Raw genomic sequence first — 72,089 nt, 5'->3', positions numbered from 1 at the left:
ATCTTCGCATAGGCAGTTGTCAAGGGCAGCAGAGTTTCAGCGTGAACGGGCCCATTTCGAGTCATGAGGAGTCCAACCTTCAGGATTTTTAACTTTTCTTCTGTAGTAGTGTCCTCTGGTGCGAAACAAGGGTAAGAGCTGGGGAAACACCTCTTGGTAATCAGGGCTTACTCTAGTAGAGGCCAGCAGGGCTCGGGCAGGTCCAGATGCAGGTCCAGTTGCAGCTGGTCAAATGGGCAGTTGTTGGGAGTTTGTTGTGCTCCTGTAGCTCAGAAAAGAGGTCAGCCAACCGACCCTTGGAGTCATTCAGGTAGCCTGGGATTAAGGGAGCAGGTCCAGTCTTCCTTCACAGAGAGCAGGGCAGGCCTCAAGCAGCAGGGCAGTCCCCTGGGGAACAAGTCAAGCCTCAAGAAGCGGGCCGGGCCTCTGGGAAACAAGGCCATCTTGTCTCTGTAATGTCAGCAGGTCCAGGAGTGCACTGAAGAGTGGCTCAGGAGGTCCAATATTTATACTTTTGAAGTGGGAGAATTTTCTAGGCTATCCCCACATCTGGTCCTGGAAAGTTCTTCCCTTCCCCTGCTACGGCTCCAAGAGGTAAGGGGTGACAAAATACTAGTGTCAGGTTCCGTTGTGTGTGCTGGAGGCAAGCTCTTTGAAATTTAAGTGGGGCAGCTAACAGTCTTGCCCCTAACCCCTGCCCACAACCATCCTTCACTGTCTGGGCATAATATGCATTCTGAATGGAGGTGCCAATAACAGGCACAGGCAGTTGGAAACTCCTAGAAGGCCTTAATAGCTTTTGGGCAGGGAGATACCAACTTTCTAAAAGTGCTATTTTCAAAATTGTAATTTAATATCTGACTTTACCATTACATTTTAAATTACAATTCATTTGTGTCCAAACATGGCATTTCTAACTGCTCTCAATCATGCAATAAGGTAACCCACTATCATCCTTTGGGAGAGGTAGGGATACAGTAGTGAAAACAGATTTAGGGGCTTTTACCTGCGAGGACATTTAAAACTTAAAAACATATCCTACTTTTTAAATACAATGTGCCCTGCTGTATATGCTGTCTAGGGCCTACTTAGGGGTGACATAAGCTTTGAAAAGAAAGAATAAGGCCCGGCAAAAGATGCCAGGTCAGTTTGGCAGTTTTAAAACTGCACTAAAGGCTGTGCCTGAAAGGTGTTTTAAAGTGCTCCATTGGTGGGTGGCACAATGAGTGCTGCAGGTCCACTATCAGCATTTAATTTACTGGCCATGGGTGCATGTAGTACCCTATACTAGGGACTTATAAGTAAATTAAATGCACCAGTCAGGTGGAGGTCAATTTTACCATGTTTTAGGGAGAAAGTACAATCACTTTAGCACTGGTAAAGCGCATAGAATCCTTATACCAACAAAAACAAATTCAGAAAAGAGTCGGGTGGAAGCAAAAAGTTGAGAGGTGACCCGCCAAGAGGGCCAAGCCCAACAGTGCAGCAGCCTGCCCAACCCTCAATTCCATGCTGTTTTACATGCCAACACCTTCCATTTTGATGGAACACTTGGAAGACAGGCAATAAAAGAAAAGAAGCGTGAAAATTCTGCTTTTTAGTCACATCTGGCAAATCTATATCGGTTGTTAGAGTGGACAACTTTCCATTATCAGCTTGAAGGAGGACTATGAGTCTAGTAGTGCATTTTTGGGGTTTAATCCCAAATCATTGTCCTCTAAATCAGGCCATTTTAAGAGATATAAATCAGATGGTGACTGTGCTCATCAAGTGTGCTGAGCATTCATTATGCATTTGAGTTCTTTACCACCTCCTGGAGTAAGCCTTGACTGCTCGCTATTGCAATGTTTGAAGACAAGTTTCAATAAAGAAAAACTCTGGTATCAAAATAGACTGAAATAGTATTTAGATTGAAAGCACCAATGGTAAATATTAATATCTACCATGCATACTGCCCAATAACCCCCTTCCACTACAAGCCCTTGCCTAATAGGTATGGCCTGTCCTTGGAAAAAGGATAATTGACATTGAATCTCAGCTTTAGCACTTTACCTAAATATGAAGAAAATAAATTTTGTATTCTAAATCTGGGCAGGGTACAAAACAGTGTAATTTTCCTGGGAGAGCATTTTCTTTAACTTGCAATCAAAATCACCCCCCACCCTACTGGAGTAGCTGTAAACACGGAACCAGGAGACACATTCCAAATCCCGGTTTCCTATTTGCCTAAATTGTATGCTCTTGGACAATCGCTTTCTGAGCGTGTTCCTCTGTTGCGTTTTTTCAAGATTCAGAATCATTGTAAAAGTTGCTAGTAAGCCTCTCGTTAAAAAAGGAATTAGATATTAACAGGGAGCGAGAAAGTGCTCAGTCTCATGGGATATTTAACAAAATGCAATACAGTGGTAAATGTTTAGACTTTGCCGCCAGTAGCATTGTGCAGCAATCTCAGGTCTAGAGGTCTGAAGGGCCCACTCAACCATCATTACTGATTTTACATATCAAACAGTGGCTGGGAAACCTATTTTTTTCCATGATCTAGGGCCCATCACACACTGGCCACGCCACTGTTGATCCTGGGAAAATCACACTATTTTCTGCCTCTGTCCACTGACCTGACAATGTCAGCACTTACAAACAAGATTAATGTAAGAAATAAACACAAAAGGCATACTCCAAGGCAGGTACCCAGCATGGTTTTCATTCACACATCAAGGGTTGTTTGTTGGCTGGTAGGTGGATTTGGATCTCAATAGTTGAACATGCCCCTGAAGCGTATTGTATGGAACCATACTGTGCTTCAGCTCCACCCTCTTCGCCATGATAGATACCACTTTTCATAAAGGGCTGAAAGAGTGAGAGTTGCGTGTCATTTGAGAGGGTTGACAGTGTTGAAGAACTAAAATGCAGGACAATAGGTGTCCTGAAGTTGCTCTGTGGGGGGCAGAAGGATAGGAGCTAGAATCACAGACTACACCTGCATAATGTGGGACAGTTGGCTACCCTGCCTGTTGCTGTACTTTTAGAGATGAACTGGAAATGCCGGGGAACAACATGGTAAGTGTAGAGGTAGAGGGGAAGATGAACATGAAGGTGAAAGCAAGAAAATACAAAAAACAAATTCCCTCCTGCTGCAAGCTATGGAAGGATGCAGGTCATCCATTCAAAATCCTGGTTAAAAAACTGCACACCAGGGGAGAATTAAACACAAAAAGATGTAGAAAAAACATTGACTAAGAAGCCAACAAAAGAAACTGACAAGAAAGCCAACAAACTGTAAGCAACAGACTGCCATAAATTGTACTCTAACAACTGGTAGTATACACAACATGTCCTCAACAACAACAGCTATAAGCTGTCTGTATGTGAGACCTGAAAAAAGTTTGTCTAGCATTTTTAATGATGTAAGGGACGAGCAGAGATAGTTAAAACATAGAACTGCCATAGAGGTGTGCATGTCATTGAAAGCTCGAGCCACGCTTGAGCCAGATGCTTGACACTGGACCAGCTCAATGTGATTTTGGAGCCACAACCCCAAAGCGAGCCAAGCATTCACTGAAGGCCACATGGCTTAGTAGCTAAGATTGCTGACCATGTAGCTCGAGAAACCAGGATCAAATCCCAGCCTTTGCTTTGCAGCCCGTGAGTCCTGGCAAATCTCCCACTGTCATAACAAAAATTGTAATGTAGCTCTCACATGTCTGTGTGCAAGGTTTGCACAACATGAAACTGCCAAACCCAAAATATGGGTTCTGCCCGTCACCTGAGCTCTAATCTCATTTTCAGGAGTTAAGGCCAAAGCAGTAACCTTTGATGCCAGAAAGAGATACCCATCTAGTGATGAACTGCACAGCATGAAAGTGAAAAATCTGGGATCAATCCTGGCTTCCCTGCTTGACCAAACTGTGTGATCCTAGGCAATTACTTTATCAATGGGCCTCCTTTTTGTTCATTATAACATAACAGAGCATCTTCAAATACAAGATTTAAGGATTTGAGCTGTACAAAAATGTCTCGTGTGTTTAACTGAATAAAGTATAATGTTGCTCTGTGTATAGTAAGAATCTATGCCATACATAGGCAGGGTCACTGGAATGTGGATGCAGCGTTTCTGCACAGTTATGAATTGGCTACATTTGCCACATAATCCATCATTCGTTGCACAATCTGCAGAATAAAAACATTGATTTTAGCTCAAACTGAGCAAATGGACTCAAAGGGCAGCAATACGTTTTAAGGCACAGTGGAATGCCCTTTACAAACATTGACTGGCCACTGTAGTTTATTGATATCGTTTGGATCTTAAACAAGTACTATTGAGGTGAAACATGTACCTAAGTCGGCGTGCTTCACTCTACCTTAAATACCCTTCAAAGGATTTACATGACAACTGCCCTGCCTGTTAGTTCACTAGTATTTTCATCACAGCGGGGGCAGAAATGTTTCTTAGTTTCTGTTTATAACTAAATACTTCTCTATGCAGAGAGAGGATCTGGTGCACTAAAGTGAAATGCTTCTGCGTTTTAAAGAAAAATGTATTTTTTTTTTATCTGAAGACACATTACCACATTCTAACATGATGTTTGTTGCATGATTTAGTGCTTTACATTCCAAATATTTAAGGGCTCGTCTCGTACACTGGCTGTTGGAGTCAGAGCTAGTAACCCTTGGCTCAGCTCTCCCCTTTAATTTGTTGGCCTGTCCACCTTTAGTTGCCAATGCCATATGTTAAGTATCTGTATAGCTGCCTACGCTAGACCGAACTCGTCTTGAAACTCTGCACCCCTATGTGAAGGTGGGCAGTCACACTTGCCAAATGAAGAAATACTCCAGGACACTTCTCTGGGGAAGAACGTTTATTCCTAGTTAAGGGACCCACGACAGCGAGAGCCCAACAATCCGAGTCGAGAGTCTGTCACCAACTGACGGCCGAGTCGAACACTCGAACACGGAGTGTTTAGCTACGCTACCTGGCTCGAGAACACATAGTTCAAAGAAAACAGGACATGCAGGAGTAACAACAGAAATGGTAACTGCATTAATGACAAATGACACTTCAATAGACAGCAATGCATATTACATCACCTCCTTTCCATAACCAAAAACAAATGAAATAAAAACATTGTCAATTCAACAGGTAATCACGAAATCTAGAAGGCGTTTTAATAGTATGTTTGAACCTTGTGTGTTCTTCTTTGTCCCTAGTTGCACCTGTATCAACACCCAAATCGGAATGGTCAGTTGGAATGGTTTTGGCTTGTGTTGAAGTACATGGCGTGGTGTCCAAAGAAATCTGTGCCGATGTTGATGGCATGGGGTCTAACGTTGTCAAGATAGCATTCGGTTCATCATGCACATAATTATTACTGATGGAAAAATCTGAGGAATTTGAACTAGTTGGAAATACAGAACTACCTAGATCAGGCTCTGAGTAAACTTTACTACATATCTCAGCTTGTTGCTTGGATACCGGAACAACGCTGTTCCTATTCCACATCCCTTCCCTTCTAATAATAGAGAATTTTTATTAACTTTTATGACTTTAACAGATATCATGATTTTATGTGGTTTTTTGATTAATACAAAATCTTGAGCATGTATGTTGATATCTTTGACTTTGTTCCTGAGGTCATAGTTTTCCTTCTGTGCCAATTGTTTTGTTTCTACTGTACATCTTAATTTATTCAAGTCTATCAAACCTTCCCCTTCTTTCTTAGATTTCCTGTTCAGTAGAAGCCACGTGGGAGTCAAGTTAGTGATGGCTTCCCTTCCTCTAAGAAGTAAGAAAGGAGTTAATTCAGGGGTAGAATGAGGTGTGGTATGGTGCGCCCAAATCTTTTCTTGGAGAAAATGAGCAACATTAATATTCATGGCAATAGCTGTCTGAATACCCACTTTCAAAATGCGGTTGGCCCTCTCTACCAAGCCGTTCAAGGAGGGACTATACAGTGCAACTTGTGAGTGCTTAACACCAAACCTCTTGAGAAAGGACTCCATCTTCTGAGACGAAAAATGCACCCCATTGTCAGAAATTGTAGAAGTCGGTGGACCCTCTAAATGGAAAAGTCTCTCGACAAATTTTGTAACAGCCTCAGAGTCAGCAGATTCGACAAAAGAATAATATATCCATTTTGAGTAATAATCAACAAGTACAATCCGAAACTTCATTTCTCTTGGTAAAATGTGGAAAGGCCTGGAAAAATCAATGGCTAAGCTGTCCCATGCTTTCGTGGGGAAAGGGACAGGATAGAAGGGTTTGGTGTAACTCTTCCAGTGTTTGTCGGACAACACACAATGTTCACAATTATCAATAAAGTGTGTAACTTGTTCATGTAAACCAGGCCACCAACATGATGCTTTCAATTACTGTAGCTGAAATTCCAAAGTGTCCTAGATGGGCAATTTTAATAATCTTATGGCGGAGATCATTTGGAGGAATGAATAGGTTACCTCTCATGCAAACTTAATTACTACATGACAATTCTCCCGACACTTGTTTGAATGTTCTCATGACTTTATCAAGATTTTTCTCTGTAAGCCAACCACATTTTATGAAATGAGCCAAGCAAGACAATACTTTGTCTGTGGACATTGCTGTTTCCCACTCATCTATCGTGATACTGCCATCACAAGCTGAGACAGCTTCCACTAAACCAACCACACATTCATCCTCCTGACCATCCGTTTCATCTCCAGAAATTTGCAGTGGCATGTGATAAACAGTCAGCACGAATATTCATACCTCCTTGTATATATTTGACATTTAAGTTGTATTCTTGTAATTTGGATAAAATACGCACTAAATGAGCAGAAGCTTTCCCCAAGCCATTGCCACTAAGAAGATAAACTAAAGGTTTATGATCAGTGAACACGTCACATTTCCTGCCCCATATGCACGTTTTGAACTTTTCCACTGACCACGCACAAGCAAGAGCCTCCCTTTCTATGGTGCTATAATTTTTCTCTGCTTCTGAGAGAGACCGGGAAGCGAACGCAACAGTATTCTCTTTTCAATTAACTATCTACCCAAAAACGGCTCCTAAACCTTTTAGACTTGCGTCTACAGCTATAAATGACTCACCCAAAGGTATGAAAGATTTTAGTGAAGGTGCAGATAACACTAATTCCGTTACCTTTTGGAAAGTAGTAGTCATCATGTTGCCCCAGATAAACTTCTGACCTTTCTTGAGCAATGACCTCAATGGTTGGACAATTAGTGCATACCCGGGCACAAAACGCGCATAGTATTCACACAGGCCCATGAAGGAACGCAAAGCATCCTTATCGGAAGGAGCAGGAGCATTTGTAATGGCATCTAAATTACAGAGTTTTGGCTTTATTACTTCTGCTGAAATGTTATGACCAAGGTACTCTACTTGTACAGCAAGAACTTTGCACTTATCAGCTTTAATAGTCATGCCATATGATTGAAGTATGTCAAAAACTTTGCTCAAGAGAGCAATATGCTCCTCTGTGGTAACAGTGTGAACCAAGATATCATCTGGGAAGGCTACCACATTGTCTAATCCACTAAACAAGGAATCCATCATTTAAAAAAAAAACGCTGGCTCGGACGCCAATCCGAATTGAAGCCTGCGATATTTATACGCCCCCAAAGGGGTTACAAAAGTGGTAAGAGACTGAGAGCCTTCGCTTAAAGGTATCTGATGATATGCAGAGTGTAGGTCAATGGTAGAAAAATATTTGGAGTAAGCTATGCTAGTAACTAACTCCTGTATATGAGGGAGGGGGTGGCAATCAATTAGTATGTTTTTATTAAGTGACCTCAAATCCACGCATAATCTTAAGTCTCCTGATCTTTTCTTCGTAAGGACAACGGGTGAGACCCACTCAGAGGAGTCTGTGGGAGTAATTATACCTTCACAAATCAATTTGTCCAATAGCTCTTTCAAAGTTTGCCTAATACTTAAGGGTACTGGCCTAACTTTGTGAATTATGGGCGATGCTCCCTTCTTAAGTTTGATACTATGTTCAAAACCCTTAACATTTCCAACTTTGTCCTGAAATACTTTGGGAAATTTAAGTTTAAGATCACAAAAGACTGACTCAGACGACAACACAGACAAAACAGGAGCGCCACTCACCGGCAAATCAGCTAACATAATGGGCGTATAATGGCCAGGACGTAGAATAATCCAGACTTTTGCCAAATCCCTCCAACCAGCAAAATCTCTCCCATTAACAGCTACATAGACTTTGGTATGTACCATTCTTCCTAAAATAGATAAATCTGACCAAAAGTACCCTAACAAGTCTATATCCTGATCACTAAAAGCTTTTGGGTTAATGTCAGGACACTGCAACTCAGAAGACTCTGGCCATAAAGCAAAATATGTTCTATCGGCAATTATGGTCACTGGGGCACCAGAATCTGCTATAACCATTAGTTGTTTACCACCTATACTCGCCTCACATAGGGGTCCTTTGATTCTCATTGATACCCAAATCTTTGTGTGTGCCTATGGTCAGTACAACATTAGAAAGTCTACTCATGCATTCAGAAACATCATTCTCAGGCTCTGTGGTGTATACATTACTAGTACGCATTTTGGATACATTGGTACCTGAACCTGGCTTAAATTTTCCCATTCTGCAAATTGTTTGGAAATGACCAACTTTACGACATTTAAAGCATTTTTTGTTCAAAGCAGGACAAGATGGTCAATTTCCAATGTGACTATAAGAGCCACACCTGAAACAGACAGGCATGCTCATACTCTGACTAGGATTCCTCTTACTTTTCTGGAATTTGTCAATGATAGTGCAAACAGAATCTTCTTCTGCCACACAGCTAACAGCCATATGATGATTAACATTGGAAAGAGCTTTGGAAGCTACTATAGATCTTTCAATACTTTTAGCAATGTCAATGGTCTCCACCAATGTCGGGTTGCGACAGGCTAAAAGGCGCTCCTGAATTTTTTTGGAGAAGAAGTAAAAGACGAATTGGTCTCTAATATGTAGAACCACATTGGCCCCAAAGTCACATTTGGCTGCTAACACTCGCAACGTAGCCACATACTCCTCTACCGACTCATCAGCAGCCTGTTTACACATGGCGAAATTGAATCTCTCCAATAAAACACTGGATTCATCCGCATACTGTCTCATCATTCTAGCTTTCCCTTCCTCATACTCATTCCACAATACATCATCAGAAAGGGGTGCGGGCACTGGTGGCAAATTGTCAAAAACACGTTGGCCTGCTACCCCCAAATGATTAAACAACAAAGCCATTTTCCTTGCCGGCGAAAACGCACTGGCATCAATGGCTATGAGATAATTCTCAAATATCCTCAACCACTTGGACCACTTCAACTCAGGCTTCCCGTTTTTCTGTAGGAAGGACGGAGGTTGGACAACACTTTGAGAGGTGGCCATGATAAGATAGTACTATCTGTGTATGGAACTAACCAAATGGCAAGTGGAGTAAAAAAAATCACACGAAACACCAGTTACACAGTCAGTGTGTAGATTGCCCCAAAGTCAAATTTAAAAGCCAACTCCTGATGCTCGGTGCACTCTTCCTTCAGATGTCCATACAAGAGTGAAGACCTGGGGTGTAAACAACAATATAAAAGTTCCTAACCAGTCCTCCAGTTGAATGAGACAATAACCTACTGTATACCAGCAGTTAATGCGCTCATCGTAGTTATCCTTGTGCTCCGACTCCTAACTAACTAAACGAACAATATCAGCATACAGTAACCTCACCGGAATAGAAGGAATACTTTTCTTGAAAAAGAAAAGTCACGTAAACGCAGTGTAAAGAGGCGGCAACCAAGTAGAAAAAGGAAATTAATAAAAACGTCGACGTCAACAGCCTGTGTCATTCCCTTGCGTGGTTGCCGTTATGTGTGCACCTGGCGTTGAAACTGTGCGTCGTTGCTATGACGCTTCTCGTTGTTGCTATGCGTCGTTTTTACGACGCGTGTACTTCCTGGTTAAACGCTGACACGCGCCGTAGTGCCGCGTTTCCCCTGGTGACGTGCAGGCTTGCAGTAGTAAGGAGTCAAAAATTTTCTAGCTTTCGCGTCAAGAATTTTCAATTATATTAAGGACACGGAGGCGAGGATTATGCTTCTCTCTCAATGCTTTATTTTTACAGCAGCCAATCACAAGAGAGTAACTAAAAAGCAAAACATATCCCATCATTCAATGGAAGGCGTCATAACCATAGAGACCAGTACTGTATATAAGCTCACGAGGATAAAGCACTTCCTCTTTCTTTGCGGATGCTGAACAAAATTCAACAAAACAGTCAATAACAGTCAATAACTGGATCCAAATGAAATCCAAGAACCACGTTGAAAAGAGGGACCAGGAATCCAACGGAAAACAGACCGAGAATCCCACGAACGTCCAGATCCTCATTGTTTCTGTTCAAAACCTAGAGGACACAAACAAAAGCTAGTCATAGACCAAAGAAAAGAGATCATAAACTCTTATACAAAGGGAGGGCATACAATTCAATCACAGTGAAAAGTAAAACATAAAAAATACTTAACTCTTAAGTATGTTAATCTCTGTAATCCGGGTGGGATAATCCTCGCCTCCGTGTCCTTAATAGAATTGAAAATTCTTGACGCGAAAGCTAGAAAATTTTTGATTCTATGTCAGGACCGGAGGCTTCGTATTATGCTAGTTCAAAACTGACTAACCACAATTGACGCGATATCCACAATAGGTTTATAATAGAAAGTCTTAAAAGTAGACTCAGCGGACCAGTCTGCCGCTCTCATAATGTCTTCTAGTCTGGCTCCAAGAGAAAAAGCCTTCGAAGCCATAGATCCACGGACCGAATGGGCTCCAAAAACGGAGACGTCAATGCCCGCTTCAGACAAAATCCACCTAATCCATCTCGCTAGAGTAGCAGAGGAAACGGGATTAAAAGGTTTATTAAGAGCAATCAAAAGTTGACCCCCGGGGTCTCTCCGGAATCCCTCTGTAGACGCTTCATAAGCCTTCAGACACTGAACTAAACAAAGTTTAGTATTGTGAGGAAAAGAGGGATAGGAGATCGAAGAAGTACCTGTCTTAGTACGACGGGAAATCGAAAAGGAAACCCCAGAAGGAGTAAAACTCCTTCCCGATAGATCCAGAGCTTTAATGTCAGATACTCTTTTACATGAAACAAGACATAGAAGTAAAGTAAGTTTGGCCGACAATTGTTTACGAGATAAGAATTCATTGTCAGGCCAAGAAGAAATAAAAGACAGGACCGCGTTAACATCCCAAAGGGAGGAGTAACGCGGGAGGGGAGGATTAGTAAGCCGGATACCTCTCATCAGTTTACAAACCACAAAGTGTTCTCCTATAGGTTTACCTGACACCGGAACATGGCCCGCCGATATGGCAGATCGATAATTGTTAATAGATCTGTACGCGAGGCCTGCAGCTGCCAAGGAGGCCAGAAAGTTGACTACTAGATTGACATCTGCTTTAATGGGATCGGAATCCCGTTCCGAACACCAAGTAACCCAACGCTTCCATGCAGAGGCATAGCGTTTGTGTGTACCAGAGGACCATGCCTGGAGGATAAGCTTTGAAGCTTGTTCTGAAATACCTGGCAAAAGCCATTGTCTCCGGAAAGTTTCCATGCCACTAGTTGTAGCTGGCCTGACAACATCAGAGGATGAGGATTCCCCAGAGGGTCCAGCAACAGGTTGAGCTGGTGCGGAATCAACAGCGGAAAGTCGCACAACAGCTCGAGAGCTAGAGGAAACCATGCCTGAGCTCTCCAAAGGGGGGTCACCAGAGCAATCCCTACACGCTGGCGTCGAACCTGGGATAGAACTCGAGGAATCATGTTGAAAGGAGGAAACGCATATCCCAGATGGAGAGACCAGTCCTGAAGGAAGGCATCCGTGGCTGTCGCCTCCGGATCCGGCCTCCAACTGAAGAACAACGGAAGTTGTCGGTTCAGGCGTGAGGCAAAGAGGTCGATGGAAAAGGGACCCCACAACTGGTGGAGGTGACAAAACACCTGAGGAAGGAGCCTCCAGTCGCTGCCATCCCGCAGAAACCTGGAGTTCCAATCCGCCACTGTGTTGTCCACTCCTGGGAGATGTTCCGCAATCACTGAAATGCGGTGCTGAAGACAGAACTGCCAAAACTCTTTGGCAATCTGAGCAAGAATCGGAGATCTCGTACCACCCAGTTTGTTCACATATCTGACCGCAGATATGTTGTCCATCCTCAAAAGGATGCAACAGTCTGATTTCAGGGGAGACAGACTCCGAATTGCAAAAGAACCGGCCAGAAGTTCCAGACAATTGATGTGGAGGCGGAGTTCCTCCTGGGACCAACGACCGCCCGTGGACAGAGCACCGCAGCGTGCTCCCCAGCCCCACCTGCTGGCGTCCGCCTCTAGTATCACATCTGGCGAAGAGCCGAATATCGCCCGACCATTCCAAGCGTCCATGTGGTCTAGCCACCATTGGATCTCCGATCGGGCTTCCTCCGACAGAGGAATCTTGTCTGAGTACGATAGACCCTTCTGAAGGTGGGAAATTTTGAGACGTTGAAGGGCCCGGTAATGAAGAGGGCCCGGGAAGATGGCCTGAATCGAGGATGACAAAAGACCTACCATCCGGGCTAAGCTCCTCAAAGACACATACTGTTTCGACAACAGAAGACGCAACTCCTTCTTGATGTTGCGGATCTTCTGGGCCGGAAGGATCAGAAGGGAACGCATAGAGTCTATTTGGAACCCCAAGAATTCCATCTGCTGGGATGGGACAAGGCAAGATTTGGGCTCATTGATGAGAAATCCCAGACTCTGAAGAAGATTGATTGCCCAGGACAAGTGTTCCCGGAGAATCAACAGGTCTTGAGCCATAATGATTAGATCGTCGAGATAGACGATCAGGCGAACTCCTTTGGCCCGAAGGGATTCGACTACTGGGCGCATCATCTTGGTATAGCACCAAGGTGCGGAGGAAAGCCCAAAGGGGAGAACCTGAAACTCGAAACATTGGTTCATCCAGAAGAACTGGAGAAAGCGTTGATGAGGAGGAAAGATTGGTATGCTTAGATAAGCGTCTTTTAAATCTAAACGAACCATCCAATCTGATTCCTGAAGAACATCTCTCAGGAGGTGGATTCCCTCCATCTTGAAATGCCTGTAAACTATCCAGGCGTTGAAATCTTTGAGGTTTAGAACTAATCTTGAACCGCCGCCCTTCTTTTCCACCAGAAAAATGGGGCTGATGAACCCTCGAGGATGAGGGTCTGCCCGACAAATAGCTCCTTTTTTGAGAAGAGCAAGAATTTCCGAATTCATGATTTCTTGGTCGGGACGGGAAAAACGGTGAAGGGGAGGGATAAAACGTTGCACAGGGGAGCGATAGAACTCCAGTTTGAAACCTCGAGCGGTTTCCAACACCCAAGGGTCCTTGGTTATTCTCTGCCATTCCCCCAGACATGTTTGGACCCTGCCCCCCAGCAGTACCTCCGAAAAAGGAATAAGTCTCACCTGCAGAGGAGGCATCCTGGGAGTTTCCTTGCTGACCCTTGTAGGCGTTTCTACGGAAACGAGATCTCCCTGCGCGGGGGCGTGTGGGGTAAAAGGTGTTGTCTGCCTGCTGATCCCTGTAGAAACCCCTGCCACGGGAGAACGAGTCTCTTCTGGGGCCTTGATAGAAGGAACGGCCTGACGAGCGGCCCCGACCGCGTCCGGCCCTACGAAAAAGAGTCTCCCTGAATACCTTCTTAAGGGAAAGCTGCGCCTTATCCATGGAGCTAAATGTAGCCGCAAATCTGGATAAATCCTTGAGGAAGGGAGCTCCAAAAAGGAGGCCTTGTGCGGCTTGCCCCGCTTCCGAAGAAGCTAGTTCGTTGAGTTGGGGATCGACACGCATAAGAATAGAACGGCGTCGTTCAGATGAAATCGCCACATTGGCATTCCCCAAAAGGCAGATGGAGCGTTGTGCCCAACCCATGAGAATGTCAGGATCAATAGGGGCATTCGATTCTTTAGAGACATAAGCCAACTCCAGGATTTTTGCTAGTGGGCCGGTGAGGTCTAGAAGTTTATCCTGGCATGATCTCCATGCCCGATCCAAGCCCTTCTTAGGGTCTTTAGCCCACTTCTTTAGGAAAGTCACCATAGTGGGTTCTACATCTGGGGTATCGGTGACTTTGCCTTCCAGCTCTGGTCTGGGGCATTCTGCCTTTAATCTCGCTCGAACTTCCTTATCGAAGCCGGCTCTAACATGCTCCTGCATGTACAACGCTACTTCTGGAGGGGGAGTCCAGCTGGAGGAACGAGGATGAACAATGTCCTCAGGCTTAAAATTAAGAAGACGAGGCGCCTTGGGGGCCTGATGTTTGGTCTTAGAACGCTTCTTGCGCTTAGTAGATGCTGAGTGGACGCTAGAATCGGAGTCAGAATCTGACGAGGCATTTGGAGAATTATTAGAAGAGGAGTCTGAATCCTGAACCTCTTGTAAATTGAGTGAGCTATAACCATGCTCAGAATGAATAGTGGCGGCCAGCTTGTCAAACAGCTCAGAATGCGCCCATTTTTGCCTTTTTGACTTGCCCTTGGAGGTGGAAGGGAGATTCTCAGGGGCGTCTTTATGGGCATCTTGATTCGGAGGGATGGGGGGAACCCAACCCTTCTGGCACGCAAAATTTTCAAAATGGTGAGTCAGGGGTCCCAAAGCCTTGGCCAAGGCTTTGTTAACGGATAGCTGAACGCTATTATCAAGGGCACCCACAAGGGACTCTTCTAAAGAAGGGGCGTCTTCGCCATAAGAATCCTCCTCGTCATATGCGAAGGATTGCGCCATGTTCAGGGCAGTATGGGTAACTGCAATCAGAGTAGCCCAGGACTACAATCAGGGGGAGTGCGGAACCCCAGCAGGCTATAAGGCACCAAAATACAATTGAGCGTGGAGGGAGCAGCCTGCTGCACTCTAGGCAAAGCCTATGCAAAATTGTTTCAACCCTGGGCCGACCAGATGGTCCCAGGGCGTCAGGGAGTATCACCAAGCCTGAAATCAGAGCAAGGTGGGAGTCACCGGCCAGGTATTGAGCGCAGCGTTGGTTAAATGGATGCAAAAAACGGGTGAAATCTGCCCGCGAGCACCCCGCCGAAATTTGCTGTCAGGCTCCTAAATGCAGTACGAGCCGATCGGCAATTCAAACGGGATGAATCACGCGCCAAAGCGTGCGTGCGCGCGAGCGTGCGTGTGAGTGAAATAATAAATTAAATACTTGCTGCCGGTACTCCGATCGGATTCCCGATCCTCGCTAGGGGAGAGCCCCTCTAGCGAAACTCCCGCTCCCGCTCCACAGTGCCAAAAACGAAGAGCGCGCGCAAGCTAACAATAACACCAAATAAGATCGAATATGAAAAACACTTAACTGGCTGCGGCAGCAGCAAAGAAAGAGGAAGTGCTTTATCCTCGTGAGCTTATATACAGTACTGGTCTCTATGGTTATGACGCCTTCCATTGAATGATGGGATATGTTTTGTTTTTTAGTTACTCTCTTGTGATTGGCTGCTGTAAAAATAAAGCATTGAGAGAGAAGCATAATACGAAGCCTCCGGTCCTGACATAGAATTACGAAGCGAAGCCTCGTGGAACTAGGACGAAGGATCACAGCTCTGGCTCGTGCAGCAGGTATGACTTACAACACGCAGACATCCAATGGTCTGCATGTAACCACCTCGAGCGCGCTGCGTAAAATGGCCCGATGATAATGATAATCTTACACCACCCATCCTCTTAAGTATGGCATTCCGTTCTGTACTTGCTCGTCCTCTCTTGGAATAAGCTTCCCGCTTCCAACCTCTGGCGTGACGACAATTTGGTCGGTTGGTCTCTGGCACAGCAACGCCCTTTGAAAGTACACCTTTCAAATGCACCCCACTCCTGGTACCAAATGTGAAGGTGGGCGGTCACAGTTGCCAAATGAAGAAATACTCCAGGACACTTCTCTGGTGAATAACGTTTATTCCTAGTTAAGGGACCCACGACAGCGAGAGCCCAACCATCCGAGTCGAGAGTCTGTCACCAACTGACGGTCGACTCGAACACGGAGTGTTTAGCTACTGCCTGACTCGAGAACACATAGTTAAAAGAAAACAGGACACGCAGGAGTAACAACAGAAATGGTAACTGCATTAATGACAAATGACACTTCAATAAACAGCAATGCATAGTACACCCTACTACTTTCCACAAACAGACCACTTTAATGCAGAACTCAAACGTGCGTCGTTTCTTTATACTGGTAGGTTCTGTTTAGTTTTATAGTCCTTTAGAAAGTGCTTCCAGATCCAAAATGGCAGCCACGTTTACTCAGATCATTGTTTGTCCTTTCTCTTTTCTAATTTGCGGTCCACACTAGAATTTGCTTTGAAACGTCATAGTGTACAGTTTCCTAGCAACCACCCACGGGCTACCAGTGCATCAGAGAGTGATCTGAGCGCTGGTCGCCGGGATAGGGACTGGGAGTAGTGTTCGGAGCGAGCCATGCCGACCACTCGAGACCCCCTCCCGTACCCCAAGTACGAGAATGACGCCACTTACTGCGGCTTTGGCCCAGAAGAGCAGGTATTATGCAAAAAAGGCACCTTGGCGCAAAGCCCCTGTCATACCTCTGTGTGCAGTTATCTTCCCCCCAAAAAACAACTTTCTGATCTATTCCGTCTCCTTTCCAATCTCTGTGGCCTTTCGCCACTTTGTCGTGCGCGCTCCCTCTGTCATTATTTTGCACACTGCAGTCATTAAAGCAGAATGCCGCCTTTCTTTTCTCCTTTTTTTTTTTTACTCCTGCATGTAAAGTGGTCGTTTTCGGTGGATCAGTGAACACTACTGTGAGTGTCCTGTGAGACTCTCTTGAATCCCCCCACTTCCCTACTCTGATTCCGTCCCGTTCTTCTTTGCTGCCTCTCTCTTATGTCCTATGCTTCCCGTAAGCCGCATTCACTGTGTGCAGTGGGTATGTAAACTAACGGAAAAACGAATAGCTCCACAAAGAAACGCAGAGAAAATCGTTCATCTTAAATGGTAGAATATCGCCTCTTTCCGTTTCTCGTAATAGGCGGTCTTCCCCCGACATCTTTCATGTGACTGTAGTGGGCACTGTGTGATTAGCCGACCGTCAGCTTGCCACCCCCATTTTCAGCGTACGTATGCTCCAGCCTCCCCTTCTCTCCCCGTCCCCTTTTTTTCACTGCCGGCTCCCGCTCTTTACAAAGCATTAATTGTATTTTTTTGAATTGCTTATTGCTGTATTTGGGAGTTAAACTAGTGCTAATGAGTTGAAACCTTTGCCAAGACTGTGTTAACACATAAAACTGCCAAAACAATTAAATAATACTATCACAAAACCTGTCTCATTATCCTAGATGATTTGCATTTTCTTGATGCATAATTTAGTTAACCCTGTCTCATAATTCCAGTGGCCTTGCCTAGAGTAGTCTACATTTCTTGCCTGTCCCCTTTCTCCGATTGCCTTTCATTCGCTGCTACTTGCAAACACACCGTTGGCCTACTCTGTACTAAGTATATATTGAGAGTCTTTCAGAATAGAGTACCATTGAGAAGGTTGAGCTGTTTTGATTTCGACATAAACCAATGCACATGCTAATTCTGTTCATTTTGTAGAGGTCATTTTCCAAACCAACACACCTAGCTCAGAATGACGATCCATGGAACCGGCTCAACGCCACCGCCACACTCTCCAGTGCCAGAAGAGATGTTTGTTATTTCGATCCCAAGGTAAGTTGTCTGAAACATTTGCTAATTATTTATAACATGCAAATAAATATTTTCTTTTTTTATTCCCATTCACTCTACAACTATTTTACATGGTACCTGTAGCTGACCCCTCCTGAAAGGTATGTCTTATGATGTCGAGCGGCCTATGGTGTAATATAAACTAAGGATTGTGTTGTAGGATGCATGCAATCTTTGCTTCATGGGGCCATCTGCACTGCTGGGGGCCCAAAAGCCCTGATATTTCTGCCACATTTCTTCTTGCTGATAGTTACAGTTGCCGGTTTTGTTTGGCAAGTTGTTTTCTCTCTTCCTGGGTGAGATATGCTGTTCAAACGCTATGCATTTTGCTTTGTTTCACTTCTCACGTCGGCCCAAGTTTATTCCTTGCTTCTTTTCATTGTTTTATCTACCTCCTTTGCTTGGTTAAGGCCTCAACGTTTATAACATCTGCACAGCTTTCGTGACCCTGGAAATGGCTAACCAAAGTATTTGAAAACACAATAGAGGGCTGAAATGCCTTTCTTATTGCAATTTGTTAATATTGCTTATAGGCATTACACGGTGGGTGTAAATCTCCCACCACCTTGAACTTGCTACAAAACCATAGACACATGTCCTGGGCTAAATTAAATGGGAACTTAGGTGACTTGCAGTTGTAGCGGAACAGCATTCCAAGCAAAATACATTTTTTTTTACCAGTGACAAACTATTTTCTTGCTCAAATGTTAGTATTTTGGACCAGTCCAACTCAACTCTGCAACAATTTATAGAACAAACATTTCTTAAATACTGGGGTCTTGCAAGCACAATCATAATATTAACTAGACTGATAGACCGTATATTCCACACATTATCTTAACATTTACGTTCTATGGCCATCATGACTGTTAATGGATGAGGGAGCAATTTGCAAGCCATTTTAGAAGGAGCCATACCAGAAATGTGGTTCATTTTTTATAGAATCCTCAAAGGTGAGGCAATTTAAGTAGCACTGCATGGTAAATTAGCAAGGATGTCCTACTGCGCACACAGACTTGGGAAATTTCCAGTCATCTTGATCGAAACATTGTTTATGGTTGTTTATATTCGCCACCACGATTTTTTCAGGGTAGGAGGATATGTGTGCTTTACAGAGAAACTTTTAACTGGAGAGGTGTCTAAGAAATAGTTCATCAAAAGCGAAACAGTAGACTAAGAATATTGGGTGGTATGGTGAGAAACTATAGCACCGGCATTATTAAGTTACAAGAAAAGCATCTTCCTTCGGTACTGAAACATGAGTGCATCCCAGAAAACCATTGCAAATAGTGGGAATATCTATGAATTTCCAACAAATTAATTAAAATAAGCATCACACAAAGTTGTAAGTCGAAGAGAGGGCATAGATGTTGAAATTAACACTGCCTAAAATGAGCTGAGTTTACAGTTGTTGCAGAAGCAACCGCTTAGCGGCACTGCACACAGAACACCCCCCCCCCCCCCCCACCCCCCCCCCAAACGCACATCACCACTTGCCAGAAACAAGAGCACGTAACCTGTGTCTTTCTGCAATAAATTGCATGAGCAGCTAATTTATTTTGTTGTTTACACCTTTCTTTTCTTACTTTCTTCTATAACAGGCACCACGCGACAGCTTGGACTTCAATTTAAAGTCTTTGTACAACCACCAGCAAGATTTGCTTCGTCCTAAGAATGAGACTGTCTTCCAAAGAGAGACCTTCACAGAGGATCACGGGTGAGACATGTCACTTGGCTCCGGCTGATGCTGCGCTATCCTCTCTTCATTGACAAAGTTCTACCTCTGCATCTCCACCAGGCTTTGCAGCATCTTTTGCTGTTGCAAAAGACCCACAAGCTGTCTTTAATGTTTCACCTTGTGACCTAAGTACATGTTCATCATCTTCTGCCAAAGCACATAAATGCTGGAAAGAAACACCTCTTGTGTTTTTAGTACAGGATGTCTACTTACACACCACCACCATAAACACACTTTGTCAATTCATTATTGTTTCGATGTACGTTGCCCCTGCTACTCCATCTCTTGCACATAGTTCTGCATGTTAGCCTCATTCCAAACTGGTACATCCTATTGTTATTCTAGAGTCCTGGCACCTTGTCTAGTGCACCCACTCATCTCTATGCCACGTTATCTCTGTGTGCTAGAATATTAAAGCTCTCACATGCAGCATCTGTCCTCTTCTTGTGTGAAGACTTGCCTTTCACTCTCCTGCCATTCACGCATCGACCGCAAAATGTCCAGGCCAATAAAGCTGATTCCTGAACTTCATCACGTCTTTAACTTCAGCGATGGGGTCCACATGCTTGAGGTTTGCCCAGACACTTCAGAAAAGCTGCAGCACTCTAAAACATTTTACAATTAGAACCCAGACATCTACTAATACACGTCAAACTCTGCCCATCCTGTATCTTTATTTATGTTTAACAGTTTTGTATTGAGATTTTGAATATATTCCAGTAAAATGATAGGCAGGGAAGTGAGATCTGCAGTTCCAAAAATAATTATAAAATAAGATAAAAAAAAACCTAACCTAACAAAGCATCTACACACTCCATTTCAAACCGCTCTGCACTTTTATCTTTGTCCTCATTCCTTAATGTGTCCCCTTGTTCGTACCATCTGATGACTGTGCAGTTTATGTATCACTGTCTCGGAAGACCATGTAACACTTGTGTAGAGTTCTTAGCTAGCATGTTCTACGTCCCGTCAACTAGGCAAGGTTTTTTTTTTCGAATGCAGGTGCTTTGAAACAGCTAATCCAACTTTGCGATTTATTACGTATCTTGTTCTCAATTTTATTTAGGGTGTTAGTGTTGATAATGGCCTCTATGATGATGTGCATTTGCCTTGATGTAGTGTACTCAGGTTATGGGAACCTGAGTCAATCCTTTGTTCTCGAAAGTTGTGCTTGGTTGTTCCAGGCCAGCGAGTTAGCACTACTTTTTTGGTGTGCCTTCTTTGCTGTAATAGTAATTCACTGATTGATTTGATATCAATCTGCACTGCCCTTCTTCACTTTCACTGCATTCGTTGATGTAGTAGTCTTGGGAGTCATGATTTGGCACAAGGCACTTCGATGTAATCTATGGAGTTGAACATGAATCCACCCCAGCTTCTATCAGATTTTCCAGTTGATCATTTATATGGTAGATGACCTGTTTGTATGTAGCCGTTTTTTATATTTTTTAGACACATATGTATGTCAGGGCGGAGCTAGGTGGAGCTTCTAATTGTCCAGCTTTCAAAAGGGAAAGATTTATGGTGCAATCTTTCTCAGGTAATGCAACGAGAATTTGGAATTCAGTACCTCAAAACCTTCGCACCACCACCTCTTTTTGGATCTTCAAAACGGATCTCAGAACTCTCCTCTTCCAAAGACATTCTTCTCAATAACACTCCTTGTTAAGATCCCTACTAGGCATACACCTTCACATTTAATGGTGTGACTCTGACTGTTATATGACACCTTCGAGAGCTATAATGACCTTTTTCGCTTCAACTCTGTAAATATGGAATGTGTATTTTTGTAACCTTAATCGCTTGAAGTTTTTTCTAAATATATAATTTGTAATGAATATGGAATTTGTAAATACATAACTCTCACCATGAATAATCATAGTAGCTGTAATATTGTCATCTACTGCCATGTTACTCAAAATTTCTCATGTAATTTTCTTTCGCTGTATTGTAAAGTGCTCTGGCACCTCTGGGTAGTGTCCATGCTAAATAAAAATGCATAAATACATATACGGAGTTTAGCTATTGCTAGGCCCGTTGCAAACCATCTATTCAGCTGGTGTGTAATTTTTGTGTAGTCTGCGCTGTCCTGCAAAAGAGAATCCTGGCAGATTAATTGACCTATGTGTCCCCAGATATTTATCATAGAGTTCCAAACATCTTCCAGTATTGATCGAGAGTCGGGCACTCTCAAAGGATATGTGCAATATCACTCCCGGGAGATTGCAACTGAAACAGGCTGCTCCTGGTAATAGCCTAGTATTGTGTAGTCTCTTTGGAGACCAGTGCCAGTGGTGAATTATACTGTAGGAGCTGAATTTGAAATGGACTTCCCTCAGAGCTCTATCATGCTCTCCTAATAGCATCTTCGAGTCATTGTCTGCTTAGTCTAGTTGTAGCTGGTTTGCCACCAGGCCTTCAAGTCTCTTGATGTAGGGTAAGAGAACATACTATATGTAAGAATTTTATATAAGCCGGACACCATTTCTTTGAATGTTCTCCATTTGCAAAGGTACATAATTAATAAGAAAGTATGTGATTTGCCATGAAGGGAGTCTGCTAAGGTAGTGACATATCCTTTGAAAGTCCAAGGAAAAGTTTCTTGGTAGCTGAAACTCCCCTTGGGCCTCAGCAAAACATTTTACTCTACCATATTTAAGAAGGTGGCCAATTGTTTTGATACCTCTGTATATGAAGTGCTTTCATGTTGGTTCATCCGCTTCCATGCATATTTTCCAGCTGCCCCATAGTGGTTCCCTTGCCTGGAGGGCATTATCTACCCCTAGTGTCTTGTGGCAGCACATAAATTGGCACTTCTAGGATGGTGTTAAATGTCTGCGAAATGTATTTGTTTCCGGTGTAAAATAGATAAAGACTACCAAATTCTTCCCAGGGTGACTTTGCTATGATAAACCATTGAGTAGATCAAGGAGTGCAACATGTATCTAGATGAAAAGCTAGCCAGTAATATTTAACATGCGGTAATTGTGGCCCACCGCATTGTTGCTGCATGCAGTTTACCTATTTTTAGCCACGATCTTCTTCTTGCCCAGATGAATGTCTTCATTCAGTTTGTGAGCTCACAGGTCATGTGTGCAGGTATATGTAGTGGGAGCATTGCAAAAATATAGTAAATGCGAGGCATCACATTAGTTTTATACACATATAACCAGCCCCACATGAAAAGGTTAATTGAGGACCATCTTTGTAAATCTGTCTTTACTTTTGAGATTAGTGGGCCTAGATTATTCTCAACTGTCTGAATTAATCACCGTTTACGATGATTCCTAAATATTTCAGATTGTTTGGTTTCCAAATTAAGGGATGCTCCGACATTACAGCTACTGTTGTGCATTGCATTAAAGGTAAAGCCTTGCATTTACCCCTGTTACATTTGTACACAGGTCTGTTGATTTCCTGTAAAGGGGATTTATTATCGATTATCTACCTCTTTAAACAATTTGCATAGCAATTGTGCCAGGACATGTTTATTGAGTCGATAATATTCTGCCAGGACATCCAGTCCTGGTGCCATTGGTGACTTGTGCTTTCCATTCCTTGCTCTTGGTTTAGGATGTCTGTTTGGTCTGTGCTAAGTCGTGGTAAGTGACACACGGATATAAAGTCTTCCTCTGATGGTCTAGAATGTGAAAATTCTGCCACATATATAGTGTGTTATAGTCCTTTTTAAACGTGTTTAGGATATCTGGTGGGTGAATGACTTTGGTTTCCTATTTATCTTATAATAATGCAGGTATGGTGCGTTGGGCCTTCTGTTGTCTTACTTGCATGGCTATGAGTCTCCCTGCCTTTTCTCCTCTCTTGTAGTGGTGTTGTCATAGCTGAAACAGAGCTTTTTCAGCCTGGGATTTAACAGCTGGTTTAGTGCATGTTTGTGAGGACACTTGTGATTGTAAGCAGAGTGTGTTTTCCTGGGCATCCCTTTTGTGGTGGGCTAAGTCTCGCATTATTTTACCTCTCACAAAAGCCTTTCCTGCTGCCCATTCTGTCTGAGAGGACATTACTGTATGCTTGTTTCTTCTAGGTATAGGCGTAGCATACATGTTAGCTTCCATGGGTCTGCAAGCTTTAAGTAATAAGACATGGCAAGCCACCACTGCCCCAGTGGGGGTTTTGTGAGCCTCAGATCTAGTTTGATATGAATTGTTTTGTTGTCTGATGCTTGATTCAGTGTTATAGTGGTGTCAGTAAACTTGCCCAGTACACAGGTTGAGGTCAAGAAATAGTAAACGCGGGAACATGTGCCATGAACGCAAGAAATGAAAATGTGTTCCTGTTCTGTGGGGTGCCATAGCCTCAAGGGCCATAGAGGGAGAAATCTTTTTGGAAGTCTCAGAGCAGCCCTATGTCTATCACCTTCAGTGTTCTAGGGGGATTTATGTGGATATGGATCAAGTGTCATATTCAAATCCTCTCCAAGCAGGATTTTTATGTGAAGGCACTGTAATAAAATTTGGGTTATGTCTTTGAGGATGTCTCTTTTGTGTACCTAGGGCCCATACATGAAGCCTACTAACAGTGTTAGGTTTTTTATTGTTAGCCTGAGTATGATACAGTGGCCTGCTGGGTCTTGCCATGTTCTGTGTACTTTGATAGGCAGCCCTTTCTTACAAAGATTGCAACTCCCCATTTGGGATATTATTGGTATGGGGCTGTGCATCTGTTCTCTAACGGTCCTTTTGGTGTTGTGGTATTCTCTGACCACCCAACCCTACACAGTTTCTGACTCTTTTCCTCTAAAAAAATGCATCCCCCTGGACGAGGAGTATGTTGAGCTGTAATGTATGAAGATCTGTTAGGATTTTTTTCCTTTTAATGAAATAGGTCTTCCCATTCTCATTCAGTGAAGCTATGTTGAAGTCGTTCATGGTTTGCATCATTTTATACTGAATAGGGAGAGGCTAGCATTCATTTTTGAGTGCTGGTGTAACTGTCTAACTGTTCTGTTATTGGTCTGTGTGGTAGACTAATCTTCGGGTGGTCCTAATGGAGGACTGTATTTACCTTAAATGTCATGCACTCACCTGGCTCCAACCGTGGGGATGACACTGAAGCCCATGCTAGGCCCCCACTCCCAAGTCAAGAAGATGCTGGGCCCAGCGGTAATACTCCTTGTACTGCCGACTTCTAGAAAGGGGAAGGGACGTAATAATAAACAAGAACTTGTGGTACTGGTTCTGCTCCGCAACAATGCCACTCTGCTTAACAGGGTCATAATTTTTTGACCTTCTGATTTAATCGAAGATAGGATTTGCGGATCTGCACTTTTGGTTATTGTGAAAACACAACACACTGGCAACAACAAGCAGAGGTAATTACCATCAATGCATAAATACTCTAAACAGTTTACAATACAATCCTTTTGATTTCCTTTCACTTACAGGTTTCTTTAATAATCATAACATGGGAGCAGATGAATCAGATACACAAGTGGAATCTTCAGGAACTCTTGAAGAACTTGAGGTACTAGGTAGAGTTATGTCACTGCACAATACAACTCAGAACATAGATTGCAGTTAATGGCATTCCAAAACCTGCACACAGTAAATATGCAATATTTTGGACACTGAGACATTCACAAGGAAATAGAAAACCAGGTTACTCTGAGCACATAGGATGAAAGTTAAACACTCTTAAGGTATGTTTGAGACCAAGTTTCTCCCGGATATGGATTAAAATCAGAATTACATGAACTCTAAACAAGACCAGACGGGTTATAAGGTTGGAATAGTGACTCTCCCAAGGTTGTGCTATATGCATAGGTCAGCACTCGATTATACAAATTCACATGAAACAGAATTGTTCTTGATACAAGGTTGGAGTTATCGACACTCCCAGAATTACACTCTGTTCTTTGACTTACATGTGAGAACATGACCATACATGAAACTAGTATACTTCACGACACAGGGATGGAATTACTGATAGTTCCAAGATTGTGCTTGGAACATGGATTGGAGTTAAGAGGAACTCCCCAGGCAATCTGGAACCAATTTTACTTTTGATATACAGGTTGGAGTCGAGGGTACTTCCAAGATATACTAGAAAACATGATAACACTTGGTTGAAGGCTGGAGTCGTAAACACTCCCCAGGTATGCTAGAAAACCAAATTACATTCAGTACATAAATTTGAGGTGTAGGTGTTCAGGAGACCGTCTCTAGTCCATGAATAACACAGTTCAGAAACCAAGACTTGGAGAAAGGGTTGGAAGGCAGAAGCAAGGAGATAACAGATAGGCCTGTAGTTACTACTAAAGATTAGTGCTCACTAACCTGGGGGGCAGGTACTCAACCTGGAAAGCATGTTACAGGAGTTCGGAGGTAGCAGGCAGGTCAATGCTAGAAGTTAGAGAAGAGGTGGAATCGTAGCTCTTGGAGGGAGACACTGGAGGGGTCACGGGAGTCAGAATGTCAGAGTCATAGAAAAACACCTGGAAGAATGGAAAGTCGGGTGGTTTCCGGAAGACTTGGCAGATGCTGTAGAAACAAGCTTGCACAGGAAAGAAACAAGGAATGTCCTGGTGACTTGGTAGATGAGTACAGGGGCGAAGCTTGCGCTGAACAAGAACACCTAGACCTAGGTGACTCAGGAAGTGAGTGCAGGGAATCTGCTTATGCTGGACTTGACAGAAGCTCCTGCGGGACTGGGTACAGTTACAAGGCCAAACCCTGATGCAAGTTCAGAGAGGCTATTTATACAGTATGCCAAGAGTGTTCCAGAAGGTCACATGCCTCACATAGGAACCTGGGAAAAGTCACATGTTAATACAAATGGGCATGGCTTAACAAGCAGCAGGTGCAAATGGTAACTGACAACAACAGGTACAACAGAACCCAAGTCAAGTGTAGGATAGTACAAACTAATGGATCACAGTGAAAACTTGGCTAGCCTAAGAGAGCATGTGATATCTGCAGGTGCAAACTGGATGAAAATTACATAGTAACACACACAGGAGGGTCCATGGTCCAGGCCTAACGGGAGGGGGGAGTGATGGAGCATCTGAGATGGAAAGACGCCACATTGTAGATAATGATATGAAGCCGGCAAGTAATACCCACTGTACACAGGGCACACGATTGAGTAGTGACACAAAGAGATGTGGCTGGTGTTGTGTCTTGCATGATTTAGAACAGAACCTTTCTGGCTCCCCAAAGACTCCATATCCATATAAGGTAAACACTAGAATAGCTTGCTTTAGAATGTTGGAGTTCACAGGTACATGCAGGGGAATAAAGATGCATGATTTACAGCTCTGTTTGTGGCCTACTCATTCAGCAGCTACCAAGCTGGGGAAGATGCCACTACTGGTAATAAGAGAGGGGCTAAGTAACCCGAAGAACAAAGTGCTGTCCTAGAGAGTTTGCCGTGGTCTAAGCAAACTGCTCAGGCATGCTGGGTGTCTTCGTCAAAGTGCCAAGTTGACGGTTGGTTATGTGGAGTCAAAGTGCAACTCCAGGTGGTGTGAATGGAAAGAGAGCTTCACGTAAAAGTCTATGCATCGTTGATCATGAAACTACAACCAAGATCCTACAAAAAGGTACTGCGCTGCCATGTAAAATAAATGTATACAATATACGGGGTGTTAATGCAGAAGGCAGATTCAACCAGGTTTACAAAGCACAGTTAAAGACAGCGCTGCAAGGCAGATATCAACCAGGGGTGAGACAATACAAACTGAAGTCTAAAAAGAAAAAAATAGGTGACCTTCCGAGCTTGCTAAAGCGAGCTATCGTGTCATAACAGTCAATGAAGTGGTTCAAGGAGAAGTGCACCAGGTTGTGCTTCCAGAGCTGTCCTTACCCGAAGCGGTTGCTCATTATTTTGGGCCTTACAACAACTTCATACATCTTCCAAGAGAAAAAGATTGACGGCAAGAGTTGGATCTGTGAAGTTTGAGGATGGCAACTAGGAAAGATCCTGAGAGTTACACATTTAAAGAAGTTGGGTTTCAGACATGGATTTGCCTTTCCACACAAAAGAAAGTGTCCCGCTATTGGTCAGATATGCAAAGGCGGTGGTAAAGAGAACCATTTTGTGATGATGTGCAGAGCGAAGGAAAAAGTAAGCGTGTCACAGTCCGAAGACAAAATGGCTGCCAGAATGTTCCAGAAGCAATGTTCAACGCTCGCCCACAAGGACAAGCGGTGACAGCAGTTGAGGCAAATAGATACTAAACAAAGTCCATCATCATCTAAATCATCGTCAAACAGTTTTTCAGGCTCAATAGTAAGTGAAAGTGAAGAAAGTAATTGTGTCATGTCAATGCTTACCTCAGAAAAACATGCACATGTCAGACTGGTCACCTGTGAGGAAAAAAGTCAGCCAAAGAAACGTTGACATGTCGAAGCTATGAAATCATATAAACACTGTCTAAAGATTACAATGAAAATGAACGGATGTTCTATTCCTTTCATTACTGATAATGCTGCATGGATAAATATAATTCCTGAAGAAAAGTACAATGAGCTGTCTTTTTTTACCACAGCTTACGCCGTCAAAGACCAAAGTGTATACTTGGGCTGCATCGACACCCATGAAGAGTAAAGGTTCATTTGTAGCGGCAGTAAAGCATAAGAAAACAAAGGTACAAGCACCGATTCATGTGCTTCAAGGTACAGCGGCAAGTGCCTGCCTGCTCAGTTTCAACACGGCTGCTGACATGGAACTGATTTCAGTGAAATATTAATGAGGATGTCCGTCCTCTTGCTGAGAGAAATTGGCGAGTTGCTTTTTATTTGCAAGGAGCTGTTGAAAAAGAACTTGAATCATTACTTAAGCATGACATTATTGAATGTTCCCCTGATCTAACGCCATGGGTTTCTTCCATAGTAGTGGTGCCTAAAAAGCACCATGAAGGAGCTGTGTGCATATCCATTGACATGCACCAGGCAAACAAAGCAATTGAACCAGAACGACATCCAGGTCTCCACATTGCTGGCATTATCACACAACTATTTGGAGCCAAAATCTTCTCCCAACTTGATTTGAATAAAGGTTAAGCTGGAACTAGAAGATAACTGCAGATATATTATCACCTGTGCTACACAGGTTGGTTTGTTTAGATACAAGAGACTTAGTTTTGGTGTGCCATCTGCTGCAGAACTTTTCCAAGACGTCAGACAATCCCTTACAGAGTGGCATCCCAGTGGCATCATACAACCTGCTATGAATGTATTCAATTTTAGTAATGACATATTGGTTTTTGGAGCTACACAGAAGGACCATGATAGAGCCCTCACACAAGTATGTCAATTACTCAATGATGCAGGTTTTACTTTAATTGTGAGTTCAATAAGACAAAGTTGAAATTCTTTGGCCATATCTTTTCTGATGGGGGCATGATGCCTGATCCTGCAAAAGTACAAGCTCTGACAAATGCTAAACACCCACAAGGTATTTAAATGGTACATTCTTTTCTTCGAATGGCCAGTTTCTGTTCACGAAGCATAAAGGAATTTGCCACTATCTTTGCTCCATGACAAGAGCTAGCGAAAAAAAAAAATGTTTCTTTTAAATGGTCACAAGAATCTGAAGAGTTTCAAATGAATCAAACATGCCATGGAAAGTTCTACAGAAATGGCATATTTCAATTGAACGCTCTATACCGAGATTATAGTTGAAACTAGTCCCATTGGGTTAGGTGCTATATTTGCACAGCATAGGGGGTGCTCAAATTCAAGACAACCTATTGTGGTCTGTGTTAGTAGAAGTTTATCTCAAATGTTACATGCTTACTCACAGCCTGAAAAGGAGCGTTTGGCTGTAGTATGGGCTTTTAAACATTTCCATATATTCCTGTGCGGAAAGCCTTTTATGCTGGTGACTGATCATCAAGCTATGCTGACCTCTTCGGCAATCCAAAAGCCAAGGTACCTCCTCGGATTGATTGATGGGACTACAATTGCAAGAGTATGATTATACAGTTGTGCATCGACCAGTAAAAGATCAAAATCGTGCTGACTACTTTTCGAGAGTGCCTATTCAAGGTCATGGTACTCCATTCAAAACGGCTGAGGCCTACATAAATTACATTGTCATGTCAAGTATACCAGCTGCTGTATGGTTAGCCAAGATTGTCACTGCTACGAGTCATGATGGTGACCTGCTAAAGTTAAAAGATAATTACATATCAGTCGTGGACCAAACACGTTCAAACTCTCAGTAATGATGGTGAATATCAAAAGTACAAGAATGTCAAAGGTAAATTATTCTTAACTCAGGAAGGACTTATACTGTGAAGACCGAGGATCCTGCATGGGTGGATCACTGTAAGCTTTAATGGGAGCCTGGGGATCAAGGGTACCGTGTGCACCTGTCATTGGGAGGAAAGTCCAGGGGGGTGTGTATCCTTGTCTGTTGTCGCTGGCCACAGAAGTAAAAAATTGATGGGATGCCACTTTGTAAGGGAAGTTATTGTCCTCCAAGTACCAACATGTTCCGCTATTCATAGTTGCATGGATGTCACTTCTTGGGTGCTTTCAGATTAGTACAATGTCATGCATGTCTGTTGGTGGGTGTCTTAAGGATGCAGCACTTGTAAATATGTTTAAGTTGAGGTGCGACAACCCTTCACCAGGCCTAATTACATTATGTGCTTTGTACTCAAAACATAAGAGTGAGTAAGTATATGTTAGGAAAATCTGCATGAAAACTGGGGAACTTGGAGGAGGGGCTAGAAAGGCCGACTGAGTGGATGCTCCCACTCCGAGCTCTGACAAATTAGAAGCCTCCCCTCAGGTACCTGAATATGTGATTCCCCCAATGGAGTCCAGCGCGGGGATTATGGATTCATCAACCTGGGTGGCTGACTGCCGCTTTGCTTCTATAGGAGTGGCAGGAACCTGGGCCCCCATTGCAGCTGCTGCTCTGCGATGCCAGCGTTGGTGGGAGGTAAGCGGTGACCACTCTGCTACACAGTTGCGGCCCACGACACGGGCAGCGACCTGGAGAGTAGTGGAGTAGTGCAAGTTGTGGAGGAGGTCAGAGGTGGGTCAGGTGGAGGCAGTGGTGGGAGGTGAGAGGTGAGGCCTCAGCAGCCCATTGTAAACCTGCAAGGCCTGTGGGCTGATATTGAGCCGGAATCACCATGGGGTGGCTGTGTACTCCCTCCCCACCCATGTATTATACATGTGTTTAGGTGGTATGGAATGGGGGCTTGCCTCCCCACCCCCTCTACAAATCATGGGCCTAAAATGATGGCAGTATCCCTAACGTGGCACCGGGCTGGTGTGGTGAGCGGCCCATGCACACAGAGGTGCCCATTGGGGGCATGTGCCTGCGAAGATTGAGGGGAGCCCACAGCTTCACAGAGATAGGCTGCCAGTTGACACCTTTGGGGGCCTGGGGGGCAGCAGGGGGCTCTTCTAGCTGTATGGGTTGTGGAGGATATTTCTGTTTGTGCTCCCACTCAGCCTTACTTCATAGGAGACATACGGTGGTTAGCACCGATGGGGCCGAGTGCCACGTGTGCTCAGAGACAGTGATACAATACCCACAAAGTACATCTGCTGCTGCTTTACTGTAGTATTTGGTGTAAGGTCTGGTGGGGATAGATGGTTGCTTTTTGGTAGTGAATTACCACTGGGTTCACCCCACTGAGGATCTGACCTGTGTGAATCACGGTATTGTGCACCGGGGTACGGTGCCCAAACCCAAGGGGGGCCCGGGAATGGCCTCAAAGACACATTACACAATTGAGGAGGGCAGTGCCAGAGTGGCTCAAGGTGAAAATACCAGGGAGAAACACATCACATGTCAGAGGAGGCTACACCTCCATCTACTCTGGACATTACAAATCTGATACTTGAAGGCAATAGGGTGATCACTGCAAAAAATTGATGGCATGGCAATCACAGTAGCACTACTGTGCCAGGAAATGGAGAGCATGAGAGAAAGGGTGAAGGACTTAGGCACTAGAGCTGATGGTAGGGATGGGAGAAACTGTTGGGAGCCCATACCAGTCAATTAGCAGATTAGGAGAGGGACCTACAATAGCAGGAGGCCAAGCTGGCTGACTTTTAGAACAGATTGAGATGCAATAATGTGCGTATACTGGGGCTGGCGGAGGGGACAGAATCTGCACCAGTGGATCCATTTTTAGAGTCATGGCTCCCCACAGTATTGCTGGGAATGGAGGTGGAGGGTGGCTTACCAGTGGACAGACCACCCAGAACCCCTGGGGGTAGGCCCAAACCTGGTGCACCTCCACGCATGTTGATTGCCTTTATTTTGAGATACAAGGATAAGATGGGCATACCAACAGCAGCTCGTCAACAAGGTGATGTGGAATACAACAGCAACAGAATTTTCATCTACCTGGATTATGGAGTGGCCATACAAAAGAGGCATGATCGTTCATGGAAGTGAAGTAGTTGAGGGATTATGGGATGGCTTATGCTGTGCTGCCTCAAGCGCATCTCCGAGTAGACCTACAGGGGAAGAGGTATTTCTTAGAACACACTGAAGATGCAATGCAGTTCCTTGAGAGTCAATGACACTTCTACATGGGAGGGGGGCACATATATGTTTTTACAGATCTCTAGTTCATGAGGAGGTGGGAGCGCTGACACTATTCTGAGCAACCGAGGAGCACAATACAGTTGATTGAGCATACTTGTACTTGGATGGGGTGGGGGTGCAGTCGGAGTAATGTTACACCTAGGAATGTGTGTGACTAATGGTGACAATGTTCCTAGGGTGCCCCACGCCAGGGGGCCCAGGGAGCATTGCGCTGTAATGGGGAAGAATGTTTGCATTATTGAGGTGGGGAGAATGACACCACGTATGTTACTTGTGTAGGCCAGGTTGGGGTGGGCCACACAGGAGGTGGGAGGGGCGTTCACATCGTTTTTTAATTGAAGAGAAGAAGCAGAAGCTACCAACTACACCATAACTTGTTAGCACAACAGTGCCTGGGTGCGGAAGATTACACACTGCACAGACATGAGGGTAATAATTCTATCCTGGAATGTGGATGGGATCCAGAATCTTGTTAAGAGACAAAGAATCCGGTTGTATCCCCGTAGACAGCAGGCAATGATAATGAAGCTGCAGGAAACACACCTCTTACCTCATGAAAATGAGATGATATGAGCCAAATGGAGAGGCAGGCAATGGTGTGCCAGCTTTACCTCATCCGTGCCCAGGGTCTTTTGGTTAGCAGCCAGCGTGCTACTACGGGTTGACATGGAGTTGGAAGCTGCCGATCGGCAATATATCAGGGTAGTAGGGGAGATTAGGGGAAAACTACAATGTTACTTAATACATACATACCTAACATAGATAAGCCAGATTTCTTTGAAGGGGTAGTATGCCTTGTGGCACCTTATGCACATTACAATATTATATGGATGGGAGACTATAACTGTGTGCTGGATAGAGAGTTGGATAGCTCCTGGCCAGACTGTTGGGTAGGGCCTCTAGAGAGTTCCTGGGGGGCATAGATAATTTACATTTACTGGAGCTGTGACAGGCAACACATGGTCAGACTAGAAGCTATTTATTTTATTCGCAACTCCCCCTCCACCCCTTCCCCAATGGTACATTCTCTATGATTGATTACCTATTGGTGCACTAAGAGCAGGCTGCAAGCTTTAGGGTCGTTCGATATCTGGACTGCATACTCTCAAATCACACCCCATTAGTGGCAGAGCTGAAAGGGAGCGCTGATGTAGCACTGATACCACAGTGGCACTATCAGTCCCCAGCATTACAGGACCAGGCATACAGGGAGAAACTTAAAGAAGCAGTCCTAGAGTTTTTGCAATTAATACGGGTATGGTCAAATCTGCAGGGTTATCATAGGGGGGCTTCTAAAGTGACCATAAGAGGGAAATGCATGGCTACAACCAATGGGTCGCTGATACACACGGTGACAACACTTGAGTGAAAGATAGGAGCCATAGTTAGGCAGGCCCCACACACGGAAGAGGTATGGGAGGACAGACACAGGTTACAGGGAGAACTGGAAGATGCTTGAGATATTCTGAGTAAACATGATTATAAAACACACACAGAACTCCAGCATGAACAGGGTGACACACCTGGTAGAATATTTGCATAGCTGGTAAATAGAGAGAAAGGGAGGTGTTGAAAATGGCCCTTCCTGGAGGGTTATTCCCAAACATTTGCCTTTCACCTTTTGTTCTGACCCTCTTTTGTTGGCTTCAGGACTTTAGGCACCTTACCACTGCAAATCATTGCTAAAGTGCATGTGCTCTCTCCCCTAAAACTTGGTATGATTGGCTTACACCTATTTAGCATATTTAATTTACATGAAAGTCCCTTGTAAAGTGGTATACCATATACACGGTGCCTGTAAATTAAATGCTACTAGTGGGCCTGCATTGACTTGGCAATTTAAACTAGTTGCCAAGGCCTAAACTCCTGTTTTACTATGCCTAGGTTACCCCCAAGTTAGGCCCTAGATAGCCCTATGGGCAGGGTGTTGTGTATGTAAAAGGTAGAACATGTACTCTTTTGTTTTTGCATGTCCTGCTACAGACAAACAGCCTATTTTGTTTCCACCACTGTGAGGGATGCTCTTCTCATAGTCTCATAGGTTAGCAATGGGAATTCCCTTATATATTTTTAAGTGGTAATTTCTGATCTGAAAGGAGTAGCGTGGGCATGTTTGATATGTTTGGAATGGTAATGAGAAATCCTGCTTACTGCCGTAAGTGGATTTTACATTACTATTTTAGAAATGCCACTTTGAGAAAGTGGGTATTCCTCTGGGTTTATAAGTGTAGTATTTTGCAGCCTGACTCCAATCCATGTCAAGGGCAGTGTGACAGCTACCCTTAGTGCATACCTTCCAGACAGCCATAACAAAGGAGCAGCCGGGTGTGACAGAAGATGCATCTGAATACTGATAGACATTCTGGGCTGGGAGAGGTTGTTCACACCTTACATGTCCATAGGCGGTGTCTTGCCCTCACATTATAGGCTGATTACCCCCCTACTGATGTCTGGAGGGGGTTTCACTTGAAAGGGTTCCTTTGGAGTCACGCCCTGAACAAACACAGTTTTATTATAAGTACAGGGGTTCTGATCCCATGATTTGTTGACCACTTTTGGAACTGGGATTAACCTCTGTCAGAAGGACTGCTGAGCTGCACAAAGGACTCATCTGGACTGCTCTTCTGTTGTTGCCCTGCTGTGTGGCATAAAGGATTCACTGGAAAGCTTTTCAGTGTGTTGTCCTGATGCCAGCTACTCCCTGACACTATTCTGCCCAGATACTGTGGGGGACTTGCAACCAGACACTGCTGGCTACATTGCAGGAGGACTGCTGGACTGCCAGGGAAGACCGCCATCAGTATTATTATTTGCATGTGTGCTGGCCCACCTGCCTGTCACACCTATGCCCCATCCAAGTGCCTCTCAGGAGCTCAGCGCGTGGGGAAGCTCTGTCCTCAGCCTCTTGCCTGCCTCTCCAATCCCAGCACGTAGGGAGTGCTGTTTCCTGCCAGCAACCAACACATAGTGAGCATGTTGTTCACAGCTCCTGACCTCTCAGACTCAAGTGCATGGTGCGCTCTCTAGTGGCTCACAGTGCATTTGGCGTGCTTCATTCTCTTTTTTTCTCGTTTCCAGCGCAGATCAGAGCGCCATTTTTCTGCCTCCCCCTACACAGATTGAGCACTCGTGTTGTTTCTTTGAAACACCCCGTAAGCGGCGTGGGCAGCTGCACCATCAAAACGGGACTACCTGATGAAAGCTGCTTTTTGTTCTGTGACCTGGGAAGGCCGGCACGCCGGAGGCTCCTCTGGCTGGCCCCGCCCCCTGAACTCAGCAAAGCTGGACACGGATTCCTTGACTCGGCCACAATGCCCAGGGAAACTCCACAGCCTACAGAACTCTTTCCCCACCCCGACAGGCATTGAGGGTGAGTGTGGCCGGAGAGGTAGAGTAGCCCAGTCTGCGGGTGAGAGGGGAGAGCGGGAGATCATACCACTGAGGTTACGGTGGCATCTCCCCGCTCTCCTCTGCCAATGAGTACAATTCAGGATAGCTGCCCGCCTGCAACTTTGCATGGGTGGACCCTGTGAGGTCTCCCTGCCACCTCCAACAGTGTATGTGTGCTCCTACCAGGTGGGTCATACCAGAGGGCCCTTGTGCCTGCTGAGGGTACTGTTGTGGGCCGAGTACTCCACAGGGTCCCCGCTTCGAAGCTCATCACAGGGACAGTTACCACCTAACTAATATTAGGCATGCAGGGATTCTAGCAGATGAATGCAGTTTTTGTCTCGAGACCTCAAATTACCATAATACTCCTGATAGGAGCGCAAGGGTGATGGGTTCTGTACCTTTTATAGGCACATCCTATGATTTGTGTGTTTCTCCCAATATTACTTGCTACACAGCCACTAACGATGTGATGGATGGCGATCTTAGTCTTGTCATGTGTAGGATAACGAGGATGACCTCAGAGTTGGCATAGTATGCACAGTAATTATGATTTATGCTATTTATGATGCCATGTGATGATTCATGTGTTCTACTGACACATTTTAGGAGCCTAGTATGTCTAGATTGCAGGGTACATACAGATTGTGTTGGTACTTGCCTTGTCATCATACTGAATTCCAGGCCAGGGATTGTTTCACGTGCGTAACGTTTATGATTTCTGCTGTTTTAGTCCATTTTATATAATATAGAAACATTCTTTTATATAACCATGTGTGGAGTCTCTTTTGTGGTGTATTTTTTGTGTCACTGGCGAGGGTGTGGTGCACAGACTTATTACATATTACCTCTGGGGATAAGCCTGACTGCTCTGCACTAAGCTACCAGGGGGTGAGCACAGGTTATCTTTGGTGTGTAATTTACTTGCCCTGATTAGAGTGGTGGGTTCTGCCTGGTTTAGGGGCATATCTTTGCCAACCAGAAACCCCATTTCTAACAGGAGGGAATTCAGTAGTGACAATTAAAGATGCACACCCTCATGACTCAGGAAGATATTCTCTGTTGATTTTCGGAGTTTTACTCTGTATCGAATACGGAAACGGGTGGGAATGATATGGTGGGCATAAGCACAATCTCAGATGAGGCATAACTATCTTCAGCGGATGATGCTACGAGGGCAGCTCTGAATGCACCAATCACAGAAACCGATATTAGAGTGGCCATTACGCAGATGAATACAGGGAAGACACCTGAGAATGACAGATTATCCTTTGAATTCTTTTGGGAGTATGTAGATTTACTGTGCGCACCACTACTAGTGATGCACAGGGAAGCATATGAATTGGGCGTGCTGCCCGCATCATAGAGGGAGGCCTGCATAGTGGTTCATTGACCAAATACTGCAACGATATGACCTCGGTAATAGCTACTTGAAATTGGTGTAATTATTGTATACGGACAGTAGGGCAAGGGTAAGAATAGGAAGTAGAGTGTCAGACAGCTGGCAGGTGGAGAGAGGAACCTGACAGAGGTGCCCTCTCTCACTGCTGATCTTTACCCTGGTTATTGAACTGCTGGCGCAAGTGATACGAGCCAGGCATGATGGAAATGGTATACAAGCAGGGAACAAGTAGGAGGTCATCTCCTTATATGCTGATGACATTCTATTGACTATACGGGATCCGGAGATACCTGGCCAGCAATAAGTGATGTGATTGCCGAGGTGGATGTACACTCTGGGTTTAAGTTAAATGTAGAAAAATCTGTACTTTACCCCATGCGGATGGGCTCGATTACGGATGGGAGTCTTCCCTAACAAAGATTCAGACAATGCCGGGGGTGTACCTGAGTTCAGATATGGTTAAAACGTATACTTCCAATGCCGGCGCCCTACTTGATGGTCTTGAGCAGAGTGTATGCAAGAGCTTACGGTTCCTGATGTCCCTAATGGGTCACACAGTGATAAGCAAAATGATTTATATTACCTAGGGTTCTGTATGTGCGGCAACAAATGCCAATGTGTATGCGAGACACATGTTCCATAGACTTGATGAACTACTTAGATTGTTTTACTGGGGGAATGGGAGAGCACACATTAGCCTGGAGGTTCTAAGATTAGTGGAGGATTACAGGACCTAATTTCCACATCTATTATTGCGCATCTCACTGACAACATGTGGCGCAGTGGTTCACAGAGGGGGACTCAAAACTGGTGACTGGAGGGTTGAGGCAACTCGTCAGACCACGTGAGCTCTTCGCCCTACCGCTAATACATAAAAAAAAAAAGAAAAAAAAAAGGGGGCGACTCAATGCAGTTTAGGACTATTTTAAACATAGGACACTAGGGAACCTGTATGAAGATGGTCGATTTCTGAGTTATGTGGCCTTCTGCATGTGATGGGAGATGACTGGGAACTGCTTCCTGCCCTATGCCAGCCTTGCTGTGGCTATCGCAGGGCATGGTGGGGAGAGGTTTCCTTAGGAGCCTGGCACTCACGTACTGAATCAGACTCTACCAGACCAGGGAGGTGAGGGTAGATTGGTTACTCAACTGTATGCATTATTAGTACCTAAGACTGCCCCTCGCATGAGTGTCCTTGAAGTTACACTGGGAGTCCTTATTAGTATGGAGGTACAGGACCGCGAATGGATTGTTGTGCTGGGCAACTGCAGAAGGTTCACCTGTAATGCGGGGTTGGAACTCAGACATTTTAAGTGTGTGCACAGAGATTACGTTATGCCAAGTTGGTTGCACAAGATTGATTCCACTAACTCTGACACCTGCCCTAAATGAACAACAGCTGGAAATTACATACATATGTCAAGGACATGCTTGGGGTGAGGGAATTTTGGGAATCAGTAGTTAAAACTCTGGGGGGGGGGGGGGTGACCGACCTACCATTACAGCCAAGGAATCAGTTTTGTTTACTGAGCTTGGTGACCAGGAATAAAGAAACTAAACATGCAGAAAGATCATACAACTAGGGTTGGCTGTGGCAAAGAAATACATTGCCAAACGTTGGCTATCGACCTGCTTACCTACCCATAAACAATGCATGGGAGGTGAGTGTGTGCTGAATGCATGGTACTACACATGTTGGTATGCATGGGAATAGGATAAGGGGAAGGATGGAAGGGGATCTAGTGGAGGTTAGATTACAGTAGGTACTGGAGGACCAAGTGGGAGAGCAAGATGAAGAACCTGAAGAAGGGTAGTTCCGTACTGTTGAACTGGGAGGATTCATTGGAGTTGTTCCACCTACCAAAGCCATGTATGTAACTGTATTGTCTCGATGCTATGTATCGGCAGTGATTGATACGTGAACTTCTCATGATGGGGCGGGGGTTGGTGGGGGAATGGAGGATGAATTGTATCTCTTTTGTTGTATACATGTTAACTCCATAGAAGAAATATAAAAAAGAAAATTGAGGAATTCTGGTGAGAAAAAAAGAGGGTAGCATGTCTTTGCAGGAATTCAAAGTCCTTTGATAGAGGTTTTTTTTGTGGCGATCAGGATTTGTCACTGTTGTGTTGCTGTTTTGTCGCTCATTTGTATTGCGCACCTATGGACCACTGCTTAGTCACTTCCTCCTATCTGCTTCTTTCACTAGGCAGTGAGAACTCCTGTTCTTGTTCCGCCTGGGTCTCTAGCAGGCCATTCAGTCTCTAGTCTGATTTGTGTCCACTCCGTTTCATCAATAGAGTCTAGGAGACCTGCCAGTTGCCCCGTATGTCGTGTTTCACTGTTTTGTTAGCTCATGTGATCAGCATAGTAGCAAAATCCAAAAGGCTGTATCAGATACCCAGCTTTTTAAATGTCGGCCTGAGTGGTAGAAATCTCTTCCTGCGTTGGATGGTATCCTGTGAGAAAACTTGCATGAATGTGACCCATATAACCCTGTGTTTCTTTGCATCGTGAATGATTTGTTGGACTTGGCGATGACAGAGAAAGCAGACAATGATCTGGCTGGGCCTCCTTTGACCATTTGCTTTCTTGATCTTAGTCTAGGTGCTCTTAGTATTTCTCGCAGAGGTGTAATTGTGAACTTGGGGAGTTCCGGCTTGCATTGTATTAGCAAAGCAGATGCATCCGTGCCTTATATTTTGTCTGGTATTCCAGAAAAGCAGAGGTTATCTCTGCGGCTTCTACCCTCTAATTCGCTGGCTTTCTTGTACGAGAATGATCTGAGCGGTCTTGTTACCAGTCAATTTGAGGCCTTTACTTTCTGTCCGACTGGCTGCTGTCTGTCCTCTGTTTGCTGTATACTTGCATTGAAAGGGACACTCTTGGAGCAGATGGAAAGGATATCTACTGAAGTTTTCGTTATGATGTCTTAGACCACAGTTAGGGAAGGTCTCAAAGTGATGTTATTCAAGGTGGCTTTCGCTGGTGGTGTGGTTTGTACAGACGCCATCTTGGGTTTTTTCCCAGTTTGGACATAGTGATGCGCAGTGGTCGATGATGTAATTGGAGGTAGATGTCCCTTTCCAGTCGGAGCTTTAGGTTTTTTGGTGTGCCCCGCGGCAGGCCACATAGAGAAAAACATCTTCTTGCATGGGGCCTCATTGTGGCAAGAGCACTTCCTTCATCTTATTAGAGATCGGAGTCAGCTATTTGTTCTCATAAACAGTTCTTATACGTGTGTATGCCACACCGCTATAAGCCGTAGTCTTAGGGTTCATGCCTGTATATGGAACAGATATAGTCCTGGTGCTTATCCCAGTCCCTTAAAAAGGAACAGTGTACCTTAAAATTATCGACTACAGTTTGGGAGATCGTACACTGGACCACATAACCTCCCGGTCCCTCCCCCCGTTTTGATTGAGCTTATCCCAGTCCGCCTGCTCTGTGCCGCTGCAGAGGATTAGAAAAGGGCTGTGTAACTATCATGTGGCTACTGCTTGCTAGAGAACCCCTTGAGGGACTTCGGCGCAGCCCCTCTTGAAAGCTGATTCTACGATTATATCATGTCTTTGCCCCCTGTTGAGTGCTGTAGCGTAATCCAGTGGGGGTAACAAGGCCTCACTTTCTATAGGTGCCACTCAGGCCTTCAGTTTTATCATCCCATTCCTTTCTCCTAGGATGTGGGGGTGCTCGCAGTACTTCAGTTGTGGACAGTCAATGGCGCCACTATTTCGTGCCATAAAAAGATATCTAATACCATGCTTGCTGGGCTGAATAGCTAGACACGAACCTGGCACTGACACTTCTTCCTCTTCCTCTTTAGGAGAATCTTAAAGAATCGAGTGAAGGAGGAAGCGCCCCCAGGGGAGCGCACACTGTCAGCGCTGGTGCAGTGGGTGAGCCCTCGAAAGGAGACCATCGACTCAGTGGACGGAGCCATCGGTGAGACTCTGCAGGCAAGCTGTGTGACCAGATACCCAACTAACCATACTACATGAAAAATAAACATAAAAGATTCTGTGAGACCAGAGTGTAACTTGTGGCAGAGATTATCTTACACAGGTCTTTGCCTTTGGTAGAATTTCAGAGAAGATTGTTTGGGGAGAAACAGGAAAAGAAGGCTCTGCATGTACGGAAATGCCTTTCACTGACTGGCGTGCGCAAAATCAATAACAATTCCAAAAGGCATGGGTAGACATAAAATAGGAATCACAAGCTGAGTAAAAATGGATATTGAGGAGATATGTGAGGTTAGACTCAGCAGGAGGAAGGGTGGGCCTCATTCTTATTTGCTGTCGTTATTTATTTATGAACGCCTGAACAGTCACACTCATTTTGTTATTAATACAATTTTCACAAGGATATTCATGTGACACAAAGTCGTTCTGTACAATAGTTGTAAGCCTGCCAGATACCTTGGTGGTCTCTCTTGATGCCTTGTAGCCCCGGCCACACACCTTGTACGCAAGTGCAGGATATCCATCCTCTTCGTCTGTGTTCATGTTACCAAACCTCTATACACCCGTACTACACGTAAAACTATGGCAGCCAGAATTGTCAGAGTGGTGCAGATGTAGCCACTTGTACTCCACAAGATTTTTCATTTATTGCACCAATTACTACAGTTTTGGGGTAGATTCTTCTCTAAATTCACAAGTGCATATCTGGAGGATGTACAGCTGCAAGAGACCGTATTCTGCTTCAGCTCCAGTTCATTTGTCTGAGCAATGAAAACCTTCCTGACCTAGTACAGTCTCATATACAGGGAGTGCAGAATTATTAGGCAAGTTGTATTTTTGAGGATTAATTTTATTATTGAACAACAACCATGTTCTCAATGAACCCAAAAAACTCATAAATATCAAAGCTGAATATTTTTGGAAGTAGTTTTTAGTTTGTTTTTAGTTTTAGCTATGTTAGGGGGATATCTGTGTGTGCAGGTGACTATTACTGTGCATAATTATTAGGCAACTTAACAAAAAACAAATATATACCCATTTCAATTATTTATTATTACCAGTGAAACCAATATAACATCTCAACATTCACAAATATACATTTCTGACATTCAAAAACAAAACAAAAAGAAATCAGTGAACATTATAGCCACCTTTCTTTGCAAGGACACTCAAAAGCCTGCCATCCATGGATTCTGTCAGTGTTTTGATCTGTTCACCATCAACATTGCGTGCAGCAGCAACCACAGCCTCCCAGACACTGTTCAGAGAGGTGTACTGTTTTCCCTCCTTGTAAATCTCACATTTGATGATGGACCACAGGTTCTCAATGGGGTTCAGATCAGGTGAACAAGGAGGCCATGTCATTAGATTTCCTTCTTTTATACCCTTTCTTGCCAGCCACGCTGTGGAGTACTTGGACGCGTGTGATGGAGCATTGTCCAGCATGAAAATCATGTTTTTCTTGAAGGATGCAGACTTCTTCCTGTACCACTGCTTGAAGAAGGTGTCTTCCAGGAACTGGCAGTAGGACTGGGAGTTGAGCTTGACTCCATCCTCAACCCGAAAAGGCCCCACAAGCTCATCTTTGATGATACCAGCCCAAACCAGTACTCTACCTCCACCTTGCTGGCGTCTGAGTCGGAGTGGAGCTCTCTGCCCTTTACCAATCCAGCCACGGGCCCATCCATCTGGCCCATCAAGACTCACTCTCATTTCAACAGTCCATAAAACCTTAGAAAAATCAGTCTTGAGATAGTTCTTGGCCCAGTCTTGACGTTTCAGCTTGTGTGTCTTGTTCAGTGGTGGTCGTCTTTCAGCCTTTCTTACCTTGGCCATGTCTCTGAGTATTGCACACCTTGTGCTTTTGGGCACTCCAGTGATGTTGCAGCTCTGAAATATGGCCAAACTAGTGGCAAGTGGCATCGTGGCAGCTGCACGCTTGACTTTTCTTAGTTCATGGGCAGTTATTTTGCGCCTTGGTTTTTCCACACGCTTCTTGCCACCCTGTTGACTATTTTGAATGAAACGCTTGATTGTTCGATGATCACGCTTCAGAAGCTTTGCAATTTTAAGAGTGCTGCATCCCTCTGCAAGATATCTCTCTATTTTTGACTTTTCGGAGCCTGTCAAGTCCTTCTTTTGACCCATTTTGCCAAAGGAAAGGAAGTTGCCTAATAATTATGCACACCTGATATAGGGTGTTGATGTCATTAGACCACACCCCTTCTCATTACAGAGATGCACATCACCTAATATGCTTAATTGGTAGTAGGCTTTCGAGCCTATACAGCTTGGAGTAAGACAACATGCATGAAGAGGATGATGTGGTCAAAATACTCATTTGCCTAATAATTCTGCACTCCCTGTATGCATTAGATTACAGAACATGAAGGTCAAGCAACTTAAACACCCAGTCCTGCTGCATTGAGCAGACATTACTAACGGCATAAAACGGTATGGTCCCCAAGGACCTGCTTTATTCCTATACTCTTGTTTATAAGTCACCTCTGACGGGCGAGTAACTATCTGGAGTTTGTTGTCTCTTTGTCATGAAGCATATGGGATGATGACAGTTCTCATAATAGCTCTCATTATGAGAGCTGGAGCCTGGAAGACTTTAATTATCCTGCAAATTTCCCTTACCTGTGGTTTGATCACCAGAAACTGGACCTGCATTAAAAATTCAAGATTAATAATAACCGTTACTAGTGAATAGAATGGTGCACAGGATACACACTCTTACAATAAATCGTACAGTTTTTTTTTTGTTTTTTTTAAAACATTTACAGTTAACCTTTAGCTTTTACCACTATCAGTATGTACATGCATACTTCTCAGTGCACCTCAAGTTAAGCTATCTCTACAGCCATCCCGAAGCCTATTGAGTATACATTTGAGGCAAAGCTGAAACACAAAACGTGAAAGAGATAACCTTAGGAAGTTAAGAGCTCTTGACGAAAGGAAGGAAAATATACGTAAAAACAGTGGAAGAATGAAAGACAAAGGAAATTGAGAGAAAGAAGGAAAGAAAGGAAATGAGAATGCGAGAAAATAAAGAAAGAACAAAGGAGAGGCAGAAATATAAAAGGGCGGCCTAGAGGAAGGAACAGAGGAAGGAAGGGAAGAAGTAGAAAGGAATGGAAGAAAGATGCAGAGGAATACACGAGAGAAAGAATGGCAAAGGTGAAGGAGACAAAAGGATAGAAAGGGCAAAGGAATCAAGGAGAGAAGGAGCAAAAATGGATGAAGAATAGACTGAAAGGAAGAAATAATAGATGGGAAAAGAACTAAGGAACGAGGGAAAGCGATCGAAAGAAAATGAAAGATGAAGCAGAGAAGGATGAAAGGAAAGAAAGACTGAAAAAGCAAAGGAAAGAATGTGAGATGGAGACTAGGAAAGAGAAGGGAAGTACAAGAGAAAGGAAGCGCAGAATGAACATGAGAGAAGAAAAAGTTTAAAGAATAAAGGAATAAGGGACAGAAGGTCTCAAGAAAATGAGAGCAACAAAAGAGAGCAAGTAAGTAGAGTGAGAAAAATGGGGAGAGAAGAAAGGAAAGAATGAAAGAGGAAAAGAGGGAAATAAATAATCAGAAAGAAGGAGGAGGAAACGAGAGGAAGAAAAGAAGGACAGCAAAGAAAGGATGAGATAAAGATATAAAGTCAGAAAGGAGGAAAGAATAAAAGGAACAAAGGGACAAACAAGAAAAAAAGAAATTCAGTGTAGCACGACTTTTAAAAATGCATCTCTGATACAGGATAAACATCCTCAGAATATTTTACATTACATTTAATGAGTTTAATGAAATAAAGTTTCATAGAGGCAATATTTACCAGCATAACTGTATATAACCCATGTGCCAGGACCTGAGACAATTATTTATGATCATACATCTTCCCAGAAAGCAGCACAGGATTGTTTATTTAAGAGGAGGGCGGGCTGGGTACTTCTCCAGTCACCTTCCTCTTCCTCATATTACAGGAGTTCAGATATGCAGCTGGGAGGCACCTTCCCGCTGCCAAACTCAACAGAGAGGCAGCGAGCTACTCCAGCACAGGCTACGTGCTACTGGTAGCTTGCAATCGATCTGTAGGAGACTCCTGGTCTAATCACAAAGATTCGTTCTGAATAGCTCACTTTTTCAGAAATTCTGCTTGGCTGACCTCAGCCAGTTAGAATGAGTCTCCTTGGCTATATTCAGGGCCAATGGAATGATGTGGCAGAGGCCAACATTTTATGCAGGGTTGGCTAAATTATGCAGCAGGATAAGGCAAATTATGCAGCGTATTGTGGGTCATTTTGTGATAGTATTGCTTCATTTTTTTAAAGAAATTGCACATGGTAACCGTCAGGAGAAATATTCACCTTATTACCACCATTATAACACCAATATACAGCAATAAGCAGCTTAAAGATAACCAGTCAACCTTGTGAAGGGCTTTCCACTGTGTGGGGGACATGTGTAACCATGTTTTTAGTAACTTTTGATACATTTGAGCTAGACACAACATTTTTTCTTTGGTAACATTTTCAGATTGTAGAGGAGATGATGGATTATGTGGTAAATTCGACAAATCCATAATCATGAGGAAAATGCAACAGAATCACATGATTCCAGTGTCCTAGTTATATCCATCTGATTGGCTGCTTTGAAAGCATTTACAATAGACATGGATCTCCCCTGACAGTTTTGTGAATGAGACAAACATGGACAACATTTTCACTGAACCTTAGGGCCATATTCACGAACAAGTGGAGCACCACGGCACAGCAAGCAACATTTTTGCTCTTTATTGCGTCACCTAGAGAGAGCAGGACTACGTCATATGTTCAAAGTAATGGGTCAGTTCTGCCCTCTCCATGTGCTGGTGTCATAGTGCAATGGTGGCTGCACTGTAGTGAGGGTGCAGGAAGGTACCTGAAGCTATAATGTAAGACCCTTTCCTCTTTGCATGTGTGCCGCGCAGTGCAACACACATGCACAGAGGAAATAAAGAGGAGAAATAAAGATATTTCTCCCTGTCACACCAGCCCCAGGGAGGTGCAGGATATTAGAGCAAATCCATGTTTACAAGTTTCTGTATACATATGGGTTTGCATCAAAATCTATAGCTGGATGCACAGGAACGACTGTGCACCACTCATCAAATACCTCCCTGACACAAAGTAATGCAAGGCAGCACAATGTGCTGCATTACTTTTTGTTTTACAAAGCAACACAGATAGCCATTTCTGTTGCTTTGTACATACCATACCGACTGAAAAACCTTTGTAAATCTGGGCCTTAGTGTTGATGCTGTTTCACTGCATGGGGATTTCTGCTGAATGCAGCAGAGGTGTTGTAGATTAAAAGCTGTTGATGTGCGGTTTACATGCCTTTTAAACTTTGTGTTTGTGTTCTACCCTTAGTAAGCCACCACAGTGCGGCCACCAACAGAGGATACTCCAGGAAGCAAGATGGAGGCTTTTATTCCATCTGATAGAATAAAGACATCTCTGTGAAGACACCACAATAGCACTGACCACCATCTTCTTTCTCTGTCTCTGTATCCTGTCTGTACATTAAAATCTGTTGTTGAGCTACCATATGGAGAAGAAAATACATTCTTTAACCTGTCAAACTACAATAAAAATCTGCACCAGTGGAGTATTACTTTGATTGTTCACAACGTTTGTTTTTTCTCTAAGGTTCACAGTGGCGCAATAACTGTTACCACTTTCTTCTTGGGGTCGATTCTTTCCTGCTCAATATTGAATTGTTTGATTCTAAAGTGCTTACTACAGCCCTAAGGTTTCCTCAAAGAGTTGATGAAAAGAGAAGGAAAAAGGGTGGAGTGGAGTGAGTGAATGAGGGAAGTAACCTTGTGGATATAAATTATTTTCCCCCAAAACGCCTACAGCACGCTAGCTGGCCAAACAGTGATGCAGAGATGTTGCGGATGAAGCATCAGTTCTGATACGTAGTCCATCAGGCACTTGAGAACATCTCAGACCAAGACCAAGTGAACACATCATGAGAAATAAAGGGGTCTTCCGTGCTGGTTGGATTCTTAAAGAAACATAGCATTGGCAGTGCTACTTGAAGTTGAAGACAGAGGACCTATTGGGGAGTATGGTGATTTTGATGTTAGGGGACAGGAAGTTTTGATGACTACGTAAATACAATCAACTTTGTCCTCCCTGATAAAGCCCATTCATAATGCAGAAAATACCTTGTCATTCAACATGGCTCCACATCAGGAATTTGGTCTGGTTTGAAGTATTTATCATGAGTTAGACTTACTACTTTCAATTAAAATCCTGCAAATACACCCGCCAACTGTAGTACTACTCCGCACACACTTGTTGTCAGTCCTGTTGACCGCCTTGGGCACATGGCACCTATGAGCACTGTTCCTGGTCAACATTTAAGTGCAGATTCACTAAGGCTTTGCTCCATCACAAAGTGACACAACATGACACATTAGTATTAACAAGGTGTTCTTTTCTCAGTGCCAAAGGCGCTTTGCATAGCTCTGTGTCAAGGGGCTGTTATTGGGGTAATAATACCTAGGCTGACCAACACAAACAATCATAGGTTTTGACATAAAGCCTGATCATTTAAGATAGCCAGACTGGTCTCTGCACCATACACTTGTGCTCCTTTCAAACAGGAAGACGCTTTAATTTCTGTTTAAATATCTGAAAAAAATATTGCATGTGTGTTAAAGTACATAGCCAACATGTAATATGTGGGATCGGTCAATGTTTGTCTAGATGCAGAAATTTCTACTCGAAGGGGATGCTTCCATTACAATTCTTATGCTAGACCAAACACACGGACGTCTGCACTGTGGAGTACCAAATAGAGCATTAAGTAAAGCAGCCGGGTTGGAGCACGGGGGATAACATCAGCAGCACGCCTATCGTAGTAGACATGGCTCTGCTCCGTTTTTCCCCCATTGAGCAACACACCACAGCAAAACTGGTTATTGAAAAATTTGTAAATCTGTTCCTTAGTTATTGAAGTGTGCATTATAGATAAATGGCCAGTTTAACTTGATTAACCGTCTGCCTGCAATTTGTTTTGTTGAAACAAGATTGGATTGCATTCCTTTCTTTACATGACCACTAGATAACTGCGAAAACACTCACAAGAACATCTGTTAGCGATAGTCAGGGGTAACATTATCTAGCCTTGGCTTGCAAGGTGGGACCCTTGCTACACCTGGTTGTAGGGATCAAGAAGGCAGCAACAGGAAGTATTTCTCTGGGTCACCTTTTTTCTTCCTGCAGTTTGCACTCCTTTCCTTTCCCTGTTCAAGGTATAAGGGTAGCACAATGGGTTAACCCTGTGATGTCGTCAGGGTGAAAAAGTGTGGATGTTTCTTCTACTACGCTTGGCATTTTTGTGATTTGATGTCCAAATGTTAACAACAGTGGTAAAATTGAACTCAGTGTGCCTTGTTTCTTCTTTCAGCTCTACAGTCTAATATCTTCAGGGTTCCATCTCTGCCAAATCATTACAATGTTTCTACCAGTGATAGGCTGTAATTGCCTTTGAAATTGCCACACTTCCTGATAAAGGTTTACTGATTTGTGTTAATGATTGTATGGCAATTGTGAAAGTATAATGGGCCCAAGCTAGCGCAAGGCCACATTTTTTTTTTTTAAATAGAAAATGTAGGGCCTGATATAGAACTTGGTGGACGGGTTACTCCATAACAGCTGCACTGTCCACTGAAATCTAAATCCCATTGAATGTAATGGGATTTAGATTTCGACGGACAGGACATCCGCCACCACTCTGGCAGAGTGACTAACCCGTCAGCCAAATTCTAAATCAGGCCTTTAGTGTTCCAATTCCCTATAGTCGGCTAATACAATATGGGATACGTTGACTGTGTTTTAGGAAAGCGTGGTGAGCACACTTTATCAACAATGAACAATAAAACGAATAAAAATAGAGGGCACTAAAATAAAAATGGCTGACTTGGTGTAAGCGGTTAGAAATAGAAAACAGCCAAGCAAGAGAAACACAACTCAAACATAAGTCAAAAATGTCCGAATTAGAAAAGGAGAAAGAGGAAAGTAGAAGGTTAAGCCTTATATTAAGCTGATATGTAGGAGCACTTCCCACCAAGTAGCAGAAAAGTGCAGCTGCATAATCGTAATGCAATGCATTTAGCTAAAAATAAAAATAAACGTAATATTATGTTGGAGTGGCGTAGGCTGATAAAATGGCTGCCTAAACGCAACTCCAAGCCCCTCCCGCTGCGGCGCCCTTAATCCTTCTATATGCTGTACCAAGATTCGGCTAATGTGTCCCAACTGAGTAGTGGGATCACTCCTTGATGGCTGCTCACCTATGCGGACCCCGAGAGCTGAACCCCTTCTGCAGAATGTTGGAGGGGTAAGCCTGGCCCAGCTGGCTAAGGACGAAAGGGAAGAAAGGAAGAGGCCTGACAGGCAGTGAGAGGTGCTGGTGGCAAAGATGCTCCCGAACTGCTGGGATCCGTGACCGTGTGACTGCACAATTTCTCAAGGGCCGGAAGGCATAGAAGATTGAGGCCGCAACTGAGGCTCACCTTGTGGCTGCAGCTCTACAGCAGAGCGGAAGCAGGGGCCGTGCCATGGTGCAGCATGTGGGGCCGGGGTGATGAGCGGTCCCTGATTTAGGTCCATATCCGCACAGGGGCACAGAAGAAGGCCCTGCAGTGGCCCTGATCCAGTGAGGGTGTCATGGACAGGCAGCAAAGAGGCCTAGACGGCTAACAGCCCTGGGGGAGCATGGTGGTTGGTGGCAGTGAAGCAGACAGGCATTGTGGACAATGTTGATGCATCTGGTACTACATGGGTGCCAGTTGCAGAGCTCATGGTGAGGATATGGTGGTCGCTAAAGTTGCTGGGACAGGAGGCAGCACCCTGAACGCAAGGCGCGGGACCCCTATTGGCCCCTGTGACTCCCCCACTGAACAAGTGAGGAACTCAGGAGGTGCGAAACGGTGTCAATTTTGGCCCGGGCCTGGACTGGGCTCCCGACAGAGTGGCAGTGAGCCCCAGACAAACTACTGCCACATTGTGCTGCCTGAACGGACAATGTGCTGCCTAGGGCTGTCCTGATGAGCGGGGATGCTGACACTTTTTCAGTGGGGCACAGGGGGCAACGAGAAGGGGGGGGGGGGGGGGGCTGGGTACTGAGGAGCAGGGGCCCTGGTCTGACTGGCTGTGACCTAGGAGGGCCCTGAAACAGTGCTTGGGCCCAGGGGAATGGAGACCCCGATTGTTAGCAGTGGAGGCTGCTTGGACATCATGTAGTGGGTAATTTAATGGACGGGCCCCAAGGGAGTGTCCTCTTGTGATTCACTGAGTACCTGCTTTGATCTCTCAGCTTGGTAGGGTCACGGCTCCTCGGCTTGCATTACGCCCAGTAACTGTTCTAGTTGAGGGATGGGATTGTTGGGGGGGGGGGGGGGGGGGGGGGGAGGGGGATTGACCAGTACTCTTCTGGCGGTTAGTAGAGCTGGACGGAGTTCTGCATATTCTGCCTCGGGTTGGGAGGCTGGGGGTGGGTGGTGAGGTGGGAAATGGTTCGGGAAATGTTGACTGTTTTTGATGTTATTTTAGGGAAATTGTTCTCTATGCTTGTGAAACGTGATATGCTATCAGTGATGCAACAGCCTAGGGTGAAGGCCTCGAAGCTTAGTGTCCGGGGTCAAGCAGGGAACGGGAAGCAAATATAAGAACGTCAGAGGACTGAACAGGCCCGAGAAGTGCGACTGAATACACACCTAAAACGCTATTGAATATCAATTACATTCCTCCAGGAAACACATTTATGGGGCGACGTATAGCCACACTGCGACAGAAGTGGGGAGATCATGCCTGTGCCACCTCTTATTCTGCTTTTGCACCCTTACATGGATGGCCCCTGGAGTCCCTTTACAAAAACGGGGTGCATACAGATTTGGAAGGCGGTTGTGTCATCCTGCATGGCACTCTTGATGCCCACAAACTCTGCCTGGTTATTGTTTACACACCCTATCTAGATGAGGGGGACTTTTTGGGGGAGGTGCATGCAGTGGCACCAGGATTTCTACCCACAGAGATGGTTGTGGCTAGGGATTGCAACTGCATGCTTGATGGGAACATGGAGAGGTCTCCCCAGCATAAGGATACTAAGCCCAATATCACTGAATCCCTAAAGCAGATGATACAGGGAGTGGGTTTGATGGACATGTGGAGAGCCCAGCATGAACAGACACATACATACTCCTGTTATACACTGGCAGTGGACACGCACAGTAGGCTAGATTACTTCCTGACAGGTATATGCGACACAGAGTATGACGGACACAACCTATTTGGCTAGTTACATTTCGGACCACTTGCCCCTGCTTCTGACCTACTCTTTGGCCAGATATGCACCCATGTCCCGTTGTGGCAAATGAAGGCGGAGGCCCTCACTGACCCAATCTACAAGGGAACAATCGCAGACACCCTGAATGATTACTTTGGTAATTGTAATTGGGAGAGTACCGAGCACATAGCAGGCCCTAATGAAGGTGGCGCTCAGGGGAGTGGGTATGGCAACTACTACAGGCATCCCCCAAACGCTGAGACCTGACATTGCAGGTGGAAAAGCTGGCAAATCTACATAGAGCACTTCCACAGGATATGGCGGTGCACGGGGGCGGGGGATGAGCAAAAAAAACAGGCCTACTCATGGGAAAGGCTGGAAAACAATGTGCGACTCTCTTACAGACACCGACTGGATATGGAGGGGGACCCGCTTATTGACCAGGATAATTGAGCGGAAGCAACACGCTGTACCCATTTTGGCGATTAGGAATCATATGGGAAGGGAGGTACACACACACCAGGCCATTAATGAGATGCTGTTGGAGCACCTCCAGAAGGTCTATGCGTCATCCGCTGATGCCCCGGACCAATTGGTGACCACCTACCTTCTTGATTCGCTACCAATGACACGGTTAGAAGGAACTGAATGGACTTATCTAAAGGGCCCCTTTCCTAAATAAGAGATATTATTGGCTATAGACTCCCTCAAGACAGCCAAGGCCCCAGGAGGGCACGGATTGCCCGTCAAGCTCTATAGCTTGTTTTGAGAGACTATAGCTGATAAACTGCTACTAGTGTACCAGGAAACCCTGGATCTGCGAGAGAGGCCCTGGTTGTGTTGATACCCAACCAGAGAAGGTCCCCGTCAGACACAGCTACTTACCACCCCTTGTCTCTATTAAATATAGATACAAAAATTCTAGGGCAAGTCTTGGTAAAGCGTTTGTACCGTTCCCTCCCAAAACTGGTCCATCCAGACCAGTTGGGGTTTATTCCCCACAGAAACACCCTTTGCTACTTGCAGCAGCTGTAAAACGTGCTTCATGTGCCCTGCGTGGGCCGATACAAGTATGTCCTTGCCTTCCTATACATAGAGAATGCGTTTGATTCTTTCAGCTGGGAATATATATGGCATGCATTAGACAGGGGAATAGGTCCCAGATTTGTTCCCTGGATATAGTTGCTATATTCGAAGCCGCTGGCGTGAACATGTCACCTAATGTCGGAGGCAATCCCGCTACAGTGGGGTACCCGACAGGAATGCCCCCATCCCCTTTCTGTTCATCATGGCTATGGAGTGGGTGGCATGCAGGCTGCGTCAGGTGTTACACGGCTGGGGAATACAGGACAGATCAACCATGTAGTGTTGTTATATGCGGATTACTTCAGGGCCTACTTGCGTCAGCCGGCCATATCGGTTCCAACCCTCTTGAATGTGCTGAGGGAATTTGGGAATCTCTTGGGACTGCTTGTGAACCAATCAAAGTCTGCACTATTTCCTGTGGGGACAACTACAGGGGATGAAGGTCGCTCAGCTCCCTGATTTGGGTCTGCTCTGGAAAACAGACACTGTCTGATACCTCAGCATGTACATATCACACAGGGGGGTAGCACTAGCAATGCCATGCCTTAAACATGTGACACGATTGCACATCTCCACCCATCCATTAAATTTTGGAATACTCTGAAGCTCTCCCTGATGGGAGAAAAACCTGATTAAAATGGTAGAGCTGCCTTGCAGGGCACTATGTATGAGATTCCCCGGAGTGTCTTTCGAGAGCTGGAATGGCTTCTGGTGGAATTGTTCTGGGCAGGGAAACTGTACAGAGAAGGACTTGCCACACTGAAACTGGAATGGGGAGGAGGGATGGAGTTGTCGGACCTCAAAATGTACTATCTTGCATCGCAACTGCAGCTCGCTGTCCATTGGTTCAATGATGATTCCAACTTGGAGAAGTCCCTGCTGGTTGGCACATATGGGGGTGCTGACTTGAGGGCCCCTTTGTTGCATGGCAACAGAACACCTAGGACACTGCCACATGTAATCAGATTGTTATCCAGGCTCTGGGAGCGAGCAATGTGAGGGGTGCTTCATAGAGCACCATGTGTGCTGAAACTGGAGATATGGAAAATTCACACAAATAGCATAGATCATGGCCATAGACCGCTGGGGGGGGGGGGGGGGGGGGAGGGGGGGGCTGCATCACCCTAGACAATTTATACCCTGCAGGCTGCTTAATTACCCTGCAGGAAGCAACAGAGATGATTAGGCTGGGGAGGGAACTGCTCCTTTAGTGCAGCAAAATAGCGTCCACAGCGCAGGAGATATGGCCAGTGTCCCTGATGCCTCCACATCTATGCAGATGCTAGCTGCACTGTTATCGTTGGCAGGAGGTCAAAGACCAATCACACACATAGACCGGTCTCTATGGGCAGATAAACCAACTCCCATTAAGGCTGAGGAGATATGGCAACAGGCTAGTACCCAATCACAACTGCGGAGTGGTCCAGTGTAAATAGGGGTGTGAAGGAGGTATCCGTCAACGCAAAGTTTAAACTTATCCAGTACAATATAGTCGCTTACCTCTCCCTTAAGTACCTACATGCAATCTACCCCTCTACGAATCTGGGGTGTGTACGCTGCAGAAGCACACAGGCGGACTTGTTCATGTGGTATGGAGCTGCTCTCAGGTTGTGCACTATTGGGACGAGGTCCTGGGCCACCTGCATAGCGCCACAGGTTGGCCGATCCCTAGGGAGCTGAAACTGTTTTTTGGGATTGGAGCCCAAAAAGAAAAACAGGAAACTTAACAGGAAATTTGCACTAATTGGACTGACTTTGGCCAAGAGACGCAAAGCCAATAGGTGGAAGAGCCCAAGAACATCCCTAATGGTAGACTGGTTAAGGGATGTAACAGAGTGGGCCGGGCAGAAAAGGTACACATGAAAATGGTGTGACGTGATGACATGCTGGCAGAGGACCTGCTTGTGTGGGGTGCCATGTTCCACGACCTGCGTGGAAGCAGTGTTGCCACCTCCCCAACAGCAACAGATGCACGCAGTAGAGGGGGGCTCCCAAAAGCTACATAGCACAGGTGCAATGGAGATGAAGGGGAGAGGTAGCGGGCAAATACATGCAGTCCATTCATTGGTTTAAGTTTTGTGTTCCAGTTGAAGAAGGCGCCCCAATTGCTCATACAATGTAAATGGCTTTAATGTAGGATGATGAACCATTGGATGACAAAATGATGAAACATAATACTAAGCCTTGATTGGAAATGTGCATCACTGAAATGACAATTACAAAAAAAAATGTTTTTGCATTGTAGACTTATATAGCATTTACTATCCTATTATGCAACCTTTAATTACTAATCTTAATCATTAAGACTTACTACAAATATGTAAAATTAGTTTTGAAACTAGAAATAAAAAAAAGTATCTTTTATGCCAAAAAGTCTTTCCAAAAATGTTTTTTTTAATTTATTTTTTTACAAATGTGTTTACATTAATTCACGCTATTGATACATCAGAAGAATATTTCTACAAGATACATAAAAGTGAGGAGCACAGTGTATCCACATTATATGCAGATGATGTGACAATAGTTTTAGTGAAAATATGAAAAAATATAAACAGTATCACATTATATGGAAATTCATTCACATATAACATATACATTACAATAACTCATCTTTGCTGTGATCCTTTTAGGATAAAGTATAAGATACTTTGTGCTGTGCTTTTGTACTATCACTAAAGTGTTTTTTTTTTTTTAAACACAGTATGATTATTTCAGTGATACCAAATGTAGTGTACGCTGAATTTGTGCCACTAATCAGTTATGCTCACTACTGTTTAACAAGTGTGTGTTTATCAGTATGGAAGTATTCACTGTGCTAATTGTCATATTTATACTTTGTATGTATCTGACAAATTACAGGAAAGCCCTAGGGTGAGCCTACTGTGGTCTACAAATCAATACGTTCTAACCATAATAATCGGTTTATTAGCTCGAATGTAGCTAAATTTCATGTAGTATTTGGTGGAAAATCATGGAAGAGTGCATAAAGGGAGGGAAATGAAAAACCTCAGTATTACCGAAAGAAACAGAGAGGATCTCTTTCTTCCTGTTCTCTATTTATTTTTGTGTTTTAACAACTTGAGAGTGGTCAGCAGCAGATGAAGTATTATGGTTAAGGCATTCTGTTATGCCAAGATTATTACATGTTCTTGGCCTCCATCCTTCGACAATGGATCACGATTAGTTTGAGTTCAAGTATTCAGAAGATTAATTTCTTTAATTTCTTTAATACACCAACCCTTTGCTGTAAGCCAACTAGTTAACACCCTAGCATGACAGTTCAAGAAACCCTTTGCGAATACTGTATTGGCCACTTAGAATAAAAAACAGTGCAAGGTAATTATAAATTAAAAGTATGTGAAGCTATTACAAAACAAAAACATCCAGAGTTACTTTTTTTAAATTAAAAACCTATCACCCATTGTGTTCAGTGAACTTATTTAAAAAAAGCATTTTGTAAATGTCGTCTATATGTTGTGGTAAAACTTTTTAAATCACATTTCAAATAGATTGGTCTACTTTTCTCACTTTTAGTAAATCTCACACAAACATATCCTAATGTTTGTAAATAAATGTACCGGTCTTCAAGAAATTAAACAATTTAATGGATTTGATCATATTTTATTTGCTGAACTTCAAAGACTTGAGCTTTTCTGTTATTTCTTCATTTTGATTCTTTTTGTTTTCTTGCTCAGTCCTAATTTTCTATGGTAGAAACCTTTGCACTTGCAGTGTACTGCCAACCTTTCGCTAACTTTAGTTTGCTTTGCATGACATTTTTCTTGACTGCACTTTTTAATATTTCATACATATTCTCTTAGTCTAGTAACATTTTTACTTGGTTGCAATACACCTGCCCGTGTTTGACATTGCCCTACACATATTTTTATTTCTTTGAGCACCCTTGATCCCATCTCCCCATTCTTTTTCTTGGCATTACATAATGGTGTTCTGAATGGGTTGTCTTAATGAATACTGCCTACATAAAATGTCAACCTACCAAAATATTGAGGTCAAAATATTGACTACTAAAATATTGTGTACCCTATTTTTATAATGAAAATAACACAAATATTGATTCCGAAATATCTTCCAGCAAAAATATCCAATGTCAAAAAAATCTAACACAAAAATATGTATTACAATATTATTGAGTGTTCAAGTTAGCATTAGAATTACCAGAAATACTGAAAACCAAAATATAGTGTAAAAATTTAAATAGATTCAAATAATTGCAAATGTTCAGAATTTGCATTTTTTTTTTTTTTTTTTTTTTAATTGCTTGTTATCAATTTATCAACCAACACAGACAAAGAAATAAACAAGCTAAGCACAGATCATTGTTAATAAGTGTGTATACATACATGGGGTGCAACAGTAGAGATACAAAATGCTTAACCTCAAAGAAACACCTTAGCCCAAACATTATTTCAGACACGCATGGGCTGTGCGGCTTTTAGCCTTAAGAATAGCTGGCTCAAGTTCGTAAATCCGTAAAAATAATGACCACCATTCAGAAACCATGGGGGAGTAGGGTGCACCCAGACTTTAACGATGCACAACTGAGCCAAAGTGATAGCAATTGATACCATCAAGGTTATTCTGGAACAAATATCGCACATGTGTGCCAACATGATATCCTTAACCATTCACTCAATATGGTAATCCAAATGAAAGGATAATAACTGTGGCACGCCTGACCAAAAAGCGTTGAGTGCGGGGCATTCCGCAAACATATGGATAATATTTGCCGCATTTTGTCCACATTTAGAACAATAGGTCTTATGGTTCGAACTTCTAGTAGATCATTTGCATATTATGTCTGGGGTATACTATAACAAACACTGTCCGAAATTGCTGCAGTTTTAGGCACAAACAGAGCAGTTAATAATATCAAAAGCATCCGAGATATCATCAACCAAAATATCCTCACCAAGCTTGGCACCCGATTTGGCAGCAAGCCTAGACCTAACATCCGCTCTACCTATGGGCATAATCCTATATAAGATTTTAATTGATGGCTTGTCATACAAGGTTAAAAAGTCAGGATGTTGTCAACCTTGTCCCCAGCTTTATATGTTGGGTGTGTGTAAAAAAATAAAAGTCTTGAATTTGCAAATATTTGAAAAAGGACTGTAGGGGAGGGCTCGCAGAGCAGAAAAAGCACAAAACCCGTCAGAATCAAAGATCTCTCTCACATCGTAATGCCCAGGTTACACCATCCTTTGAGCACTGAGTCATGGAAGATAGATGGAAAGCTAGGGTTGCCCCACAGTGATATAAATGAATGAATAGATGGAAGAGAATATTGGGTGCAAATTTCCCACCCCAAATCCAGAAAAAACCCCAGATGATCTTAACTGAATCAGCATAAAATAATTTGGATCAGAGCGTCTGCTAAGAGAGAGAACTTGAAGTTCGTCCCCAAGGCCATTTAATACACTTGGGCAAAACAGTTACAGTCATGATGATTAAGAAAGTTCTTAATGTGAGAGCCAAAACCGGCCCAGGAGTAAAGCTTGAAATCTGGAGAAGACAGACCGTCTTGGCTAAAGGGAAGTTTTAAAAGACAAATAGTCCTTCTAGCCCTCCTATATCCGCGGATGAAGCTTGCTGTTGCCCCCCAAGACTCTTATATAAAAAATAAACAAAAAAAGATCCAGAACCCGTAAGTCAATTGCCGGAAAAAGATGGAGAAATTTGGGTAATATGTTAATTTTTACAATATTACATCATCCAAGGATGAAGACTGGAAGGTGGTTCCAAGACCGCATCTTCAAGGTAACACGCTTTAAGACAGGTTCATAATTTAATGAAACAATGTCGTCAGTAGTAGCACAGATCTTCACTCTAAGGTAAGTAGCAGCAGTGACTGTCCCTGGGACTAGAAAATCTGGTTGCAAATTCAGTATAGTTTGTCTTTTGGACTGGTTAAGCTTGTAGCCAGAAACAGCCCCAAAAATCTCAGCATCAAATAAAATGTGTTCCATAGCAGATAGGAGATCAGTAGAGTAGATTACTACATCATCAGAGCAAGCGCCTATTTTAAGTTCGATGCCATTAAAAACAAAGGATGGAATCAAGGGGTTTGCTCAAAGATGCTGTAAATAGGGTTCAATATAGAGCACAAATAATAAAGGGGATAACGAGCAGCCTTGTCGGGTGCAATAGTAAATACTGAATGAGGGAGAGGTATGCCCATCCAAAACCAGCCTAGCCGACGGATTTCAATAGAGAGAACCAACAAGAGCGGCAAAGCAGCTTCGTTACCATATGCAGACAGAGCAGACCAGAGAACCATCCATGAAACTATCAAAAGCCTTCTTGGCATCCAAGAAAACGATACCCAGCCTGCTGTCGATATTACTAGCCACATCAAAAATGGGAACTGCAGAATTGGTATGACTTGTAGTATCCCAGCCCGGAACAATACCATGCCGCTGTGGCAACACTAAATGCTGAATTAAAGGGGCCAAGCGGACAGCTAAGATTTTAGCAAATATTTTCGTGTCAGAATTGATCAACAAGATTGGTCGGTATGAACCTCTCTCCTCTGGAGGCTTCTCTTTTTTAAGAAGCACTACGATGTTCGTAAAATTCCATGAGGCAGGATTCCAAGCCCTTTTCGATACTTGACACCAAATTCAGAAATAGGAGAAGCTAAACTTGATTAAATGCCTTGTAGAATTCCAGATGAATAGTATCTTCCCCAACTGCCTTCCCTGATGGTAATGATTTAATTACCCCTTCAATCTCCTGGATTGTAATATCCCTCTTTAGTTCCAAAATCTGTAGTGTACTAAGACCGGGGAGATGCCAATTCTGAATATAAGCATTAATACTGCTTTGTGTGATGAGTGACCATGGATGTCCTTATAGAAATGTGTACACTGTTCCATTATGGCAGGAGTGCCATGGTGAAGAATGCCGTCATTTCATTACCTTTAATACTTTTAATTACATTCCTATTTCTCATTTTCCGATATTTGTTGAGTAAATACTCACCCAATGTTTTTACCGTACTCATACTGAAGCGCATTGTGACTAAGATACTTGGTTGCTACTTTTTCACGCAGTCTTCGATCGAGCATACAGCAGAGCTTCACTAGTATAGACTAAATAGAAGACTCATCCTGAACACTATCCTTAATACTGGTATTCACCCTCAAGAAGCTGGGCACGGCATTTAAAAGCCTCCTCTTTCTGCAGTCTATCAGCCTGCAGATAAACTGCAAAGTAATGCCTTGTATGTAAGCCTGCATTGTGTCCCAGACTATGTGAGGTGCGGTAGAGTCGATATTAACTTGAACAAATTCCCTGAGGCAATCATTCATCTGGGCACTATACTCTGGATTGGAAAAAAGGGATCTGGGAAAATTAAAGCCCGTCCTTCTTTACTGGAGGTGGGAAACTGTAAGTTCAGCAAAAGCGGATTGTGATCGGAGGTAATATTAGGACAGACTTCCATACTTGTAAACTCAATCAACCGCTGGACTGTGAATACTGTCTATGTGATCCAGGGAAAAGGTATAGCCAGGATTCTTGAGATACACAGTACTCCACACATCGACTAAACCATGAACCCACGCCATATCCTGAATGGCAGCTCTAGTTTTGAGAAGTTACATACATTTTAAGTAATTAAAATGAATTTATTTTATAATTATTCTTTAAAAAGTATGGTATGTATTTTAAATTACAAATAGTCAACTGATTACTTAATTTACAAAGTATTAATTAAAAATTAAACATTTTGTAAACACCTACTTATCTAAAAATACAAAAACCATTCAATGTACTTTTTAACTGGAAAATATATAAAATAATTTATAATAAAAATACACAAATGTAATACAATGTTTTAAACAATCTTATTTAAAAAAATAAAAAAATTAACATATATATTGGGGGCAGAATTACTACTCTAACTCCAGTCAAACAAACTAAAATTAGGGAGTACATTTATTTAGGAGGGACAGATTCACCATTCTAACTCTAATCCAACTAACATTTGAGGAAATGAATATATTTAGTGAGGTCAAATTTACTATTCCAACTCCAACCCAACTAACATAGGGGAAATGCATATACATGGGGTGTAAAATTTACTATTCCAAATCCAAACCAATTAACAGTGTGAACAATGTTGAACTCTAAAAAGGGTGAAGGGTTAGATTTACAATTCCATTCCAAACTTAACAATACTGGAGACGTGTTGGGGAGGGTGGGGCGAGCAGGTAGGCGACTCAATATTCCCGCTGCATATTACCAAAACTGAGTGAAGTGTTGTACTCTGAGAGGATGTGGAGTGTGTTGGGGGTTAGATGTTCTATTCTCATTCCAAACTAAGCAACACTGAGGAAATGCTGTAGTTTGCGGGTGGTGAGATTTACTGTTTCTGCTCCAAATTGAACAACAGCAGGGAAAGTGTTGGTCTCTGAAGGAGTCTGGTTTACTATTCCCACCTTAACTTTTACCCTGGAAATTTCATTGTCTGAATTTAGCAAGCCTGCTGTGTACAACTAGTCATGTTCTTTGTACTTCTTTACCTTTTATGATGTATCTAGCATTTGTCTAATGAAGTGCAAAAGTGAACAGTTTCTGATATATTTCCATAATAAAACCTGCTTGTTGGAACCTGCTATCCTTGGTGTGGTTTTCCCCCATCTTTTTGCCTTCCATCCTCTGTTTTTGCTGATTTTATTTTTGTGCCACTAGGGCTTTGCACAATTTACTACTGCTAGCCAATTCTAGTGTTCTCTCCTTTAAACATGGTTAAATTGGCTTGCACCCAATTGGTATATGTAATTTACTTTTAAGCCCCTCATAAAGTGGTACTGCATGTAACTAGGGCCTGCAAACTAAATGCTACTAGTGGGGCAGCAGCACCAACTGTGGTACCCACTTAAGTAGTCATTTTAAGCATGTCTCAGGCCTGCCATTAAAGCCTGTGCGTGCAGGTTAAACTGTCATTTTGACCTAACAAAAAAATCTTTTGCCAGTCATAAACCTTCCATTTCAAAACATATAACCCCAAGGGTAGGCCCTAAACAGCCCACGGAGCATGGTGCAGTGTTTTAAAAAAGTTAGGCATGTTAGACATGTACTTTTAACTTTTACATGCCCTGGTAGTGATAAACTCTTAAATTATTTTTTTCACCACTGCAAGGGTTGCCTCTCACATAGGATAACATTGGGTTATCTTATTACATTTAAGTGATAACTTTCAGTTGGGAGAAAGAAGGAAAGTCAAGTTTTCTTTGTAAAGAATTGTAATTTTAAACCCTCCTTAATGGTAAAGTTAGATTTTAAGATACAATTCTGAAAATGCCACTTCTAGAAATTAAAGACAAACATATTAGAACTTCTCATCCAACTTCCCTAGTGGAGACATTAGATCAAGATTTATTAATTGAACATAGGTTGCTAGAAATTAAAGCTGGAAGACTTAAGGTTAGAGGCCTGCCACCAGGTACTCCACTTTTAGTTGTAAAACAAGCAGACCGTTCTCTAGATCCCACCCCAGCCTCGTTGGAAAAGCTTATGCAAATTGGTATTGGTGGGAGACCCTTATCCGAATCAGGGAAAGATCATAGGTGGAAGAATGATCTTTGTATTCAGGTAACTCAAATGGTCTGGTCAGAATATATCCTCCAAGTCCTTTTTCAAAAACCCAGAGATGTCAAGCCTGTATTCTCTGTGAGGCAGAGAAGGACAGGAGAAGCTCGGAATCAATCATTTTTCAGAACGTTTTTGTCACTGTCTATTTTTGTCACAAGCTACAATATAAGATGAGATCTAGTATATCTGTCTCAGTCCTATTAGACTCTGGGGCTTCTGGTATGCATGTGGATTCTACATGGACACTCAAAGAACATATTCCATTTAGGCTTAAAAACTAACCTGAACAAGTGCTAAAAGTTCATGGTTCGCCCGTTACCTTGAGTGGTAAACAGTAAGTTTGTTGCGCTCCACGTTATTCTGGACTATCACTCGATTAGAATATGGTTTGTATTCTATTAGAGCACCACAATCTTTACATTAATTGGCCAACGCAAACCATATTTTTTTATCATCTCAATTTTTGTAGGGATAACGACCATGCCTTGGGTACTTCCTAGTCTCAATTTTAAGAGAATATTGCCAATTCTGCTATCTCGCTATCCGTTGCTTCATTATCTTCAATACCACTACATCAGAATTTTTCAGATGTATTCCTGAAACCCACAGTTAGCGCCTTTCTACCTCACAGGGACTTAGATGAGCAGTCATTCCTTTGGGATGGATCCAATCTGTATATGAGCCAGCGAAGAAAGTAAATAAACAGTACTAGACATTCTCCACCCGAAGGGGCCTTTTTGTTGTTTGTCTGAAAATATCACAACAGTTAAGACTCCACATTGATTACACGATATTCAAAGTTGCCATCAAGAATCATTTTCCTCTTTTAAAATATATCTTTGGCAATAATGGAATTACCATTATTACCAAAATGTTATCAAAATAGCCCTTTTGTTAGGTCTCTAACAAAACACCAAATAAGAGTTAGGAAACCTTGTATGTGAAAGATGGAGCAATGAAACCTGAAATCATGGAGGACATAGACTTCCTGAGGTTGGTCCAAGACATGCTGGCCCAGCCACTACAAGGTCAGCATTTGATTTTCAGGTCAAATGAGGCAGAGCCTGATAAAGAGTCATCTAACCCACAGACTATTGTCTGGCCACACTGGCTGTTCAAACTACTTTGTGTTTTGTACCAATTCAGACCTGTATTTTGATCCTTCCCTTTAGTTGTTTTTTCCCTAGCTGGTTCCCTCTGTTTCCATGTTTCCCTTCCTTGGACTGCCTACGTCCTTCTTGTTTAACTAGTATATTGAACGTTTGCTTTTTAGACCCCCTCCTTCTGTGTATTTAGCACAAAGTTGCTTCCTGGCACTGTGGAGCTCTTCCCTACTTTAGTTCTTTGATAATGTTCCACGTCTGCCTGGAGGCTAGTCACAGTACAGCTCCTCCCCTCACTGGGTATGTGTTTTCTGCTAATCTCCATTATTTGTGAAACCCTTATTTATCACGGTGTACTTGTTGGGTTCTGTATTTCTATCTTAACAGATAAGTTGTGCTCAGTACGTTGCTACTGTGATGCTGTGCTATCCCATAACTCAGAGGGTTCAGTCCAGGTCTACCAACCCCCAAAGTGGGTGAATAAGGGGAGAAGAAGGGATTGGCTGAGTGTCTCACAGCAAGAGATCCAAGGATAGTCATACTTTTGGGCAGCATACCATCTTTTTGTATGGACAAAGAGGACATACAAAAAAAAAAATGACCTTTCATACTTCATTGGGCCATTTTTTTGGCCATTGAATTTTAATTTTTAGTGATGCCCTTTGGTCTTCATAACATCCATGCCATCTTTCAAAGGATTATGAATAGCATATTTGCTGACTCTCAGAATCAATATGTAGTTGTCCATTTAGACAATCTGTTAATGTCACCGATATATGAATGCAGTACTTCTTAGGTTGTATCTAAGCCATGTACTTTGCAATCCAGAGAAGTGAGAGTTAAAAAAGGATGAACTAGTATTTGGTTTATCCACCCTCGGCCTGTCGGTGGCCTACCGATCCTCAGAAAACAACTGCCATTTTCAACAGGCATTCTCCCACTTCCAAATAGGAAACTCAGTGCCTAGTAGAATGTTTTTCATCAGTTCATTAATGACTTTACTTATGACATCTCTCAAACCTTACAGAAGGAAAGTTTATTAAAAGGACTGCAGTGTACTGATAAGAATGATCATTCCTAGACCTCAAAAAAAGCCTTCACTACATCTCCCATTCTTTGGCACCTCGATCCTTCATGGAAATTTGTCAAAACAAATGCTTCAGATTCAGTTGTAGGAACCATACTGATTCAAAACAGATGATGGACTAGAACATTTGAACAAGTTCCTACCCTTTGGTAATGCATTATCTGGTAGAGACTACATCTAGCTTTAGATTCCTTACCTTTGAATTTTCTAGCCATCATACAGGATCAGGAAACTTTTGCTTGAGGAATACCTGTGCGAGCATCATCGAGTGGCTCCGTTCAGTTTGGCGTGTTGTCGGCATCGTTGGTGCAGGATGTGACGACACAGTCACCTATATAGGCACCACCCAGGCGCACAGATATCAGTTACTTTTTTACACAAATTTCCACGCCAGGAGCACAGAGCCCTGAAATGAACTAGTGACTGTTTGTCCAATCTAGGACCCTGAAAAGGGATCACCCTACCCTAGCAAATAAGTTCGCAGAGCAGGGAGGCATGGGTGGGTGTAAGTAATCTGCAGCTATAGTCTCAATCAGATAATGGGTCACCGAAGGCAAGTAACTTGTTTTGATAGAGACTTCTAGGTGCAGATTCCTAACCTTTGAATAGATATCCAAGCCATCTCCTCCTGGTGGTGGGCTGCGGCCACATTTTCTAAACTAGAAAGTCTTGCAGGACCAAACTGTGAAGTGCCCGTCCCTGCGGACCTGAATGTCCAGGCAGCAGTGTTTGGCAAACATGAGCAAGGACGCCCACGTTGGTGCCTGACAGATGTCTCCAGGAGCTAATGCAGTGGTTGCGGCTTTTTCTCTGGTGGAATGGGCTCATAAGGCCTCAGAAGGCTGCTTCTTAGCCAGAAAGTAGCATATTACTATGCAGAGAATGACCCAGCATGAAATGATTTGTTTCTGTACTGCTCAACCTTTCTTTGCTCCCACATATCCCAAAGGAGTTGGTCATCTACCCAGCACTCTTATGCGGTCAAGGTAGAACAACAATGCTCTTTTTGGGTCCAGCTAGTGGAGTCGTTCTTCTTCTGTAGAAGGATGTGGGGAAGCAAAGAAGATGGGCAGGGTGACAGTCTGTCCCATATGAAATGGGGTCACCACCTTCGGGAGAAAAGAGGCAAAAGTACGAAGCACCACTTTATCAGGAAACACTGTGAGATATCGAGGCTTGGATGATAAGGCCTACTGCTCACTCACCCTCTGAGCAGATGTTATGGCCATGAGAAAGGCTGTTTTGATGGTGAGCAGCCTGAGAGGACAGTTATAAAGTGGCTCGAACAGAGCACACATCAAAAATGTAAGAACCAAGTTTAGGTCCCACTGAGGCATAATGAAGGGCGAAGAGGGGAAACAAATGCTCAAGCCCTTTAGAAACCTAAACAAAGAGGATTGGTCAGACAGCTGCAGAAAAACAGATAAATCAGACAGATGCCCTTTGAGGGCCCAGAGCAGGGCCCTGCTGGGCAAGGAACAGAATGAAGAGAAGAACATCACAGAAAGATGATCTAAAGACTTCTCTGTACAATATTTTACAAATCTTTGCCAACAAAAGGAGTATACCATTTTTGTGGAGGAATGCCTGGCTGCTATAATAACATTACAGACTTCGGGAGGAAGATCTAAGACTGTCAACTGTCGTCACTCAATCTCCACACATGAAGGCACAGAATTGACCGTTTCGGGTGGAGAACCCTCCCCTGTTGCTGCAACAGAAGATCCCCCTGACCGGTCAGCCTGATCAGAGGATCGATGCTCATTTTCCGAAGAGTGGGATTACTCGGGCCCGGTCATTCTTGATCTTCTTGAGACCTCTGGGCAAGAGTGGTGTATGCGGAAAGGCGTGCAGCAGATCTGAGCTCCACTCATGATGAAAAGAGTTGCCGAGCAATTGCCGCCTTGGAAACTCCAACGCGCAATACTGTTGACATTGCACGTCCTCTTTGGAGACAAACAGATCTAACCAAGGCTGTCCCCACTCCTGAAAGAGTCCTTGCACCACCTCCGAGTGGAGACACCACTCGTGATCCGCTAGGCATCGACAGCTGAGTTTGTCTGCCCTGACGTTCAGAGAACCTGCCAGGTGTTGAACCACCAGGTTTATGCCCTGCTGTTCCAGCCATGTCCAGAGATGCAGGGCTTCATGAGAAAGGGCCCACAACCCCTCCACGCCCTGCTTGTGCACTACCACATGGCAGTGGTGTTGTCTGTGGACACCTGCACTAACTTTCCCTAGACAGAGGGAAGAAATACTTTCAATGCTAGCCAGATCAACGTAGCTCAACAGACTGATGTGGAGTCCGGATTCTGCACGAGACCAGAGTCCTCTGATCCCCACCTCTCCCAGATGGCCATCCTATCCCAGAAGTGACACATCTGTCACTCCTGTGAGATATGGTTGGTAAAGGGAGAGGAGTCTGCCTTTGACCCAATCGTGTTCGTAATCCACCACTTTTGCAGTTCCCTCTGAGATCTGGACCATGTCAGAGAGATTTTCCGGATGCTGCGCCCACTAGAACTTCAGGTCACACTGCATAGCCCGCATTTACCATTTGGCATACTTTATCAGCAGGAGACCATGAAGCCCAGAAGCCTCAGAGTCAGTCTCACCAAAACCCAGGAGAGAGGCCAAAACATTAGTATTATAACCTGACTATCCTGGACTTGGTGCTTAGGAGGATAAGCCCAAAACTGCACTGTGTCCAGAAAAGCTCCTATGAAACAGAGTGTCTGACAGGGAATAAGATGTGGCTTCGGCACATGTATAGAGAACCTCAGCGAATGCAGAAGGTTCTGTCTGCATAGTCTCGAAGTGCAAGGCGACTGCCTGGGGCAAGCTCTCCTTCAACAGTCAGTTATTGAGGTAGGGGAAGACTGAAACCTCTAACCTACGCAGATGAGCTGCGACCACCGCCATCACCTTGGTGAACACCCGAGCGCTGCTGGTAAGACCAAATGGGAGCACAGTGAATTAAAATTGCTCGTAGCCTAGCTTGAATCACAGGTAATGCATGTGGGCAGGCAGAATGGGAATGTGAAAATACGCATCCTGTAAGTTCAGGGCTACCAACCAGTCTTCTTGGTCTAGGGCAGAGAAGACCTGAGTCAACGTGAGCATCTTGAACTTCTCCTTCTTGAGGAAGAGATTGATGGTCTGTAGGTCTAGAATAGGACGAAGACCCTTGTTCTTTTTGTGTATTAGAAAGTAGCAGGAATAAAAACCACTGCCTGCTTCTGATATCAGGACCCTTTCTATGGCTCCCATTTTTAGGTTTTAGGGTGGGTACAGGTTTTGGGGTGGTAAGGGCACTTTTAGTTTTTAGGGTGGGCATTTTTAGGGTGGTTTGGGCTTTGGGGTTGTAGGGGCATTTTTATTATTTTAGGGTGGGTATGGGTTTTTGGGTGGTAAGATAATTTTCACGTTTTTGTGTTGGTATGGGTTTTTGGGTGGTAAGGACATTTTTAGGAAAGGTAGGGTTTTTGGGTGGATGGGTGGCTGTGTGGATGTGTGGGTGTGTGTGTCTCCTCTACTTTTTACCATGCATATGCCTTCCCTGCGAACTTTTCGGCTAAAGACATGCATGGTAAAAACACTTAGTGGGAAGAGCATGTGTGGTAATGACCTTGCATTGTACTTACCGTGTTGTAAAGGCATGCGTTGTAAGTGCATGGGTTGCTCCATCATACATCCAGCCGTTGTGGTTTGTCTGTAATCAGAATGGGGCTGGTGCCTCGAGCATCAGCATCATGACAGGCGCTGAAGAAGGTTGCATGGGTACAACCGGCACCGGTCCGGATCCATGAGACCCCATTGGAGCCGAAGCCGCCAGCATGGAACCTGATGGGGCTTCCTCCAACCCCACAGGGCCTGAAGGCTCTCAGGAGGGTTAGCCCACTCAAATATGTGGCACAAGGCCTCATAAAAGTCTTTCACTTGAGCAGGGTTCGCTCCCGGAAATGGAGGGAGGCACGGAGTCAGATCTGGCATCAATTCTGCAGAACCATGCCTGGAAAGCCGATGACCTGAACTTACTTATAAACAACAGAGGGTAACCCATAAACCCAAAGGGCTGGGTGGAGAATAAACAATACATACAACAGTGCCCTTAAAAGGAAAGGCCAACAGAGTTATCTATACAACACAGAGCAACAAAGGTGAAAATGTATTTATTCATATAAATATATAGTCTCATTCATGTACTTATATATCTAATAAACATCTTAAGATATTCATCATTTACGGACAACCCATGTAATAAACTCTACTCTCTACTTTTCAGTAGATTGAATCGGATTCTAAACTACAGTTCCTCCGCATAAGACGTGTCTCTGATCACTTCCATACATTCTTCATTGGTTTTCAGAGCCTGAGGGCCTGAAAACTAATGAAGAATGTATGGAAGTGATCAGAGACACGTCTTATGCGGAGGAACTGTAGTTTAGAATCAGATTCAATCTACTGAAAAGTAGGGAAATAAAAAGTGACGGAGCCAGAGGATAAATTTAGGACTCCCATCAGTTTAGTCCTGAAGAAGACCCAGTGTGGAGCTGTAAATTGGCCCAAGATATTGAGGGGTCGAAACGTCGACGTGTATGTCATAGTTCGGATTGGTTTCTGCATAGGATCTTTGGAGGACTTAAGGAAGTGATTTAGACTCCTTGGGGATTTGGAATGGAGTCAATGCAGCAAAGAAAGAACCAACCAACTGTTTTTAATGTTTTCTGTATAGGGTTTTGATCTATTTGAATATGTATTAATTCTCTTCCTATTTATCACGAGCACTCTTTCTCACACTGCTTGCCTTTCGGTGTGCTGTTTATTAGATGGGTTGTCCGTAAAGGATGAATATCTTAAGATGTTTATTAGATATATAAGTACATGAATGAGACTATATATTTATATGAATAAATACATTTTCACCTTTGTTGCTCTGTGTTGTATAGATAACTCTGCTGGCCTTTCCTTTTAAGGGCACTGTTGTATGTATTGATGATCTGAACTTGTCACGTCAGTCGACGGACAAGGTCGGTTTAGACTTTTGCTTCTTGGGCCTCCTCCCTGAGTGCCCTGAGGACCTCGAGTGGGATGAAGAGAACATGGGGCTCCTGGAGCAGTCCTGCGACCTTCTCCTCAACTGGGACCTCCTAGGTGTTGTGCCAGATGGAGTCAACTGCTAGGCCGCAGCCAGCTTCAGGGACCACTCCCTCAAAGCCTTGGGTGCCCTGGCCGGGCAGGCCGAGCATGATTTCGCGTCATAGTTGCGCTTGAGACACCATAGACAGGCAAGGTGAGGGTCCATGACTGACGTGGCATGGGGACAAGCGCCACGTGGCTTGAAATCTACCTTCCTAGATGTGATCTTGACCCACTCTACAAAAATAATCAACAAAATGTTGAAAAAAGCCTGTCAAAAACATCAGCAGGGTAACTCTCTCCGGATCTGCGCTAACTGGTGCGGAAAGAAAAGAACCGTCATCCACGCGCCTAGGTGGCGCCTATATAGGTGACTGTGACGTCACATCCGGCGCCAACGATGCTGATGTCACGCAGAACCGAACAGAGCCACCCGATGGCACGCACGGGGGTATTGCCCAGGCAAATGTTTCCAGATCCAGTCTAACACATAGTAAAATTCAAAGGTAAGTAATCTGCAGCTACAAATCTCAGATGTTTTTATTTGGCCCACTTTTAGAGCCATTATGACACAAAGGCGATGAAGCATGCCTTTACTGAACGATGACATCACTTGACGGAATCATTTGAATTATTCAAAATGAGAACTGAACAACTACATTAACTTATAGTCAGAGCTCTCTGAATATAGAGGCAGATGCCTAATTTTGGTCATATATTACTGAAGATTACAGAGAGACATGCATAGTTCTCAACCAAGTGGTTAACCTTTTGAATTCTTTCCTCAGAGACTGAGGTATGCTTGTCCACGAATGTCTTCCAAAGCATTACAAGACCTTACCTTCTACCAACAAGAACTCTTAAGTCCACCCAATTTGCAAGAATAGTTCTTAGGAAAGTGCCACAATGCAGGGGTAGAAGTTCACTGAGGAATAAAATCTATGTTTGAGTTGGTTCTTCACTCATTTTGGTGCCCATCTGTTCACCAAGATGTTGAACAATATGTTTGTTCTTATCCAGTCTGTGCTCAAGAGAAATTTATTCACGATAAGCCCTTGGATGCCTTCAAACTGTTCATGTACCAATATAGCCCTGGCGAACATAATTTATAGTGAATCTAGTACCCTCACACAAGTACACTGTCATCATGCTTATAGTTGTCTTTTCCAAGATTGTCCCTTTGGATTGTTCCATTAGCAACCACCATAGCAAACATTCTTCTGAAAGACATTTTCCGCCTAGACCGTTTGCCACATGACAATCTAAGCTTGAGGGTTTCTGTATATATGTCAATTTTGGGGATCAATTTGTTCTTCTTTTGGTATTTGACAATCTTTATCCTCTGTATTACAACCTCAAACCAATGGACAGACTGAGATGGTAAATCCGCGCCTAGAGCAATATTTAAGATGCTTTAGTAATCCCTCACAAAGTAGCTGTATTGAATTTATGAGAATTTGCTTTTACCTGCTTTGCCTTCAAGGATTTCACCCACGGTCTATTCCGTCTACCCAGTACCAATAACACCTCTAGTCCTCACTGCTAAAGAAGTTTTGAAATATTGAAAGAAAATGAGTTGCTGGAAATCTAAGCCAAGCTAAAATGACCATGAAAGGCTAATGCAGATTCACACGATATCAGACGTATAATTCAAGTAAGGAGACAAAGGATGGCTTTCTTACTGATGTATAGCTACCTAACAATAACCGGTTAAGTTTAATCCATGATTCTTTGGACCACTTACTATCATCAAACACATACCTCATTGCCATTTTCTTTACATTTACCATCTTCTCTGAAGATTCACCCAACTTTTCATGTTTCTGACATAACAGATTCTTTTCAATGCTTGACAACAGCTTCTCTTCAACCATATGCTAAACCATCTTTTTTGTTACTTGGTGAAGACCATTTGTTAGTGAAGTTTTTTTATGCAGAGAGGCTTTTTCCTCTGGTACTGGGGCACAACTTTGCAGACACTAGCACTTCACACATTATTACTGACTGTGTGAAGGCAAGTCAAGGATCAGGAAGACTTCAACATGTCCAGCCTCATTCAATGCCTCTCTCTCAGTCTTTTGCCTCTCTTTTTGACACTTTTTCTTTGTGACTTTTAGCACTTTTCCCTTTTGCAATGCTTTCCGACTGTCCATTCTTTCCCTCTTTCTCCAGCACTATTGCCCTCTCTTGTGCCACTTTTTTGACTGCATGGTTTGCTTCTCTCCTTTTTGCCCCGCTGTTCTCTGTCCACTCTTGCACTCACTTTTTTTTTCTCGCTATCACTTTTGTTTTCGTTCGCTCCTTTTCCCTTATTGAGTTTTTTTTCACCAGTTTTCTCAGCTGACTTTCTTCTTCTGATTTCCCACCTTTGTGCTCCCTGCAGCGCACTCTCACGTGCTTCTTCCACTTTCACTTCCTTCCTCATTTCTCACAATGCTCATTTTGCCTAGCCAAGCCCTGTCTACCATACCCTGAGGAACTCTTCCCCCTCTAACACTTCGTACTGGAGGCCACGGCACAGATGTACTGCTGGCACACCAAATCCAAGCCTGTCTGTGCCTGTCTTCACCAGGACCCCTGGTCCAGTGGCATCTTAGCGTAGCCCAACTTGGGACGCATCTTAATGTGATGCTGTCAGACTGTTAAGACTAACAATGACAGTGCATTCTCAAATGCCATCTCCCCCTTCTACTGCGGGCCCGGCAGCACACCCCATCCATTATGCCCACAGTCCTGCACCCAGCAACACACGTACGCAACACATCCACCCTCCCACTTGCCTGCCCTCTACAGAACACCTACTCTCTCACCAAACACTCCTTCAAAATCTGGAATGTCATACATAACTTCTTAACGGACCTACTCTTCCTCACAGAGACCTAGCTCCACCCTACATCAGCCC

At 43.7% G+C, this 72,089-nt stretch overlaps 1 protein-coding gene across 1 annotated transcript; it reads left to right on the top strand.

Moving 5' to 3' along the window:
* The first annotated feature begins 16,421 nt into the window (after positions 1-16,421).
* CFAP276 (cilia and flagella associated protein 276) lies at positions 16,422-46,465 on the top strand. Its single transcript, XM_069238874.1, has 5 exons — positions 16,422-16,589; positions 17,646-17,759; positions 19,379-19,494; positions 40,678-40,796; positions 46,222-46,465. The coding sequence occupies exons 1-5, from the start codon at positions 16,509-16,511 to the stop codon at positions 46,290-46,292; spliced, it is 501 nt and encodes a 166-aa protein (XP_069094975.1). The 5' UTR covers positions 16,422-16,508; the 3' UTR covers positions 46,293-46,465.
* Positions 46,466-72,089: the final 25,624 nt, after the last annotated feature.

The sequence above is a fragment of the Pleurodeles waltl genome, chromosome 6 (assembly GCF_031143425.1).
Source record: "Pleurodeles waltl isolate 20211129_DDA chromosome 6, aPleWal1.hap1.20221129, whole genome shotgun sequence".
Classification (NCBI taxonomy): domain Eukaryota; kingdom Metazoa; phylum Chordata; class Amphibia; order Caudata; family Salamandridae; genus Pleurodeles; species Pleurodeles waltl.
Note: the sequence above shows the minus strand (reverse complement) of the source record. Positions and strands in the feature narration are given on the sequence as shown.

Coding starts and splice junctions, on each gene's coding strand:
- CFAP276 (XM_069238874.1), top strand. CDS start 16,509: ATGCCGACCACTCGAGACCCCCTCCCGTACCCCAAGTACGAGAATGAC. Junction 19,495..40,677: donor ACCTTCACAGAGGATCACGG/GTGAGACATGTC, acceptor CTTCCTCTTTAG/GAGAATCTTAAAGAATCGAG. Junction 40,797..46,221: donor CTCAGTGGACGGAGCCATCG/GTGAGACTCTGC, acceptor TTCTACCCTTAG/TAAGCCACCACAGTGCGGCC.